We start from the raw sequence: 71,938 nt of genomic DNA on the forward strand, positions 1-71,938 counted from the left end.
TTGCCATGCCTATCTTATGATAAAGCTAACGGGATGTGCTCACTTCATGGATATCGAATACTGAATCCAGCTGCTTGGATGTAATGTTTTAGGGACATGAAGACCGATACACAATATACGTACATGCTTCAAGAGAAAAGACAGTTCATGCAAGTCCAATATTCGCTGGCAGGGATATTCGGAGTGAAAAGGTAAATTACTAGAATAGATTTAGAGATTGCCTCTTTTTACATTGTTTTTATTGATCTTGAGACCTTGTTTCATATTGTTTGAATTGATCTACACAGGAAAGGTTTTCTCAGATTATATATAATACACTCACCCCCACTCTACTTTCATGGAATGTTGTAGTTTGTAGTCAAGACTCAGAGTCTTTTAATGCTCTTGAACCAGTATGGTTTGTGAGTACTATCATACCTTGTAAAGTCGCCTGCTGCCTGATAAGCATAGTGGATCTAAGTCTGTTTCACAGTTCAACATTTTAGTTGTTTGAAAATGTAATAGTTCAATTTGCCTGTAGGTGGTCTGGGGTACAGTTACTATGATTGATGCAGAGAGGAGGCTCTTGGCAAATGCACTGCAAGATGCAGATAACCAGCATTTTGTCTTGCTCTCTGAGAGGTTAGTCATTTCCTTTGTTCTCATGTAATTTTAAATTGAATACCCTTATCCTAATGCTTTGTTTGTTATTGCAGTTGTGTACCACTGCATAACTTCGATTATGTATATAGTTATCTCATGGAAACAAACATCAGCTTTGTTGACTCGTAAGTGAGGGTTCTGAAGGTTACATTACAGATGATTCTCTATAGATGCAAGTTTTTTATATAATATTTTAAGCTGAACATATGCCTGATTGAGGACCTGCTGGTTCCCTCTTATTCATTATTGTTACACACATCATGGCCTCACCATTGACATGCCAATTATTGTTCAGTTTCGATGATCCTGGTCCACATGGAGCAGGTAGATACTCTGAGCATATGTTACCTGAAATCGTCAAGAGGGATTGGAGAAAGGGTGCACAGGTGATAATTTCTATGCTTGATTTCCCTGGAAAGTGGAATCCTTGTCTCCTTTACCAAATTCAAGTTATTCAATCGCATAAAATTGGATTATCAGAAACCTTGTAAAAATGACAAGAATAATTTAACATCCCTTCTTATTTATATCATATGGTTGCTAAAATGTTGCATCACATTTTTCTTCTCTTCACACTTTCAGAACATCAGTAGTCATCTGTCCTCTAATTTAAACAATTGCCATGTTTTCCTATAGCCTAACATCCCACGTTCTGGTGTGTTCTCCTCTTGCAGTGGTTCACGGTGAAACGGCAGCATGCAGTTCTTATACTTGTTGACACTCTTTACTATGGAAAGTTCAAACGTTACTGTAAGGTAAATATCAGCTAACTTCTAAGAAAATTAAGCAAAATATCATGCTGTCTTTTCCCTTGAGAATTATATTGCCATAATGCCCCCCTAGATGTTTGTATAAGACTAAGGTATTTGACCTTTGTATGGTATGCAACATTTTATACGTTGGTAAATATCCATGCTATTGGATAACAGTTGTTTGAGCTAGTCTTGTTCGGTGTTCGTGATTCAGCTATCACATAATAATACAAGGCCCACTTTGTTTTTTCATGGTCATTAGTTTCGAATGGTCTTTAGGTCACCAGGGAGCCAAGCCCCTGGCCCCTTGGCTCCATTAGCAAATGAAACCTGGGTACAGAGTTTTGTCCAAACTGGACTACTGTAGTTCCTTTGAAACACAAACAGACAGCTACGGAAACAATTGTGAAACTGGGGATTATGATTCATTGCCCATGATACCTATTACTGTTAACTCTTTAGCTATTTATATCTTGATTATCTGTGTATGTACAATATTCAGCATTGGGGTCTAGTACTCTAAAGTGGAAAACACAGAGGGGGCAAGTCAATACTATGTTGCTATATAACATTTTTAAGTTAGTACTATCTTCTAATCAATTGCCAGTTTGCCATGACCTACAAGGTTGTTTGATTTTTTTTTCTGCATGTGTAAATCAGATTGTTGTTCTTCCTGATTTGTATGTTGCCACTGATCTTGTGATCATTGCACTTTGTAGCCTGGAAATGAATATCATAACTGCTATTCTGATGAGCACTATCTGCCAACCTTATTTAATGTAAGCACTCAGAAGCTCCTAACCAGTTTTTCTTTTCCTTTTTGTACTTTAGCCACCAGTAATATCATACTGCTATTGTGCCTGCAGATGGTTGATCCAACTGGAATCGCGAATTGGTCAGTGACACGTGTTGATTGGTCTGAAGGAAAATGGCATCCTAAAGTTTATAGGGCTGTTGACACAAGCTTTGAACTGCTTAAAAGTATAGCGGTGAGTTATACTCGCACATCAAAAAAACGAAAACAGAAGGAGGGGAACGGCGGTGTTATTTTATTTAGTTAATTTGTGCAAAATGCATAGTTTTGGAATTTGTCTAACTAAACATGGAATCTTTGCAGTCTATCGACGAGAGCGTTCACGTGACGAGCAACGCGAAGGTATATAGTTATTTTGATTGTTTCCCCTAATGAACAATTCTACTGAAACCACGAAGTGCCAAGTCGCTACCTATACATTTTCTGCAACCACATGGCTGTGAATCATCATCGTCAACATCATACCCTTCTCTGTGGAGAATCTCACTATTCGTCATGTTCTTGCAGCACGAAATGCAGCGAAGACCGTGCATGTGGAACGGCATGAAGAGGCCTTGCTACCTATTCGCACGGAAATTTTATCCCGAGGCGCTCGACACTCTGATGAACATTTTCTCGAATTTCACCGTCATATGAGTATGGCGGATGCCTCAAGGATTCTTTTTTCATACCGATTGTTGCCCGCCGTGGCGCTGCAGTCCAGGCGCTGTTGTGTTGTAGCTGGTGTCAGAATACACTGCTTGTTCAGCAGAGGTTTGCACGTTTTCAGATGGCACCTGACCTGGCCTGCTGGTCTCTGAAGCAAAATCTCTCAATGGTTAGGCTATTTTAGTAGCAGCTCTTTTAATGGCGATTTTTGCTGGTGTAGAACAGTGGCAACTGCAAAACGAAATGAACCAGTTCGTCTGACCGAGAAGTGCTCTGTTCTTTTATGAAATTGATGCCTGATCCCTTATGTGCCTGAAATGAGCCAAAAAAAATTTGGGGCACCTGAAATGAGCCAATTCGTCTGACTGAGATGCTAAAGCAGACGGGCGTCTTTTATTTTGCACGTTTGCCATTGCGTAGTAGTCTGAATCTCTTTGCACTATATGAATGAGTTATAATAGAACGACTAATAGTTTGTAATATCTATATGAACATATTTGTAGAATGGAGAGGGAATCAATTAATTATTAGTTGAGTGAGACAATATTACAGTTATTTGTGCTAGATAAACATATTTTAATTACATGCTGGATGCTTTTTTTTAGATTTGTATGAGCAAACTTATAATATCGACTGAGAATTAGTTACTTTCTTAAATCTAGCTAATACAAAAATAGTATTAACTTACCAAATCAATAGATTTATCATGGAATATGTATTCATAGCATATTTATCTTGTAATAGCAAATGTTGATTCTTTTCTTTCTAAAAGCACAAATGGTTGATGGAACTTTGGGTGGTATAGCCCTCTAAGCATAGTTTAAAAAACTGAACCGGTGATTGAACCGATAAGACCTTCGGTTCAGGTTTATACTGGTCGGACCGCTGGTTCATCGGTTTGATTGCTGGTTTTTTTACAGTAAAAATATATATTCAGAGTAATAATATATGCTGATTTAGGTCAAATAGCAATGGTTTCTTCTATTAGACAACAAAGAAGTGTTGCTGAGGTGATTAGCATAGGCCAATGCCCATGACCTGCAATCAAATCCCACTAGGTTCGACCGCCCGGTTTATTAGTTGGTTTCTCAAAAAAATTGCCCAGTCTGACCGGTTCTCACCGGTCTAGTGTGCTTAAAAACTGCCGTGAAAAAACTACCAGTTTAGGGGTTCGCGTCCCACAGAACTACCACTTTTTTTAAAAGTGGCCGAAAACTACCAAAAATACGTAAAAACGTGACTAAAAACTACCAGGTTGACTGAATGGTTGTTTTGACAGTTTTAACAGCGATTCTGACGTGAGTGGCCCACTTGCCAGGCGGGCGGCCCGCCTAACGGCAAACGGCGCGCGCGCGGGGCCGTTAGAGCCGCTCGTCGGTCGCACCTGGTCGGGACCAGGTCATAACCTGGCCGACCGGGCCGCTCGTCCCCACCAGCTCTCTCACTCTCCCCCGAGCTCACTCCCTAGCCCTAGCCGTCGCCAGCCATGGCGGCTGTGGATGCAAACTCCGGTGGCGATTCAGGCATACCTCCGGGCGGCAGCGCGGCGTAGCAGCCTTCTCAGTCCGAGTCTAATCCTTCCGCTAGCGGCGCGCAGCAGAGGTTGGATTGGTCGGCGCCGGCGCGACCACCGTCGACGACAAGAAGCAGAGCTCAAGGTCGGCGGAAGCTTCCTCGTTCTGCGGGCGGCGGCAGGTACGACATAGTTTTTTGCATGGTTGTGAGATTCAGAGATTCAGAGAATCAGTAAATTAGGCTAGTTTTTTGCATGGTTAGATTCAGTTATGGTGACCTTGGAAATTGTTAGTATTGTGCATACTTTGTTGTGTAAGAAACTGAAAAAAGCAGTTTGACACAAACTCAATATTGTGCCTAGTTAGGTTCAGTTATCCTGTTTTCAGTTAATAAAGGTTTTTCATTTTATAATTTTCAGAATTGATGACCCAAAGTGGTCAATTTGGTTCCATTTCAATGTCAGAGAATCTGTGGTTCGAAACTTATACCAGTCAGACATATCATATTTGACAATGCTTTCTCTTATTGGGAGTGAGGGCTTTGTGGCTGATGATTATATGTACTATGTATTTGATGAGGAGAAAGGATTAGAAGGTTTAGATAAAATATGATGTGAAGATGATGTGCAGCAGATGTTGGCACACTCTCATAATGAAAAGCTTCTGAACATAAGAGTAGTGGGAGCTCTTGAGGAATGTAATGCAGATGAAAATCATGAAAACAGAGATAGTTATTTTGCTGAACATTGCATTAACACTCAACAAAGTTGCACTAAGGTGGTGGATATAAGCATGGACAGAAAGGAAGAGCTGAAGAAAAGCATGGTGCAGAGAGAGGCTGAACTTAACCATTTTGAAGGTGACACTGATGTGTCTGAATTTGTTTCTGATGATGAAGCTGCATATTCAGGTTCAGATGGGAACAATGTGGATTTTCAGTCAGAGTATTCCTCTGAAGATGAAGCTGCAAAACAAGATACAGCTGTGGTACAGAAACTGAAGGTAGTGAGAAAACCTGGTCCAACTAGTAGATCCCACCATGAGGTTGAGAAAATGGAGAAAGCAGATTGGTTCCCTGAAGCAGATGAAAAATGTTTCCCTGGTGATTATGGCATCAATGATGAAGAAGATGAGCCTGAAGGATCCTATAAACTACCAAGTGGTAGGAAGAGAAGGAATAAGAAGTTGAAAGACAGGATATGGTATGATCACAAACTTCAAGGACCAGTAGAACAGTTCTGTAAGGGCTTGTGCTTCACCACTGTGTATGAGTTCAGAGATGCACTTAGGGATTTTCACATTAGGACTTTGAGAAATTTTCAATACCACAGAAATGCCCCAGATAGGATTATTGTTTGGTGCTCAGAGAGAGCCGCCCAGGGATGTGATTTTTATATATGTGCCTCTAAGTTAGCTCATGAAAAACATTCTGCATCAAGAAGTGTGATATGTTGCACACTTGTGGAGCATGTGCAGAGTCCACAAAGGTTACTACTAAGTGGATGTCAAGGTCAGTAGAGGCAGCATTGAGAGAAGACATTAGATCTCCTGTGGATGCATTAATTAAGATGACCAAGACTAAGTTTGCAGTGGATGTATCAAGAAGTGTGGCATATAGGGCAAGGAGGAAGGCTGTTGATGTAGTTCAAGGTGACCACAAGCAGCAGTACTTGAGGCTCAGGGATTATCTTCAAGCAGTTCTTGACACAAACCCAGGTAGCAGGTGTATAGTAACAACATTTGAAGATCCAGAGAACCCAACACCTACTCCTAGATTCAAGTATATGTCCTATTGTTTAGCAGCTTCAAAGGAAGGTTTCCTTAATGGTTGCAGACCATTTATAGGTCTTGATGGATGCTTCATCAAGTTAACCACTGGACAACAAATTCTTGCAGCCACAGGAAGGGATGGAAACAACAATATTTATCCTATAGCTTTTGGTGTGGTTGACAAGGAAGATGGTGAAAGTTGGAATTGGTTTTTAACTCAATTGAGATGTTGCATTGGCAGTGGCAACAAATTTGGAACATACACTATCATGTCTGACAGGCAAAAGGTTGGGAAGAATTTCATTGAGCAATTTATGTTATTACTTTTTTTTAATTATTTCATTTTTTTCAATTGTATTAATAATTTGTGAATATGCAGGGCTTGCTTAAGGCAATAAATGAGGTATTCCCTGATTCACCTCAAAGGTATTGTCTTAGGCACATATATGCAAATTTTCAATCTGCTGGATTTAGAGGCCAGGAACTAAAGAAGTGTATTGACAAGGCTAGCTACTCCTACACTAAACATGGGCATGAACTAGGCATGGCAGAGCTGAAAGCATAGTCTGAGGATGCTTGGAAATGGCTCAAAAAAATTGAGGTCTCTACTTGGGCTAGGTTTGCTATGGATCATACTTGCAAAACAGATTTAGTTGTGAACAATCTAAGTGAAGTCTTCAACAAGATGATACTGGATGTTAGGGCCAAACCAATAAGGACAATGTTTGAAGGGATTAGGACCAAGCAAATGATCAAGAGGCAACAAACTAGGGAGAAGTTACAGATTAGCAGGTGGACAATCACACCAACCTACTCAGAGATTTTAGAAGAGAACAAGCAGTATGCCAAGTATTGTCAGGCTGACAGAGCTGGTCCAACAATTTGGCAAGTTACTAGCAAAGAAAAACAGTATTGTGTGGACATGGAAGGGTATACATGTGACTGCAAGAGATGGAACATGACTGGTGTACCTTGCAGTCATGGCATATCTGTACTGACAAAGCAAAAGCTGCATCCTGAGGACTATGTCAATGACTTTTTCAAGAAGCCACTTTATTTGGAGACATACAAAGAAATTATATACCCTGTTCCTGGTCCAGATTTCTGGCCTCACACAAACACTCCAGACATTGAACCTCCTGTGTTCAAAGAAAAGGCAGGCAGAAAACAAACAACAAGGAGGAAAGGAGAGTTTGAAGTTCCTGCCCCAAGAGACACCAGTAGGATGGGAACAATTACCTGTGGAAATTGTGGGTTGGAAGGACACAAGTATACAAGTTGCAATAAGACTCTTAGGCCTAAACTGCAAATGAGGAAAAACAAACACCAGGTAATTATCAAGCATCAGAGCAATGTTTCCTTTTACATAGTGTAATCTAAGTTAAGTTGGACCTTTAATGTAGGAAAACAGGGCAGTCTATGCACCTGCTCCATCTGCTCCAGTACAAACTCCAAGAACACCAGCCCCTAGTGCAAGAGCACCAGCTCCTGCTGCATCTGCACCAGCACCACATGCAAGAGCACCAGCTCCTGCTGCATCTGCACCAGCTCCTACTACAACAGCTAAAAGGGGTAGGCCTGCAGGTGGAGGGAGAGGCAAGGGATTCAGTGCACCAAGATTTGTTGCTGCAACTTCAGATGTTTTGGCTGGTAACAAAAGGAAGAGGTTTGCAAGCAGCAGATTGAGGGGTTATTTGTATGCCAGTGGTAACTGACACTATGAAAAGGTAGAACTTCTCTCTTTGAACCTGTTTGAATTAGTTTAGAACCTGTTTCACTTTGTTTTGAACATGTCTGTACTTTTCTGCATGAGTATGTCTGAATTTGTGTGAACCTAACCGAACCTGACTGTACTTCTATCAAATTTGTGGTGTAATGTGGGCCTGATGGTGGGCTTCCGTGTTGGACCTAACTAACCCACCAAGCCTGCCACACTGTCTACATAAGAGAGGCCACCAGAAACCACTGGATCCCTGCGCCTCATTCCCCTTGACCAAAACCTAGCCACCACTGATGGATACACAGTTAGGAGAGGTAGTTGATGAACAAGACGAGGTTGCTAGGGCTGAAAGGAGGGCCAACCGTCGAGCACAGGCACAGGAGCGACGCCAGAGGATTGCTGCCATGATTATGGCGGAACGCAACCAGAATGACGTGAAGCAGTTCAAGGAGGTGTTCCCAGAAGGAACCAACATCACAGATGAACTAATCATTTGGTGGGCCAGAGACAGGGCATCTTTCCATCGATTCCAAGCAACAAGGAAGAGATGGACTCAGATCCTGGCTGCAGCAGAAGGAAGACAAGATTGGGATTAGTTCAACGCGGTAGTTTCTGACTAAATTGTGATGTTTCTGAATCTGCTTGTCTTGTGCTCAATATTGCCCTGAATCTTGTTCTTAGTCTTGCTTTGAATCTTGTCTTGTTCTGAACTTTCTGAACTTTATGATTGCAGTGAAGGATGCAGTTCAGGAGATGCACCAACCGTGATGAAGACGATGCAATGTGGCTGCCTGAATCTATGTTAAAGACTATGCTTATTTTCTGAACTATCTATGTTTGGGTTGTTGGAAAATCTATGATAAAGACTATGCTTATTTTCTAAGAAATGTATCCATGGCACAATATTTTTAAGTCTGAACTTATGCCTGAATCCATCTATCTGCATTTATCTGAATGTTTCTATACTTGGGCTTTGCTGAAATGTGATTTTTTGGTCACTCTAATTTTTGAAATACTTTGCCATCAACTACTCCACTGTTTGAGCACACAAGTTCCAAGTTGCTGGGTTTCAACAAAGACTTTAATTGCAACACAACTACCACCATTTCTCATCACTCAATCTACCACTTCCCCACTGTCACACTCCACTGCACTTCCTCCACTCCAACATTTAAGTAGCCCAACAACTCACTCTATCTCTGCTCACTCTACCTCTCTCTCGAAAACCTCACTCCACCTACATCCATGGCTGGTTCTTCCTCTACGCCAGACCCATGGCTGAACCCCTTCCCCACCGGCAAGGGCTGGGTTGCCATGCTTTTTGGGTTGGCTCACGGTGACGAAGACCTCTTCCTGGACTACATGAAGATTGCCATGAGATACAGCAGTGCACAAGGGCTCGTGGATGCATCAGAAGAGGTGAGGAAGAAGGCGACGACTGAGGAGAAGCAGCGCATGGACCAGCGCTATGCAACCCCAGGTAAGGGTATCATGCCCATCGACATGTTGCTGTGGGCAATGAAGGAGGCGGACTCCGGCGATGCTGGGCAGAGGGAACGGTGGGCAGCCCACCGCTATATCCCTCCAGCACAAGCTACAACTCCAACTACTATGGGCAACGACGACGAGGACCTGCAGATCATCGCCCCACCAGCACTGCTGGCTCGCCGACGTCCTCCTCCCATCATCGTCATCGATGGAGACGAAGAGGAGGTGCCAGAGCTGCCACCTACCACTCAAGTCAAGCAAGAGGTGCGACGGTCAGGTCGCATAGCAGGGCAGGGGCCTAACAATCTGAAACTGTAAGTTTCAGATTCAGTTACAGCAGTTATCGCCAGATCTATGTGAGATTCAGTTCTGTCAGTTTAGTTCTATCAGTTTATTAGGGTGTTTGCAATCTCAGTGAGATTCAGTTATGTCAGTTTAAGTGTCTTTGAACAATTTCAGTGTCCATGTCCTATCTATGTAAGACTAAATGCTATCTATGGGAGACTAGATGTCTTCCAAACTTTTTTGAATTTGTCTGAACCTGTGATGAAGCAATTTATGAAGTAAACAGATCTCAGCAAGAACTTATGATACAAGACACACAAATAAACTACATCAGACTTAGATAATTTAGTTCTTAACTTAACTTAGCACCAGTTCTCAGCATCAGGATAATATTTGGGCAGTACAGATCAGGGCAAACACCACCCCCACACCAACCAAAATGATCTGAACCCATTACAGTTCTTAGGTAGTTCAAAGGTAGTTCATAGGTAGATGAGGGCATATTTGCATCAGACTGATCATTCCTAGGCCAATTATATATATAGGCCTCATATATACTTACCATCCAGAGCTGCCACTTCACTCCTCCATCACAACTTCCTTTATATTGTCCAGCTTTTCCTTGCATCCATGACCAACCTTAAGGAGCTCAGCAATGACATTCTCCAGCTTCTTCTTCTCTTCTTTAAGGAGATCTTTCTCCACCTCTAGCTCCTTCATGGCCTTCCTTGTGTTTTGGATTATATCAGCTTGACTCTGAAGGATGCACCTTTGTTCTTTCTTGAGCTTAAGCTTCTCCATTTGAAGCTCAATCTTTGCCTGCTCCTCAAGTTGCTTCTTCTTCTCCTTCAGTTCATTGATTGCCTGGCTTGTGCAATCCATGTCATGAGATTTGATTCCATCCTGAAAATCAAACAACTTGGACACATCATCCACCAGCTGGCTATACTGATTGGCCAGAGAATCAAGCTCCTTCTGCAGTTTTGCAACCTCTATCCCATGAGCCTCATTATCCTGGGCTCTACCAAGGTTCTGCTCATGATACATATCCCAGAGCTTGCTTAAGTACCTTTGCAGAATTACAGGCCAGGGGGCATCTACCCACTCCAGAACACCACAGTTCACACCATCCTGAAAATCAATTTAAATTTACAGTGAACAAGCAAATTCAGAATAACAAATCATAAACAATAATGATATAAGCTACACTAGCTAGTTAGTTCTATACTAAAAATACAATACATCAATATGTTTCATATGTTTCCAGTGCTCTTTACTACAAGTACAGTATTCAGACATACCAATGTTTTCAGACTTACGGAAAATTCAGAAAAACAGCAACTAAACAGTCTGTTTCCACTACATAGCAGAAATTCAAGCTAATCAAATCCACACCAACTTGGTCCATTACCTCAGTAGCACATCCTATGAATCTCCTGCCAGTGTCAGTGCCTTCAAATGCCACAAACTTGCCCGCCCTCTGCCTGTGCAGGATGCACCTTCTGTCAGATTCAGTCACAAGCCCACATAAACTAGGGTCTATCACAGTGTCAGGAGTTTGCTGCAAATGCAAAAGCATATCTATATCAAGAACAACTCACATATATCAACTTAAATAGAAAAATCTCAAATATCTTCAAACCCTAACCCTAACCCTAGAACAGAACAGACAGGAGAGGGAGAGGATAGACTGAGCTGACTTACAAAGTACTCCATCTGCATGCTGCTGAACTCGCTCATGTACTCGTCATCGTCGTCCAACGTCTCGTTGCTGTTCGGCCACGACGGCACGGTCGCGGCATCGCCGGAGCGCGAGAAGAAGAAACAGAAGCAGAGTAGAGCAGAGAGGAGTGGAGTGAGCTCGGGGAGAGTGAGAGAGCTGGTGGGGACGAGCGGCCCGGTCGGCCAGGTTATGACCTGGTCCCGACCAGGTGCGACCGACGAGCGGCTCTAACAGCCCCGCGCGCGCCATTAGCCGTTAGGCGGGCCGCTAGCCTGGCACGTGGGCCACTCAAGTCAGAATCGCGGTTAAAACGGTCAAAACAACGATTCAGTCAACCTGGTAGTTTTTAGTCACGTTTTTACGTATTTTTGGTAGTTTTCGACCACTTTTAAAAAAGTGGTAGTTCTGTGGGACGCGAACCCCTAAACTGGTAGTTTTTTTGTCAAACACTCGGTTTCTTCGGTTGGACCGGTGATTCGGTCCGGTTTATTAAACTATGCCTCTAAGGGTAGCAGGTAGCTACATACTCCCCTTCAAAATAACTACTCCCTCTGATCCATATTAATTGTCGCTACTAAACCAACGACAATTAATATTAAATCGGAGGGATAACATTTCAAAATAATTGCAGTCAAACAACACTGACTTCCATTGTCAGTGTGTAAATATATATTGAAAGACTCCACACCAGAATAACATCATTACACTAGTATATGATCCCCTCATTAGCGGTGTTCGAAGTTGGCTACTAGCAGCGTTCGAGCGGCGCGCTGCTAGTACGATGCTACTGGTAACATGTTACTTGCAGCGCTCAGGGAACACTGTTAGTATGACCCGGACCGGCAGTGTTCGACCACTCAATAATTGCGGGATGGTGGAGAAATGGAAGAGAAATCAAACGCTGCTCGATCCCAATCCAATGCTAGAAGATGCGTTCCGATCCGTTGCGAAATTTTGGTGGTTTTTTTTTGACGAGAACAACAGGAGCTCTGCTTTTGCATTATAGTGAGGGGGAAAAGGTACATAATACAAAAATAGATGGCAACAGATGCCCAGAAACTAACACACCAGCCCTTGAACAGGTGCCTACAGGTTAGAAAAAGACAGCCACCTAAACACATTTCTACCCAGCCCCCACAATGGTTGGGCAGAATGCCTCATTGAGCATTTTGAGATCCTCCTTAATAAGTGTGACCAGGGCTCTTGGTGTCAGCTCAACATTCTCGAAGACCCTTCTGTTTTGCTCCTTCCAAAGATGCCAATCAATGTATGCCGAAAGGGTCGTTTCCTCAGCAGCCTTGGCTGGCGCACTATGATGCAAAAATAGTCTCTTCCACCAATCTGACACTGAAGTTGCGGAGCACACCACGTTGCAAATCCTATCACTTGTACCCTGAAAGAGGTACCAGACCTCTCGTGCATAGCTGCATCGCAGCGTTAAATGTTCCGTAGATTCAGGTTCCTGGTCACATAGCCGGCAACAAGCATTATGGGGCCAACCACTGGCCTGCAGTCTGTCTGCGGTCCAATTTCTATTTTGCAGCAAGAGCCAAATGTAGAACCGAACCTTCCCCTCTAGCCTTGTCTTCCACACTTTGGCAATCTCGGGCTGCTCAATCCGTGCCGAGATTTGGATCTCATAAGCTGAGCAGGCCGAGTATCTTCCATTTGCAGTGATGTTCCATATTGCTTTGTCTTTAGATGTCGAAAGATACCATCCGCAACTTTTCCCACAGCTTGAAAAATTGGCAAAGTTGACCAGCATTGTTCATTCTTTGCAACCCCTGCATCCAGCGCCCATTGTACAACGCCTCTTTGACTGTCAGATTCTTGAATCTGGCAAGACTGTAAATATCCGGCGCCACCTGCTGCGGGGCCTCACCATTTAGCCAGCGATCCCGCCAAAACACCGCGACACTGCCGTCCCCCAAGAGCAGGGAAGTGCAGCTGGCCAAGAGTTGGCGATCGACGTCATCGCAGGGTGTCGGTGTTCCTTTCCAAGGCCTGTCCTCGTCGTTCCACTTGAACCATTCCCATCGCAAGCGTAGTGCCCTACTGAAGCAGCCAATATCCTTAACATCGAGGACACCATACCTCTTCGGGGAGCATACTTGTCTCCAATTAACCAAACTTTTCCCTCCCAGAGCATCATTGTGACGCCCCCGATTTGACCACTAATCATGCACGCAAATGTGTACGATCAAGATCAGGGACTCACGGGAAGATATCACAACACAACTCTAAAACATAAATAAGTCATACAAGCATCATAATACAAGCCAGGGGCCTCGAGGGCTCGAATACAAGTGCTCGATCATAGACGAGTCAGCGGAAGCAACAATATCTGGGTACAGACATAAGTTAAACAAGTTTGCCTTAAGAAGGCATGCACAAACTGGGATACAGATCGAAAAAGGCGCATGCCTCCTGCCTGGGATCCTCCTAACTACTCCTGGTCGTCGTCAGCGAGCTGCACGTAGTAGTAGGCACCTCTAGTGTCGTAGGAGTCGTCGTCGACGGTGGCGTCTGGCTCCTGGACTCCAACATCTGGTTGCGACAACCAGGTAGAAAGGAAAGGGGGAAAAGAGGGAGAGAAGCAACCGTGAGTACTCATCCAAAGTACTCGCAAGCAAGGAGCTACACTACATATGCATGGGTATATGTGTAAAGGGCCATATCAGTGGACTGAACTGCAGAATGCCAGAATAAGAGGGGGATAGCTAGTCCCGTCGAAGACTACGCTTCTGGCAGCCTCCATCTTGCAGCATGTAGAAGAGAGTAGATTGAAGTCCTTCAAGTAGCATCGCATAGCATAATCCTACCCGGCGATCCCCTCGTCGTCGCCCTGTTAGAGAGCGATCACCGGGTTGTATTTGGCACTTGGAAGGGTGTATTTTATTAAGTATCCGGTTCTAGTTGTCATAAGGTCAAGGTACAACTCCGGGTCGTCCTTTTACCGAGGGACACGGCTATTCGAATAGATAAACTTCCCTGCAGGGGTGCACCACATAACCCAACACACTCGATCCCATTTGGCCGGACACACTTTCCTGGGTCATGCCCGGCCGCGGAAGATCAACACGTCGCAACCCCACCTAGGCTCAACAGAGAAGTCAACACGCCGGTCTAAATCCTATGCGCGCAGGGGTCTGGGCCCATCGCCCATTGCACACCTGCACGTTGCGTACGCGGCCGGAAGCAGACCTAGCCTAGCAGGCGTTCCAGTCCAATCCGGTGCGCGCCGCTCCGTCGCTGACATCAAGAAGAGCTTCGGCTGATACCACGACGTCGAGTGCCCATAACTGTTCCCGCGTAGTTGGTTAGTGCGTATAGACCAAATGGCCAGACTCAGATCAAATACGAAGATCTCGTTAAGCGTGTTAAGTATCCGCGAACGCCGACCAGGGCCAGGCCCACCTCTCTCCTAGGTAGTCTCAACCTGCCCTGTCGCTCTGCCATAAAGTAACAGTCGGGGGCCGTCAGGAACCCAGGCCCACCTCTACCGGGATGGAGCCACCTGTCCTTTCAGCCCCCTCATCAGAATCACTTGCGGGTACTCAACGAGCCGACCCGACTTTAGTCACCACATGTTTCATGTATATAAAGTATATATATAGTATATACCCGTGATGACCTCCCGAAGTGATCACGGCCCAGTAGTATAGCATGGCAGACGGACAAGAGTGTAGGGCCACTGATGGAACACTAGCATCCTATACTAAGCAGTAGGATAGCAGGTAAGGGTAACAACTGTAGCAACAATGACAGGCTATGCATCAGGATAGGATTAACGGAAAGCAGTAACATGCTACACTACTCTAATGCAAGCAATATAGAGAAGAATAGGCGATATCTGGTGATCAAGGGGGGGGGGCTCGCCTGGTTTCTCAGACAAGAAGGAGGGGTCATCGGTGACGTAGTCGACCACAGGGGCATCAACATCGTCACGGGGTCTAACGAAGAGAAGAGGGGGGAGAAACAGTAAATACATAGCAAGCAAGTGCATAACAGGACAACAGGCAGAGCTAGACGTGTTCTAACACGGTATGAGGTGATACCGGTGAAGGGGGGAAACATCCGGGAAAATATCCCCGGTGTTTCGCGTTTTCGGACAGATGAATCGGAGGGGAAAAGTTGCGAGTTCGCTATGCTACGGATGTGTGGCGGACGAACGGGCTGCGTTTCCGGATTCGTCTCGTCGTTCTGAGCAACTTTCATGTAGAAAGTATTTTCATCCGAGATACGGATTATTTTATATGATTTTCTAAAGATTTAATCATTTTCTAGAATTTATTAAATTAATTTAAATCAACATTATCCAGAACAGTGTTTGCTGACGTCATCATGACGTCAGCAGTCAACAGAGGTGTTGACTGGTCAAACTGACGTGTGGGCCCAGTGGCACCCACCTGTCATACACTGTTAGGTTAATTAGGGTTTAGGTTAAACTAATTACTGTCTAATTAAACTAATAGGTTAATTAGATTAATTAAATAGGATTAATTGACTTAATTAATTTAGTTAGTTAATTAATTAATTAAATTTATTATTATTATTATTTTATTATTATTATTTTCTTTTAATTTAAATTAAAATTTTTTTAATCATTTTTTATTAAAACTTTCTCTGGGCGGGGCCCATGTGTCATAGGCCCCAGGGGCCTTAGTGGGTTCGGGCGCGGGGGCAGCCCGAGCGGGCGGAGTTCCAGGGGTGGCCGCACCCGGCAGCGCGTCGGAGCAGAGGAGGCCGCTGGCCATGGCGCAGCCCAGGCGGCCGGAGCGACGACGGGACGGCGATGGCGCGCGACCGCATGGCAGTAGCAGCTGCGGGGACTGGTGGAGCGGCGAGACGACGAGGTGGGGCGCAAGGCGGGGGGTCGCCGTGATTGGGTCGTCGGACGCGGGTGCGGTCAGGGCCGGACCGGGTGGCTGCGCGGTGGCGCGGGCAGTGCCGCGCCGGAGCAGCAACGAGCAGGGGGGAGAGGCGCACGAGGCACGCTGCAAGCGGGCGCAAGGTGCGGCGGCCGGAGCAGCGCAGTGCAGAGGGCGCGGCCCCGCGGCGGTGCGCCCGTGCAGCGCAGGGGTACGGCGAGCGGCGCGGTGAACGCGGGAAAAGAGGAGGGAAACGGGGGCCGCTCACAGCGTTGCCGAGAAGGGGGGGTCGACATGGCTTGTGGAGGAGGACGGGGACGCGAGATCCAGCGACGACGGAGGAGCTCCGGCGAATGGCGCTCGGCGACGGCGGTTCGGGGCGGCGTCGAGGTCGTGGCCCGAACCAGTTATGGATCGGGGAGGGGGTGAGGACGGGGCGACGACGATCCGGCGACAGGAAGGGCGGCGACAGTTGGTGTCGAAGGGGCTCGGGAACGCTCCCTCGATCCAGATCGGATCTAGAGGGGGGAGCGACGTGGGGAGGAAGGAGTGTGGGGTAGTGGGTGCGGGGGTTAGGGTTCGGTGGTGAGGGGGGGGGGGCAGCCTAAGGAGGCCAAGGGAGTGGGTGGACCGGCCTCTTAGCGGCCAGGTGTGGGCGGCTGGGCCGAGGCCCAGTTGGGCCAAGGGGGTTCTCTGCCCTGTGTGTGTGTTTTGTTTTATTTATTTTTCTTTTCTATTTTCTTTTAGTTTCCTTTTAATTTTTTTTAGCGAAATACCAAAATGGCACCTAATTTGATGTTACCAAATATGCCACAGCCACACTAACTTGCTACCCAAACTAAATTAGTTTTGTAATTTTTTTGAATTTAAAAGTATTTAGATAATAGTTTTCGCTACTGTTTTATTCATCTAATAGTATTTAAATATTTTATAAAGGTGTCATTTCTCCACCATAATTATCTACGCATTATTTGGCGCAACCCGAACATTTTAGTTTTAATGTTTGAAAACTTTTACCGTTTGATTTGATTTTGAATTTTGAATTATAATCGGTTTCGAACTAACACCAGATTAATAACAGTAATCATGGTGACGTGGCATCGTTAACAGAGGTTTACTGTAGCTTAATTATCCGGGCGTCACAATTCTCCTCCACTACAAGAAATCTCGTCCCGAGATTTAAGCGGTGGAGTAAGGGGGGGGATGTGTTGGTAGCGAAAACCTAACGAGTCTTCTCGGTCTTGACTGCCCTTTCGAAGAGGTTGATCCCTTTTGTTGATGTCTTCAATTCTCTGCTTCACGTCATCATGATGAAGTCGTGATCCTTTCTTCGGAGTTTTCATTGTACATATGACGGACAAGGGGTAACTGCAGAAAAACGGACCTCCGAAAGGTTAACTGTCTGGTTGATAACATCGGGGGAAGGTGGAACGTAACTCTCGAATTGAAACTTAAGAAAATATCAATAGTAAATAAAGGAGGTATCGTGGGAAGTTTCGAGCGGGCAGGCAATCGCCCGATGCCTGAAACAAAATGTGACAGGGGTTCAGAGCAAATGGGAAAGTATTGCGTCTGGTACCAGAATAGATCACTAGGCAGGTGGCCCGTGAATCACATACGAAGTCAAGCTTGAGGAATAACTTCGACAACAGGGTGTATAGGAGAGTCAGGTTTCGATCCTGTGGAACTGTGGGTTATGGGCCCACCATGTGGGTTAAAAGTAGGAAGGGCGGAGACGTCTTGCGTGATCACGTAAGCAAGGCATGTCAGAGGATAGCATGCCTTTTATGTCGGCAACAACATCGGTACCAAGGGTGAGGGACGAAGAGAACCATTTTCCTGCTCGTCGAAACGAGGCGGACCAATAGGCAAAGTTCTCGTCCATCGGTGGTTACCGGAATATCATCGACAATAGTAACAGGGTCTTACTGACAGAATTGTACACCGAGGTGTTTACATAAGCAGGAGAATACTACTGCTTAGATCATATAGATCACCAGAAAGGTTAAACCAAACAATGGAAAGGAAAATATGATTATCAGATTAAACAGAACAATGGAAAGGAAAATGTGTTTAAACACATATTTCAAGGGTATATCCTTCCCAAGGACAAGCAGGGCATGATATCCGTGACATGATATAATGTAGAAAACCATTTAGGTAAGGGGAGAGGAATTTCATGTCATTACCCAAACAACGGTGTTTGGATAATTGAGCAAGAAACATTTAGCATTGGGCTTCAAATGTTCTTATTGAAAATCGGAGTACCACAGACATGCTTCGAGATAGCATTGACATGGTCATTAGGTAAAGATCAGGCTATGGATACACAAAGGATCCATCAGGAACAACTTATGGAATAAGTCTTACAATTTCCTCATGGAAGAATGGCTAACCTTGGTAAAGAGGATACTATATCAATAGGTCATCCGGCCATGTGTGCTAGGCATGACATCATCTTACCGGGTTATATAAAGACCAATGTTATAACTCTTGGAATTACGTTCCAACCATCATTTCTGACCAAGATTTAGATCAGATTGGTGTCAGGATACCTCAGACTCAGGATGCCTGAGAAGAAAGGTGCAACACAAATTGTCGAGGTGACATTGTATGATTCTCGGGAATTAAACCATGGAAGCGAGTTCCGGAACAAGAGTTCATCATTAAATCAAGGAGAGGATGAGGGGGTGGCTCATGGACTCAGCGACAATTCCTCGAGATTTCCAAAAAGATGGATTTCCATAATCATGTGAACAAGGAGATAACATTTGTCAGATCAAATGGTATAATGATGTATGCTCGAGGAAAACATACACGATTAAACATTGGTTGAAAGGTGCACCCAAAATATGGGCTGGGTTGCACGACTAACGTCGGAATGGTGATTCAATAATCAATAGTCTAAGAATGAACGGCCGACCATTAACTTCAAAGCAATAGGGTTGCTAGAAGGGCAGGATCCAAACAGCACCGCTCACTTGTTGGTACCACGGTTGGAATCAACACGAGGACCCAAGAAGGAATGGTGATGGTGAGAAGTATCACCATACCAAGATTTCTTAAGAGGTGGTGAAATTCTCACAACATTGAGGACAAAAGAGATGTTAATGTTCCAAGGTAAAGAAGAATAATTCCTGGATAGCAAGGAACTTAAAGTTCATTCAAACAAGACCAAGTCTGTGTTTGAAAGGAAGGTATGGATGTGGTCGATGATAGCACAGATCATCGAGGGACAAGCATGGAATTTCTCATCATGAGTTCAATTGATATCTCGGAAGAAGTTAAAATGTTGACGATGATCACGACACACTTGTCGAGAGGTTTCTTGAAGACGTAATCGATCAGCGACGACATCAAGTCAAAGGAATGATGAAGCGGAAGGTTATTGGAACCATGGGTAGAACACAAACTTGAAATCAAGCTTGTTGTTCAAGGCGAACTGATATGACGAGGAAGATCGACGTAAGCTTAGCTCATCATCGAAAGTTGTGTTCCGGGAAGGACCAGGTAGCACAGTTAAAATTTAGCACGCTAATGATATAGCCGATCAGGCTAGGAATGACTTAAATGATTATTAAACTCGTAAGCAACGAAAATTACTTAGAGTTATTGAATCGGAGTGCGGACTCGATTCACTATTCGGTGTTCTCGGTTGACAAACAACCCAGAACCCATGAAGTGACAAAGACAAGGTAAGGTAGTACTTCATCAAAGTTTATAAGATGTAGTGCAATGGTAAGATATCCTCGAGATACCAGGGGTAATACTCAAAGGTAGATGATAATAGAGGTTGGGCAGGCGTATTGACCTGCAGAAGACAAGTGATTTAACTTGTCCAAGAAATGGTATTTAAAGGAGAACATGGTCGGAAACCACGATCATAAATGATCGAACCACGGATACAAGATGAACTTATAACAAGGAGGGTAATTATTTTTACGAGCAGCTTCCATGATAAGTTATACATCGTGTCCATGGGCATGAACGCAAGGTTCAAGGTCGACTCCCACTTCTTCAATGTATAACCTTCCATTCACTTCTCGCATTCGATGAAGTTGTATGGTAGAAAATTATCTGGTAAAATACCAGAAGAGTATGACCCGTGAAAACTTTCAAGTTCACACATATTAAGGAAGGCATAGGTTCAACCCATCAGGGCATCTTAGGAACATAAACCACAAACTTCGGAGTAAATAATACAAGTTCGAAAGTACAGCATGGTTCACAAAGCAGAGGATACAATTTACCAAAAGCATTATGTATCCGAGGAAAAGCTCACAAGCTTATTTAATATGAAGGACATTGTCGGATAACATCCGACAAAGGGTCTAATGTGAGTAACGGTACTCAACCATAAGAAGAAAGAATGCAAATGCATCGGTTTATAGAACATTTGAATACTTCAAAGTTCAAATGCAAAAGAATTATGATTTCCAAATCAGGGGATCAGAAGCAACGCTCTGATTAAGGATGGATACGTTGAGTAGGCTTAGGGGTACAATCGACGGCAATTGGATTGGTTGAGAACCAGCTCATGTTTAAAATGACGTCTGAGCCGGAAAGATAATTTAAAAGGATCAACTGATGATTGCGTGCATTTGCACTCATGTTGAATCAAAAGGATCAAAATGACAGTGCCTAAGGATACTAACGAATATTGCCAAACATATGGAAAGCATCCATCATGCAAGCAGACAAGTATTGCAGAGCAATAAGCTACTAAGGATTTTTGGAGGATCGAATAGTATTTCGAAGACCATTGTGAAACACATGAACAACTGGGGAATGAGCGGATACTCGATAAGTGCGAGAATTATCCGTAAGGGTATTCAGGTGACAAAGAACATCAAGGCAGTAAGCTCAAAGGATTATCGAAACAACGACGAGTATTTCAGGCTATCTTGTAATAACAAGACCAACTGGGGATGAATGTAAGAATAACAACTGCAAGTAGTTATCCATAAGGGTTGACGGTGGAAGGGGAATTGCAAACGCGATGAACACAAGTTCTTGGGTTAACAGCGGAAAGTATCTTCAGGGTCTTCACGTGCTGCAGATGATCATCAGTAAGGGGCTCTCCGGGTGAAAGTGATAACGAGATCCTAATGTTAGATTTAGCAAAATTTATTTAACCCGAATAGAAGAGAGATCAGAGTCCCAGAGTATAGACAAGGAGTAAAAGATCCTAGTACCACCCAATGGCGACGTGGGCCCATAAGACACACAGCCATGTTAGTAAAAACTTTTCCAATGACTAGACTCGACTTCGGCTAAGGAGTTGGAAAGGGGGATTCCTACAGGCAGTCGGCTCTGATACCAACTTGTGACGCCCCCGATTTGACCGTACACTAATCATGCACGCAAATGTGTACGATCAAGATCAGGGACTCACGGGAAGATATCACAACACAATCTAAAACATAAATAAGTCATACAAGCATCATAATACAAGCCAGGGGCCTCGAGGGCTCGAATACAAGTGCTCGATCATAGACGAGTCAGCGGAAGCAACAATATCTGGGTACAGACATAAGTTAAACAAGTTTGCCTTAAGAAGGCTAGCACAAACTGGGATACAGATCGAAAGAGGCGCAGGCCTCCTGCCTGGGATCCTCCTAACTACTCCTGGTCGTCGTCAGCGGGCTGCACGTAGTAGTAGGCACCTCCAGTGTCGTAGGAGTCGTCGTCGACGGTGGCGTCTGGCTCCTGGACTCCAACATCTGGTTGCGACAACCAGGTAGAAAGGAAAGGGGGAAAAGAGGGAGAGAAGCAACCGTGAGTACTCATCCAAAGTACTCGCAAGCAAGGAGCTACACTACATATGCATGGGTATATGTGTAAAGGGCCATATCAGTGGACTGAACTGCAGAATGCCAGAATAAGATGGGGATAGCTAGTCCTGTCGAAGACTACGCTTCTGGCAGCCTCCATCTTGCAGCATGTAGAAGAGAGTAGATTGAAGTCCTCCAAGTAGCATCGCATAGCATAATCCTACCCGGCCATCCCCTCGTCGTCGCCCTGTTAGAGAGCGATCACCGGGTTGTATCTGGCACTTGGAAGGGTGTATTTTATTAAGTATCCGGTTCTAGTTGTCATAAGGTCAAGGTACAACTCCGGGTCGTCCTTTTACCGAGGGACACGGCTATTCGAATAGATAAACTTCCCCGCAGGGGTGCATCACATAACCCAACACGCTCGATCCCATTTGGCCGGACACACTTTCCTGGGTCATGCCCGGCCGCGGAAGATCAACACGTCGCAGCCCCACCTAGGCTCAACAGAGAAGTCAACACGCCGGTCTAAATCCTATGCGCGCAGGGGTCTGGGCCCATCGCCCATTGCACACCTGCACGTTGCGTAAGCGGCCGGAAGCAGACCTAGCCTAGCAGGCGTTCCAGTCCAATCCGGCGCGCGCCTCTCCGTCGCTGACGTCAAGAAGAGTTTCGGCTGATACCACGACGTCGAGTGCCCATAACTGTTCCTGCGTAGTTGGTTAGTGCGTATAGACCAAATGGCCAGACTCAGATCAAATACGAAGATCTCGTTAAGCGTGTTAAGTATCCGCGAACGCCGACCAGGGCCAGGCCCACCTCTCTCCTAGGTAGTCTCAACCTGCCCTGTCGCTCTGCCATAAAGTAACAGTCGGGGGCCGTCAGGAACCCAGGCCCACCTCTACCGGGATGGAGCCACCCGTCCTTTCAGCCCCCTCATCAGAATCACTTGCGGGTACTCAACGAGCCGACCCGACTTTAGTCACCACATGTTTCATGTATATAAAGTATATATATAGTATATACCCGTGATGACCTCCCGAAGTGATCACGGCCCAGTAGTATAGCATGGCAGACGGACAAGAGTGTAGGGCCACTGATGGAACACTAGCATCCTATACTAAGCAGTAGGATAGCAGGTAAGGGTAACAACTGTAGCAACAATGACAGGCTATGCATCAGGATAGGATTAACGGAAAGCAGTAACATGCTACACTACTCTAATGCAAGCAATATAGAGAAGAATAGGCGATATCTGGTGATCAAGGGGGGGGGCTCGCCTGGTTGCTCAGACAAGGAGGGGTCATCGGTGACGTAGTCGACCACAGGGGCATCAGCATCGTCACGGGGTCTAACGAAGAGAAGAGGGGGGAGAAACAGTAAATACATAGCAAGCAAGTGCATAACAGGACAACAGGCAGAGCTAGACGTGTTCTAACACGGTATGAGGTGATACCGGTGAAGGGGGGAAACATCCGGGAAAATATCCCCGGTGTTTCGTGTTTTCGGACAGATGAATCGGAGGGGAAAAGTTGCGAGTTCGCTATGCTACGGATGTGTGGCGGACGAACGGGCTGCGTTTCCGGATTCGTCTCGTCGTTCTGAGCAACTTTCATGTAGAAAGTATTTTCATCCGAGATACGGATTATTTTATATGATTTTCTAAAGATTTAATCATTTTCTAGAATTTATTAAATTAATTTAAATCAACATTATCCAGAACAGTGTTTGCTGACGTCATCATGACGTTAGCATGACGTCAGCAGTCAACAGAGGTGTTGACTGGTCAAACTGACGTGTGGGCCCAGTGGGACCCACCTGTCATACACTATTAGGTTAATTAGGGTTTAGGTTAAACTAATTACTGTCTAATTAAACTAATAGGTTAATTAGATTAATTAAATAGGATTAATTGACTTAATTAATTTAGTTAATTGATTAATTAATTAAATTTATTATTATTATTATTTTATTATTATTTTCTTTTAATGTAAATTAAAAAAAATTTAATCATTTTTTTATTAAAACGTTCTCTGGGCGGGACCCATGTGTCATAGGCCCCAGGGGCCTTAGTGGGTTCGGGCGCGGGGGCAGCCCGAGCGGGTGCAGGTCCAGGGGTGGGCGCACCCGGCAGCGCGTCGGAGCAGAGGAGGCCGCTGGCCATGGCGCCACCCAGGCGGCCGGAGCGACGACGGGACGGCGATGGCGCGCGACGGCATGGCAGTAGCAGCTGCGGGGACTGGTGGAGCGGCGAGACGATGAGGTGGGGCGCAAGGCGGGGGGTCGCCGTGATTGGGTCGTCGGACGCGGGTGCGGTCAGGGCCGGACCGGGCGGCTGCGCGGTGGCGCGGGCAGAGCCGCACCGGAGCAGCAACGAGCAGGGGGGAGAGGCGCACGAGGCACGCTGCAAGTGGGCGCAAGGTGCGGCGGCCGGAGCAGCGCAGTGCAGAGGGCGCGGCCCCGCGGCGGTGCGCCCGTGCAGCGCAGGGGCATGGCGAGCGGCGCGGTGAACGCGGGAAAAGAGGAGGGAAACGGGGGCGGCTCACAGCGTTGCCAAGAAGGGGGGGGGTCGACGTGGCTTGTGGAGGAGGACGGGGACGCGAGATCCAGCGACGACGGAGGAGCTCCGGCGAATGGCGCTCGGCGACGGCGGTTCGGGGCGGCGTCGAGGTCGTGGCCCGAACCAGTTATGGATCGGGGAGGGGGTGAGGACGGGGCGACGACGATCCGGCGACAGGAAAGGCGGCGGCGGTTGGTGTCGAAGGGGCTCGGGAACGCTCCCTCGATCCAGATCGGATCGAGAGGGGGGAGCGACGTGGGGAGGAAGGAGTGTGGGGTAGTGGGTGCGGGGGTTAGGGTTCGGTGGTGAGGGGGGGGGAGCCTAAGGAGGCCAAGGGAGTGGGTGGGCCGGCCTGTTAGCGGCCAGGTGGGGGCGGCTGGGCCGAGGCCCAGTTGGGCCAAGGGGGTTCTCTGCCCTGTGTGTGTGTTTTTTTTCTATTTTCTTTTAGTTTCCTTTTATTTTTGTTTTAGCGAAATACCAAAATGGCACCTAATTTGATGTTACCAAATATGCCACGGCCACACTAACTTGCTACCCAAACTAAATTAGTTTTGTAATTTTTTTGATTTTAAAAGTATTTAGATAATAGTTTTCGCTACTGTTTTATTCATCTAATAGTATTTAAGTATTTTATAAAGGTGTCGTTTCTCCACCATAATTATCTACGCATTATTTGGCACAACCCGAACATTTTAGTTTTAATGTTTGAAAACTTTTACCGTTTAATTTGATTTTGAATTATAATCGGTTTCGAACTAACACCAGATTAATAACAGTAATCATGGTGACGTGGCACCGTTAACAGAGGTTTACTGTAGCTTAATTATCCGGGCGTCACAATCATGGTCTGTACCCAAAAGGAAATTCCTCCTCATCTTGTCCATCTTTTTGATGAACCACTTGTCAGGCTGAAAACTCGTTAGGAAGAAGGTGGCCGTGGCAGTAACCACCGAATTGCTATACACTAGCCGCCCCATCCTGTTCAGCAACCTCCCCTTTCTAGGAGCCAACTTGCCCGCGACTTTGTCAAGAACCGGCTGCACCTCTGCCCTTCGAGGCTTTCTCAGACCGAGAGGGAGGCCCAAATATTGGCATGGGAAACAACCTTGAACCCCTCCGAAAACAGCCAACAGACTTGCAATGTCATAACCAGTGCAAGATATAGGGTACGCCACGGTCTTCTCACTGCTTGCGCGGAGCCCAGACGCATCCCCAAAGGCCTGCAGAATGGCATGGACAACAGCAAAATCTTGGGGGACTGGGTTAATAAACAGAGCCGCGTCGTCGGCATAGAAGCTAGATCGCACAGTCTCGCCACCCTTAAGGTTAATGGCGTCAGAATTGCCCTCTCAGTGGCCATAGATAGCACCCGTTGCAAGGGCTCCATCACAATAATAAACATCAGTGGGGATATCGAATCGCCCTGTCGCAGACCCCGTCGATGAATAAAAGGGACTCCTGGAGACCCATTTAGCATAACCCGAGAGGAAGAGGAGGCAAGAATGGTTGAGATCATGTCCCGCCAACGCTGACCAAAGCCCATTGCCTCCAAAACCTCCAGCAAGTATTCCCAACAAACTGAATCGAAAGCTTTGGCCACATCAAGTTTCAAAAACACCAGAGGAGATTTCCTAGAGTGAGCAGCCTTGATCACATTCTTTACATATAGAAAATTATCTTGGATCAATCTCCCCCTGATGAAAGCACTCTGGTTGTTAGACACGAGCCTGTGTATCTCTGGGGCCAGCCGAGCAGCCAACATTTTACTCAGAATCTTGGGCACACTGTGCATCAAGCTTATAGGGCGGTAATCACTTGCATTCTGAGCCCCGTCTCGCTTTGGCAGAAGAACTATGTTGGCCGTATTTATAATATTCCAATTTGGGGCTCGAAGGGAGTGCACGCAATTCATGGCAGCAAGAAGATCCCCCTTGATAACCGGCCAACATCTTTTGTAAAAGGCGCCCGTGAAGCCATCCGGCCCCGGTGCCTTTTCTCCATGAATCTCAAACACCGCATCGCGCAACTCTTCCTCAGAAAACGGCCGCTCAAGGTGGGTCAGATTCAAGCGCGGTAAGCCCAGGACCTCCCAGTTAAGGGATAAGGAGCGCGTGAGAGGGCAGCCCATGATCCCTTTGAAGCGGTTGAGCAAAATCTGAGCTTTTCCGGCGTGATCAGAAACCGGCCCATTGTCTCCGTTGAGCACCGGGATATGGTGGTTTGGAATTTAGTAATTTTGATTATTTCGATCTTATGAACGCAATTATGTTTTCGTACATCTGTAGTCGAAGTTGAAGATTTACGGAACACATAGAGCATTGCTGTTTTATTCATCATTTTAAGACGCAAATCCATGTGACATTCATGGGGGACTCTTCATAACCTAGCCGATTTAGAGGTGTTTGATAAACAAAACTCCAAGTAAGGTACACCTTAGCCAACAGAAAAACAAACACGAACTTCCCTTAAAAGGAGCCCCATTAGGACGTAACGATCCCATTTCTACTGTTACTCGATGCCGGATCAATCAACTGGGAGAGGACACAAGAAAGCGGCATCCCATCGATCCCCACCGATTTTCGGCAGCAGCAAAGCCTTCTTGAGCTGCTGCTGCTGCCAGTAGTTTCATCCTACTCCACCACGATCTCAGGCAGCTTCAGCATGCTTGCGTGGCCGCCGCCGCCGCACCTGCTCGCCCTGGTGCTCCGGCAACATCGCCTGGTTTCTCCGGCAGCGCCACCAGCCCGCCGGCTCGAGCACACGCCCCCCGCTTTGGTTCCGCATCCCTCGTCGCGTACCGTGTCGCAGCAGTCGGCCGGAGCTGGGGCGCAGGCTTTCGCCTTGGCGTGATGCCCGCAGCTTTCCTCCTCGTGTTCTCCGCTCTGGTGATTGCACTGGATTTGTTGTTGGTCAGCAGCTGACGCGTCGATCAGTATGGAGTGCTCTTGGACTGCCTCGGCTGAGTTGGTGTGGTGCTCATCGTGCTTCTCTTTGCACTGGCCATGGCCATGGGAAATGTTCTTGCTTGTCACCAATTGGCTGCTCGCCTCTTTGCCGTGGTGGTGGCCCTGGCCATGATCTCGACAGTGATGGCTGTCCGTGGGGTGCAGCTTGCTCGGTTCTTTGCAGTGGCTGTGGCCATGGCCATGATGATCTTCACATCCATGCTTGTGTGGGAGATGCGGGATGCCCGGCTCTTTGCCGTCACCATGCCCGTGGTGATGATGATCATCGCCGCAAGCATGGCCACCAGCAGATGAATCCGCGCAGCCGCCAGTCAAATTGCACGGACCGTCCGAGCAATGGCCATGCTTCTTGGGGTGAGAGTGAGATCCATGGTGAGAAGAAGCGCAGCATTTCTTCCCCCTCCCGCCGTCTCCCCCCCTCAGCAACATCATGCTGTACATGATCACCAGCAAGCACGTGCCGACGTCCGCCAGCACGGCCGCCCAGACGAGCGGGTGCCCGGCGAGCGCGAGCCCGACGATGGCGAGCTTCGTGGCGACCGAGAAGACGATGTTGGTGACGATGGTCCGGCGCGTCCTCCTCGCCAGCCGGATGGCCTTGGGGATCCTGCGGACGTCGTTGGACATGAGCGTGACGTGGCTCGTCTCCATGGCGACGGCCGAGCCGGACACGCCCATGGAGACGCCGACGTCGGCCCTGGCCAGCGCCGGGGCGTCGTTCATGCCGTCGCCGATCATCAGCGTGGAGCCGTCCCTCGCCTTGAGCTCGTCGACGATCCGCACCTTGTCCTCCGGCAAAAGTTCAGAGTGAACCTCAGCTAGAACATTTCCCAGCTGGAAGAAACACACTAGTTAGTTAGAGGCTGTTTGGTCCTAGAAATGAAGAGAGTTTACGACTGCAAGAGATTTTATTTTTACCTGGTTCTGGGCATAGGTGGCAGCGGCAGCACTATCACCTGTGAGCATCACCGACTTGATGCCCATTGATCTCAGCTCCCTGATGGCTTCGGCCGATCCAGTTCGACAGACGTCCGAGAGACCGAATAGCCCGACCAACTCCTTGTTGCAGGCCACGTATCCAACGGTGACCCCTTTGATGTCATTTACTTCTGGAACTAGAACATGGAAAGATTCGAACAAGATTATTTAGGAGCTCATGAAATCGTCGTGTTTGAGACTTTGAGTGAAACAAACAAAGGAATTAAGCTGCTAAGCATCCTTCGAAAGTGACTTTTTTAGGGATCCTTTCAAAGTGAGTTCAGTGGTCACTAGCAGCAGAACTCCTGGATGGGAATGGATGCAGACTCTGTTTCTTATTTCACAGTAAGTTCAGTGGTAAACTAAACTAGCAACAGAACATGTACTGTCGTACTGACATACTCCTTTATAAAAGCATATGTACTTGACACAAGATCCACATTTCTTTACCAACCTGTTTCACATGAAGCCCTCGACAAGATTCTTCTGTTCCCAATGTACACGCCTTGTCCGTCGATTTCACCGTAAATCCCCTCACCAGGGTAAATCTGAAATTCCATGACATTCTCCGAGTTTGGTTCCACGGAGTTTGATCGAGCATAATCAACAAGGGCAGCTGCCATTGGGTGGCTCGACCTGCTCTCCACGCTCGACACCCTGCAGAATCCATGAAATTAAGTACATATACATAAATAGGCAACACCACACAAGAAACTTACTGAAAACAAAAGTGCCAGAAGAAGTTGATCCAGTTCAGAGTGTGACATGTACAGGGAAGTGACACTCACTCACCAGTTGAGAAGTTGGTGCCTCGGAACACGTTCTCCGATTGCCCGGAACTCCGCCACAGAGAACTCTCCGCTGCTAATCGTGCCAGTTTTGTCGAAAGCCGCGACTTTGATCCCGGCCAAGGACTCGAGCACATCCCCTCCCTTGATGAGCAGCCCGGTTCTCGCGGCCTTGAGCAGCGCGCAGAAGGTGGCGACCGGCGTGGAGAGAACCAGAGCGCACGGGCAGGCGCTCACCAGGAGGACCAGGGCCAGCTGAAACCAGTGCCTCAGGTTGTGTGCTCTCACGATCACGGGCGTCGCCGCCACCGCCGCTGCCATGACGATCACCGCTGCAGGTGCACTCATGGAAAACAGTGAGAAAAGAAAACCCAAATGATGAACTATTTTTGTACAAGTATCTAAATCTGTCTAGCAGCTTATATACCAGGAGTGTAATACTTAGCGCAGGTGTCGATGAGCCTCTGCGTCTCGGATCTGCTGTTCTGTGCTTCCTCAACCAGCCTCGCCATCTTGGCCACCGCCGAGTTGTCGGCCATGGCTGTTGTCCTCACCGAAATGTAGCCTGAAATCACCATTGCCAGGAATGTATACAGAGCACAGACAAAATCAACACAGATTATTTTCTTTTCTTTTTAACCGGACAAAACTGAGACAATGTCTGTCAGCACGTACCGTCTATGTTGAGGGTGCCGGCCCAGACCTCCGAGTCCGTCTGTTTGGCCACCGGGAAGGACTCTCCGGTGAGGGTCTGCTCGTCGACCTCGCTCCGCCCGTCGACGACGACGCCGTCTATCGGAACGACCTCCCCCGCCTTCACGGCTATCACCGTGTTGACCTTCACGTCCTGCGCCGCGACCACCTGCCCCGTCTCTGCCAGCACAGCGTTCTGTGGTGCCATGCTCATCAGCGACGACATCCCGGCAGTGGCCTGTACACGTCAACGGAGCATCTAATTATCTTCTTACATGGAAAAGGGTAGCACGCACCTAGCTAGTGCCTTTAAGAACATGTAGTACAAAGAGATGTATTGCTTTTAGCAGGGGACTAATGGGAAAGTTGCATTTTACCTGCCAACCTTCTTTCCAAGGAATAACTAGGTTACTTCCCTAAAAAAAAAAAGGAATACTAGGTTCCCTGATTATCTAACTCCACTAGGCATAAAGCACTTGTTGTCTCTTGGCTGACAATTTCTTTGTAAAGATGAGCAATGGCAGACCAAAAATCTCTTGGTAAAGATGTATGGGGGGCTGGCTAGCTAGTGCACGTCCAGATCCCACAAGCCTCTAACGTCGTAAAGGAATGGATGGACCCCTTCACTGCTAAGTGGGTTCTAACGAGAGGACCTCGGCAATCATGCAACTGTTTCTTCTTTTGAGCCTAAAGATCCTCCAACTATTCCTTTTTCTTTCTTCCCTTTTTAGTTTTAACGATGAAACTTGATTTTGTGTATGTGTGGTTGCATGAGAGCGAGAGGGAAAGGGAAGAGATTGTGAGACCTTGCAGCTCGCCCTTGTCTCGAGCCACTCCGCCGTGGTGAAGAGGAAGACGATGAAGCCGGCCTCGGAGTAGTCCTTGAGTGCAACTGCCCCACCAACTGCAAGCAAAGTAAAACATGTAAGAAAGCCAGCTCTTTGCATTCATTGGCCGCCTGCCAAAATTGTGGGTGAAGCATCTTAACGGAAACGGTTGAGGATAGTACGATCGATGGGTATGTGATGAAATGACAACATCATGTGTCATCCTAGATGCATGCATGAGAAGATGTGCGATCGATCGATGTAAGTAGTAAGTAAACGAAGTGATGGCAAGAAATTCTAGTTACAACTCTCGCTTCAATTTGTACACTATATATAGCTACAAATAGATGCCTTGAGCTACCTCTTGTAAGATGTCATGACACAATCAACTCCCGAATTTGTTTCGCAAAAATAAAAACCAACTCCCGAATTTTACATATTTTTCTACCATATTTTAGATATTTTCTACTGACAGATAAGGAGAGATCCTCCCTTCGAGAGGAATGTACTGGATGCAAAGTCCTTTTTTTTTCCAAGGAAAGAGGAGAATGTTCTCGGCCTCTACCTCGAGTGATGCACACAACTTTTCAGTATGAAAAAACAAAGCAAAACATGTTATCCAGTTGCATGTATCGTTTCAATCATGCATATCTAAAAAGTATCCCTTGTCTAACTAATAAAAAGCCCCGTTTTCTCAGAATTGTTTCTTTAGGGATCTCGGAATTGATTCTACTCCCTCCATTCGTAAATGTAAGTCTTTTTAGATATTTCAATATGGACTACATACGGAGCAATATGAGTGAATCTACACTCTAAACTACATCTATATACATCAGTATGTAGTCCATAGTGAAATCTATAGAAAGACTTGTATTTAAGAACGAAGCGAGTAGCGAGTGGTATGCAAACAAAATATCTAAAAATAATGACCGAAATGAAATGTTACTTTCGTGCTAAAGGAATCTGATACCCTATCTGGGTGACATGACACGACCACACCCGCATCCACACTTACCTGCGATGAGCATGAGAATATTGACGTCGAGGGTGAGCCTCCGCGCGGCGGCGACGCTTCTGAGGACGATGGGCGGCAGGCCGGCGGCCGTGGCGACGAGCGCGAGCCACCTCAGCGGGTGCCAGAAGTGCTGGAAGAGCGAGGCGACCAGAAGGACCCCGCAGAGGAGCACGTAGGGGCTCGGCCATTTGTTGATCTTGTTCTGGCCTGCGCCGCCGTATGCCCGCACCGACGCCTCTAGCCTTGCCTGGTTCAGCGCCTTGACTGAAACGACAGAAAGGAAGGAGCGGCCGGAAAAAAGCTTCAGTTTCTGTATGTGTGCATTGTTGCGTTGCGGATACGTAGTACAAAGTTATGGCTAAGTAACAATTAATATGGATAGGATCCAAGGATCCATAATATATAAGCATTTTTTGACACTAGCGTAGTATAAAAGACGCTCTTATGTTATGGGACGGTCACATCATATAAAAGCATTTTTGACACTAGCGTAGTATAAAAAGCGCTCTTATATTATAAGACAGAGGGAGTAAAACTTTCAGTACACCCCTACGTTGACTTATCTGACACAACTCGACCAGTAGTGGTTCACGACTGTGGACTCGTGGTTGGTTGTTCAATTGTGTGTACTTTTATCGACGGGTAGTATGTGCAATGAATAAATATTTTTTTGGGTCGAGAAGGAGAATAGTAAAAGAGCAGGAACACATATTTTTTTTGGTGTGGATAGGTTTCAGTCGACTGAGACTTGACCAAGTCTAGGTCAAGTGACATATATAACACGTAAGAAAGATTTTTTTTTTAAAATTACACGGATCTACATGTAAGATCGTGCGGATATAGCATCAACTGAAACTTGGTTAAGGACTGAGGTTTAGCGATCCCTTTCTTTTTTCGAGAATCAGCTGAGACACATTTGCATCCGGTTCAAGAAGAAGCGCACGAAAAGCCAAAGTGAGGTGAACCAGGAGGAAAGCGATGCGTTGATCCCCTTACCTATCTGGGACTGGGAGATGGTGGCGGCGTCGTGCACGACGATCACCGTCCGGGACGGCACGACGACGGTGACCTTGTGCACGCCGGCGAGCGGCTCGAGCAGCTTCTCCACCAGCGGCACCTCGGACGGGCAGCAGATGCCCAGCACGTCGAAGTAGCTCTTCTCCTGCTTGCCCGCCGCCATGATCCCCCTCACACTCTTGGTGTGCTTTTGGTCCTCTAGAAAAAAGAACCTGCACCTGCACGCACGTGATACGCGCCGGCAGCAAGTGAGTGGACAAGGAGGGGGCGGCGGCGGCGGCGGCAACAAGCAATCTTGGCGTGCTTCTCGCGCTAGTGTGGCGTGGGTGGTTCACGGATTAACGAATGGGATGGAACCTTAGCCGGCTCTCGCCATGAACTTACACCAGACCCGCCGACCCGCTTCGCGCCCTCGTAGCCGTATGCGACCTGCCGGCTGGCGTCGCAGTTGGAGGCGGAAGCAGGGAGGCAGGATGTGTGGTGCTGGGGCGCTAGCTTGGCTGCGGGACTTCTTGGGAGGGGGCCGAGAGTATTTATGGAGGATCCTGTGCAGTGCAGTGGACACAGGGGTCTTGGGGAGAGAGAGAGATAGAGGGAGGGATAGGTGGATGCTGACGAAGGGAGCACTGAGGCGGCGGACTGGAGAGCTCGGCAACGCCAACCCTGCCTTTTTCATCGCCAAGGGCTTGTCCTTGATTAATCTGACACAGAAGTTCACTCTGAGATGGCTCCAACAGCTCTGAGGCGTGCTGGCGACGCAGGCGGCGCGGAGGCTGGCGGGCCGGCTGGGGCCGCGGGTCGCGGCGAGGCGGAGGTTTGGACGGAGGTGCGGGCGTCGGGGCGTCTGGCGCCCTCCTCCCCCCTCCCCCCCGGTCGCCGGCTTCAGGTGCGGCGGCGACGTCGGTGCTGGGATGGGGCGGGAGCCGCTTCTGGGCGCTTTCGGAGGTAAGCGACAGTGAGATTTCGGAGGCGGAGGACGGCGAGTGTGGTGACAGGCGAGGTGGCGGGGCGCTGCCATCGTTTGGTGACTTTGTGGCCCGTGCAGAGGAGCTAGGGGGCTCGCTCAGGGCGGGGCGGCGCCGGGCGTTCGCGCCTGGTGGCCGCGGTGCTCGTCGGCCAGGGAGGCCGGGGAGGGCACCGATGCGGTCCGTGGCGGAGCAGCCGCGGCCGTTGGCAGGCCGGGCGGTCCGGCGTGCTGAGATGGAGGTGGCGGCGGCGGCCCCCTTCCGGAAGGCCCCGGGGCCCGCGCCGGAGCCGGGCGCGGGGGCGGCGGCGCCGGCAGAGGTGCAGGAGGTGGCGGCAGTGTCGCCCGATCCCTGGCCTAGGGTTGGCGCAGACGGCCAGGTTGGGCTGATGGGCCTGGTTGCAGTCGTGGGCCACTCGGGCCTCGCGGCCCAGTTGCCGCCCATTGCGGGGGGAGGGGTGCCCGTGACAGGGGCTGTTTCGGTGCAGCCCAGGCCAGTTTCCCCGGCCCGGAGCCCAGGCCTGCGAGGAGAGCGCCCATCTCATAAGTGGATGTGGATCCGCCGAGGCGCCCTAGACTGCTCACTAGGGTTTCCTGCCACTGCTGCGGAGGTGCGGCGCTTCGGCCGTGCCGCCCGTTCGTTCTCCCACCCCACCCACCCACCTCCCCTGGATCGATCCTTCGCAGAGGTCGTAGCCATGGGCTCGAAGGGGGAGCGACGTGCTGACAAGAGGGCGGCGCTGGATCCGGAGGCGGAGCGGCGGAGTGAGCGCGAGCTGCGGGCTCAGGCGCAGATCCGGGCGGAGGAGCGGGCCGGCGCCGGAGGCGACGGCGGCTGGGGGCCGCCTCCTCCATGGTGGCTCAAGGAGCAGGAGCGGAAAAAGAAGAAGAAGGAGGAGCACAAGAGAAAGGGGCTGGAGCTCAAGCGCAAGGAGTCGCTCCTGCCGCCTGGAGGCGACCGCGTCGGAGACCCCTACGCCAAACAGAAGCTGAAGAAGCACAAGCCCGCGATGAGGCAGCAGTCGAAGTCGTCTTCTTCCAAGGGCACGGCGGCGGAACCGATTCCGGTCGAAGTGGAGGAGGGGCCGGAGTGCTTCCGCTGTGGGCGCACGGGGCACTTCCAAAACGAGTGTGCTTTCAAGCAACTCTGCGTCATCTGCAGTCAAGAGGGACATGCCTCGGCCTACTGCCCCTCGCGCGGCAAGCCTTTGTTGCTCCAATCCATGGGGCACGCGTTCGCGGGAGGGGGTTTCTTCTGCCTTCAATACCCCGAGGAGACGGACGCGGCGTCGGAGGGCTCGCTGGGGGCCAACGCGGCGCTGGTCTCGGCAGAGCCGGGGATTCTGTCCAAGGAGATTCTGGAGAAGGAGCTCACGCATCTTTTCGAGGGCGAGTGGGATTGGATGGTCACCCCTTTTGACGCGGACTCCTTCTCGGTGGCTTTTCCCGATCCGGCCATGCTGAGGATGGCGACGCGCAGTGGAAAGCTCTACCTATCCATCCACAACATCACGGCGGATATCCGGGACGCTGCTCTCGCGGAGCCCAAGGCGCTGTCGATGCCGGAGGTGTGGGTGAAGCTCTGGGGTATTCCGCCGAAGCATCGTCGGGTGGAGAGACTGATGGCGGCGACGACGATGATCGGGCGCCCGCTGGTGGTGGACGAGCTGTCCCTGGTCCGTGTGGGTCCGGTGCGCATGCTCTTCGCCTGTCGGGTGCCGGCCAAGCTGCGGGGGTCCGTGCAGATCTGGTTCAACGGGGCAGGGTACAATGTTAAGCTCGAGCCGGAGCTGGCTCCCCTGCGCCCAGAGGCCCCTGCTCTACCCCCGCCCCACCCACCCAGAGGAGGGGACCCGGGTGACGAAGACAGAGACAGGACCAAGGACAAGGACAAGGATGCGGAGCAAGAGGCGAGTATGGAGGAGGACGATTCCATTGATACGGCTGCTTGGAACAAACTGGGGATCTCTACGGCGGGCGCGGCGGCGCCTGCGGAGGGGGTGGAGGTGCCTCGCGCTGGTGCTGAGATGGGCACGGCTGAGATGGTGCTCTCGGTGCCCAATCAATACGGGTCCAACCTGGGGTCGGTGTCCTCTCCACCCAGGGTTGCGGCCCCGTTGGGACCTGCTGGAGTGGGCGGTGTGCGCTCGCCGATCGCCCTCTCTCCCAGCCCTTCGCGCGTGATCCCAGGCGGGTCGCCGGCTTCGGGCGGACGCGGCAACTCCCTAAGTGGCTCAGTGAAGATGATGAAGAAGACGGCTGTGCGCAAGGTCAGTGCGGAGGCGATACGCGCGATGGATCCCCTTGGTGCCCCTCCCACCCCAAGGCAGTCGGTCATGGCGTTGGCGGCCCCGACGGCCCCTCCGGCCGTGGATCCGCTGCTGCAGGAGGCCTCCTTGATGGCGCGGAGCTCCAAGGCCAAGCGTACCAAGACGGTGGCGGCGGTGCCGGTGCGCACGAGCTCGCGCTCCAAGGGCGCCAAGGGCAACATGCCTTCCTTGCAGCGGGCGCAACTCCTCCGGGCCCAGAAGAATATGGAGATTTCAGGTAATCCACCCCCCGTTTTACGGTGCTAGATTCTTTTTCGGATGAGCATTTGATGGAGGTGTTAGATGCTAGTGGTGTTGATCCCGCGTGTGTGGGTGGTCATCGAGAGCTGATTTCTCTGGTGCGCGCTAAGGAGTTGGCGCAGGCCGCGCTCGCGGCTGCTGCTGCAGCACGTGCCGAACAGAGGTCGGACGGCCCCGAGGGAGGGGTCGGCGCGGTTCTTTCTGTGCCCGAGGAGGAGGGACAGGCAACAGGGGTTGCCCCTTCTCCCTCGCCTGGCAGGGGCAAGGTGAGGCGCGTGGCGAAAGCGGTCACCTCACGGGGTGTACGGCTCCGCAACCGTGTCATTTAGATGCGAGCGTTGTTTTGGAATATCCGTGGCTTTGGCCACTTGGGTCGGCGCACCCTCCTCAAAGAGTACATGCGCAAAGAGGACGTGGACATCGTAGGTTTACAAGAAACGATAAAGATGGATTTCCACTTCCATGAGCTGCTTTCGCTAGACCCATTAGAACGCTTTGAGTGGCACTTTACTCCCGCGGTAGGTCGCTCGGGGGGCATGTTGATGGGTCTAAGCCGCGATGTGTATGACATTATCAACTGGGATAGGGGCTCTTTTTTCTTAGCTGCTCATTTCCGCATTCGTGCTACGCTTCGCGAGTTAGTAGTTATTCAGGTCTACAGACCAGCTGATCATTCCAGATCGGCGGAGTTCTTGGGAGAACTACAACAAAAAGTCACTTCGGTGACGGCCGCGGCACTCCCGGTCCTCGTGGGAGGGGATTTCAACCTAATTAGGTCCGGAGCGGACAAGAATAATGGCATCATTAACTGGCCGAGGGTGGCCATGTTCAACGCGGCAATTGCTGCCATGGCACTTAGGGAAGTGGCCAGAACGGGAGCACGCTTTACTTGGACTAATAAGCAGCTTGCCCCGGTTCGTTCGGTGCTCGACAGGGTCTTCATGTCGCCGGAGTGGGAAATGGGCTACCCTTTGTGTACGTTGGTCGCGGAGTCACGGATTGGATCAGACCACGTGCCGCTTGTCTACTCCTCGGGGGAGGATAGAATGCGTCGCAGCCCGCGGTTTTTCTTTGAGACGGCCTGGTTTGAAGTACCAGGTTTCGAGTCGCTCTTCAAGGAGAAATGGCTCGCGTGCATGCAGCAGGTCGGACCCCAGCGTGGCCCGATGGAATTTTGGAATGCCGTCGGGGGGTGACTGAGAGCGAGCCTCAAGGGGTGGGGCGCCAACCTAGGGAGGATGGACAAGGAGCACAGAACGCTGATCACGGCAGAGATTGCCAGGATCGATGCGCAAGCTGATGCTCGTGTCTTCTCGGAGCAGGAGTGGGCTCATCGATACGCTCTTGAGGGGCAGGTCGAGGCCATACTTCGCGCCGAGGAGGAATACTGGCGGCGGCGTAGTGGGCTCAAATGGACACTTAAGGGTGACGCCAACACCAAGTATTTCCAAGCATACGCCAACGGTCGGCACCGTAAATGCGCTATACTTAGGCTACAATCGGAGCAGGGGCTCCTGCTGCGCCAAGAAGACATTTCGCGACACATTTACGAGTTCTACATCAACCTGATGGGAACTAGTGAGGCCCAGGGAGCGGGCCTCCGTGAGGACGTGTGGGAGGGACCCCAACGAGTGCTAGAAACGGAGAACGACGAGTTGGGGCTCGCGTTTACCCCCGAAGAAATCGACGCCGCTCTCATGGGGATGAAAGCGGACACAGCACCGGGGCCGGACGGATGGCCGGTTGTTATGTTTAAGCGATTTTGGCCCACCCTTAGAGCGCCGATCTTCGCGATATGTAACGGTTTCATGCGGGGCCAGGTAGATATTTCCCGCCTTAACTTTGGAGTGCTCTCGCTTATTCCGAAGGTTCAGGGGGCTGACAACATCAGACAGTATTGCCCGATTGCGCTGATTAATGTGCCTTTTAAGATCTGCGCGAAAGCGTGCGCAACGCGATTAGGTCCGATTGCCCTCCGCTCGATCCAGCGTAACCAATCTGCGTTTATCTGTGGGCGCAATATCCTGGAGGGTCCGCTCGCTCTCCAGGAAATCGTCCACGAGCTTAAACGCACAAAGGAACCAGCCGTTCTGTTGAAGCTGGATTTCGAGAAGGCGTATGACCGGGTTAATTGGGATTTCCTGCGTCAAGTGCTCCTGGGTCGTGGCTTCTCCGCGGTGTGGGTTCATCGCGTCTTGCAATTGGTCTCGGGTGGCCAAACTGCAGTGTCGGTGAACGGAGAAATAGGGCATTTCTTCAGGAACAAACGCGGCCTTAGGCAGGGTGACCCGATGTCGCCGCTTCTGTTCAATTTTGTTGTTGATGCGTTGTCCGCTATGCTATCCAAAGCAGCGGCGGCTGGCCATATCCAAGGGCTGGTAGGCCATCTCATTCCAGGGGGAGTGACCCATCTGCAATACGCAGATGATACACTTTTGATGTTTCGCCCGGACCTCCAGAGTATAGCCTCGGTCAAGGCGATCCTCATTAGCTTCGAGCTCATGTCCGGTCTCAAAATCAACTTCCACAAGTGTGAGTTGATGACGATGGGGGTGGAGCCGGACGAGGGTAGACATATAGCGGATTGGTTTAATTGCAAAGTTGGCAAATTTCCCTTTACGTACCTCGGGCTCCCGATTGATACCAAACGACCCACGATAGAGGATTGGGATCCGCTATGCGGCAAGGTGCGCGGGAGGGTGTGCCCCTGGCGAGGGAAATTCCTCTCCAAGGCGGCTAGACTCATTCTTACGAATTCAAGTCTGTCTTCCTTGCCAATGTTCGCCATGGGTTTGTTTCTTCTCGCAGAAGGGGTGCATGCGAAGTTCGACACGCCCCGCGCCAAGTTCTTTTGGGAAGGAACCGGCCCAAACCGTAAATATCATATGGTTAAATGGGCCTCGGTGTGTCGTCCCAAGGCCTTGGGGGGCCTCGGGATCACCAATTCCAGACTCTTAAACATCGCCTTGATGTGTAAGTGGATTTGGAAAATCACTCAAGGTGCTTCAGGCCTCTGGGTTGATCTCCTCAAGGCCAAATACTTCCCAGGCGGGAATTTCTTCGAGGGGCGGGCACGGGGCTCCCCCTTCTGGAACGATTTGCAGTCGGTTAAACCGGCGTTCGCCATGGGGGCGAATTTTTCGATTGGAAACGGACGCTCGACCCGTTTCTGGACGGATAGGTGGCTGGGAGCCCAACCTTTATGGATGGAATTCCGGGATTTGTACGAGCTGGCCGTAGATCCAACCATCACGGTGGCGGCTGCGCTCGTGGCTACTCCTCCCGTGATCTATTTCAAACGAGAACTAAACGGGTTGGAGCAGTCCAGCCTCTTGGCCCTGACGCACCGTATTAACCCGATCACCCTTCAGGACGAACCAGATACGGTCAGCTGGGCGCTTACCAGTTCGGGCAAGTTCTCGGTTAACTCTCTGTACCGTAGGCTGTGTCAAGGGACGGCACAGCAGGCGCTCGCGGGGTTATGGAAAGCGCAGTTGCCCTTGAAGATCAAACTCTTCATGTGGCAATTGTTTCGCGATAAGTTGCCGACTTCCTTAAATGTGGCCAAACGCAACGGGCCGGCCACTGGCCCCTGCGCGTTGTGTGGGGAGCCTGAGGACGCCAGCCATGCGTTCTTCAGATGTTCCCTTGCTAGATTTGCTTGGAGCGCGGTCCGGGCGGCGGCTGGTGTTCAGTGGGATCCCAGATCGGCCGTAGAGCTTACTCACCTTTTAGATACGATACACGGAAGTGCTAAACGGGTGATGTGGAGATGTGTCGGGGCACTTCTCTGGTCTATATGGCTTACTAGAAACAAATTTACTATTGAGGGTTGCTTCCCTTCGCATCCGGCTAACATCCTCTTCAAATGTAACCTTCTATTGCAGCAGTGGAGTCCGTTGGGGAGGCGCAGGGATACTGAGCTGACCAACAACGTTTGCTGCAAGTCTATGTGATGGCTAGGGAGCCTTGACTATGGTGCTGTCCATGGTCCCTTTTGTTGCTTGACGAGCCTGCGTGCTCTGTACGGGCTATGCCTGTAATGCCTTTCTTTGGTTTGGTTAAGCTGCGCATAGAACTTTCGATGATCCTTTCGCGTTGGCCGGATAGGCCTGTGGGGTTGTGTTATGACTTGTTTCACGCTGCCGTTGTGGCTTTATTAATTTAAAGCCGGACGCGTCCGTGCGTCTTCGTTCTAAAAAAAAAGTTCACTCTGAGAGATAAACAGGTGTCGCACACAGAATGCAGGGGGAGAGAGAGAGATGCGTGCACTCACCAATGGAGGAAAGGGAAGCGTGGCCGACTCGCTGAAAGTACTAGAAAGCAGAGAGAGAGAGAGAGAGAGAGAGAGAGAGAGAGGAGAGTGGAGGAAGAAGGAAAGGGAAAGAGATTGGGGGAAGACGAGGATAGTAATGGAGGGCGATTTGCCGGATTGATCGTGGGATTGGGTGGATTAACACCGCAACCGGTGCATTATTAGCGGCACTTCGACAATCAACCTCATTCTTCCTCGTCTGAAACGCAACTCCATCCTCCTTTTCGTTTTCAACCGCGCGCCCCGTTTCGTCTGTGGCACGCACGCTCCTTAATCCGCACTTAAGAAAAAGTTTTTTTTGCCTTTCCATTACGCATCGTGTCTTGCTAACCCATTTTCTTCTCTTATTATACAGTTTTGCCTGTGGCACACTCCATAATACGTACAATCTTTGTCACAGCATATCCTAACACAATTACCAACGGCGATACTTATAACACATCTAGATGTATTGTAGCAGAACTGTAAATAAAAGGTGTCATAAGTAATAGCTAGCACTTCTATTTCTTTTCTTTTTCCACGAAAAATAGTACTTCTTTCTCAAAGGAAAGAAAAATAGCACTTCTATTTCAATAGTGGAACTCAGCGTACATCCTCTGTTCCCTTCTCAACTGCCTGCTTCCGTTTCTATACTTGTTTTCCGAGCAATGAAACCAAAAGTTATTCTGATCATTATCAACAAAGGAAAAACAATAGCCAGTTTAATGGAAAGACAAAAATAGACAAAAATGAGTAGCCAAAACATTATAACAAAAAACTATAATGCCGTCTTCTTCCTTTGATTGTACATACCGTGCACACGTTTGGATACCACTCTTCGTTTCTTTTACTGACAAAAAGGAAAACTAATTGTTTTCCTCCTCCCAAAACAGTTACCAATGATTTACTGACCAAGGAGTTCATTCGACCATGGATGGATCTACCAATATTACTGATTTTGTCTCAACTCATATTAATTTCCTTGTCATTAGTGGAGAGCCACTTTCTAGTTTGGTCTCACTTTTCGCTTCTATTTCAGTAAGATCTTTTTTTCTTGCGGTCAAAAGGTCGTTTCCTTTGGAATGCATAGCTTTTGCGTTAACCAATGTGCAGATCGACATCGCTAGCAATCGAAAATGATACATGAGACCTCCTCAACCGGACAACATCCCGCCGGTATTACACTATTATGGTAGAAAAGATCACACAAAAAAGACTTATTTTACATAGACTGATGCTATACTTTTTAATAAAACGAGTAATTTGAAGGGAAACTTATGACCGGTTCTAAAAAAGTTGGAGTTTTGATGGAGTATCTTTTGAAATAAAACCTATGATAATCTAGTGTGGCCCATGAATTCTACATATTTACTGCACCCGCGTCTAGTGGCAGAGTTAGTTGATGGCAGGGTGGCCCAACAACTGTTAGATTTTCCCATTGCCTATATATTATAGCAATGCTAAAAAAATTTATTATAGCAAAATGAGAAAATAAATAAATTTATATAAACAATTTCACAGTTGTACCATCCAGACCACGGGCTAGATCAACGCCCCCCTAGCCTACATATGTATATATGCTGAATAAAGACAAAATAAATAAATCATACGAACAATTACCACCCGCGTCTATTAGGCTAGATAACAATTACGTTGAAAACTGAGCGTAATCAAAATAGAGTTGCTTATAGTCCAGTTAATATTGGTCATTCTAGCGGTAGCACTGCTTGTTGGTTGCGCCAGGTTCTATACAGTGTATCTAAGTTTGTATTAATAGACTATAATACTATTATTGAGGATTTATCCCGCAAAAAGAACCATCTTTTTTTTTCGATAAAGGGCAAAAAGAACCATCTGGCCACACCTCATGCCCCAGGTTAATCCTCTCTCTCTTTCTCTATCTTGTAAAGTGGGTTGGGAATCGTTGCACGCTACCACGTACTTTGCCATCTATAAGCCAAGTTAGAGTCGGTGCGAATATATGGATTGATTTCGGAATATTGTTCCTGCATGGCCGCTACTAACACCTGACCGCGTGTAGATCGATGAGTAACGTCCTGTCGATCGGATGCTTGGTGACTAGAAGAGGGAACGTGAGTGCAGCAACGGGATCGATGCCGAAACTATTCGATCTTCTTCTTTGGAGAAGGATTGTACCATATACTCGATCAACTAACCGTTGCCGGTGTCGATGGGCGATAGTGCTGCCAGACTCACGTAAATCGATCTCAGCCTGATCTGCTTTTACACTGACTCGAGTGAGCTTGCAGTGAGATGCGTGTGTCCAAAATTACTTGGCTTAAATTTGTCTAGATACATGAGAAATCTCGCGTCTTCAATCAGGTTCCACGTACGACCAGCTGGTTTGCTTCCTTGCTCATGCCGTGTAGATGCCTTGGTGCTCGCCTTCGATTTGGGTGACAGTCCGTGCCGCCATGCTGGGTGTAACATTTGGTCTTTGATTTGTTTTTTTTCTCACAGGTCAAAATGGTTAATCATTCCACATAAAAATTTGCAGATAGCATTTGGATGTGACCAGGAACACATCTATATATTTTCAGATTTTTTGAACAGTTTAAACGGGTATTTTTGAAGCGCGGGAGCATGTGCTCCTGGGAGATGAATTGGATTTGTGAAACTCCTGAAGCAAGCATAGTAAGGTATGTACAATCACTGATATGCCGGTATAGTAAGTCTGACATGCATGTATTTAGGGAAGATAAGAAAGACCATCACACTACTGGAATCTGAAACTTTGCTCAGTGCCAGGATGTTTGCCTGGTGCATTTCGTTAAATACTAGGAAAACATGACCTTTGCCGAGTTCCACGATGAATATACTAGACAAAAATGATGACATCGAGAAATTGAATGCTTGTCGAGTTTGTGCCACATGGCACTCGACACATGCTTTGTCGAGTTTCTGCCACGTGGAACTAGGCAAACACATATTTGAACTACAAGCGCATATAATAGAATTTTGAACTACAAGCGCATGAAGAAGATTGATAAAAAATGGAGTAAAAAATAATTCCTATTTGTGTTCTTTAATCTATATTTAGGCCTTATCCGATAAAAGGAAAGAAATAAAACAACAAGGTGCCATGACTTAACCCTGAACATGGAGCTTATTGGTTTTTAATACCAGATATTCAAGCAAAATCTGAAAAAAATAAATAGAAACCTGGCATGATGCCCTCATATGGCATCCACATGTTGTGATAAAAATTTGAGAAGATTTTCAAAAGTTATGACATCCACTACTTAGAGATCGGGCCATTTTCAAGGAAGAATCGTAGTTTCAAAAGGGATCATGTAATGTTTGAATTCCGAGTGATAATTGCTTCATAGGTTCACCTTGAACTTTTTAGTACAACCAAGATAAATCGGTACATGCTCCATGTAAAATTCGACACTTTTTGAGGTTTGTTCTAGTTTAAGTTATTTAGTGCATTTCTAGTCATTTAATTTGAATTGTAAATGAATGAAAATTTTACCAAAATTGGAGGCCATTTTCATTTCATTCTTTTGCAGGGAAGGGCTTGTTTTATTTAATATACTACCTTGATCCTTTTCGAAAAATGAAAAAAAAGCTTTAGCATGGTTTAACTAATTTTTTTATTTACATAATTTTCTAGATGCATGTTGGGACCACAACATAGCTAGCAGCAAGCTAAAGGGTTGTCCAGTTGGGCCACGTAATATTCTCTTCTAGCAGGACAACCTGCTGAAACCTAGTCCTTTATGTGTGCTTTTGACGGTTTGCTTTATTTATAAAGCGAGGTGAAAGCCTTTTTCGATAAACGGGGTCCATGCAACTGCCAAGTTTCACATAATGGCGACATCTTGCATCACCGATTGCATGGGTGAATCTATGGAATAACACCCGTCTCACGAGACACAAAGTTCACATACTCTTTCACGGTTTCCGTACTTGGCGCAAGTACATAACTTTTAATGTTAAGTTGTTAATCATTATTTTACAGTGCCGAATTTAGCCATAGTCATTAAACAATACGGGTGTGCATAAGGGCATCTGCAACGTGAACTCTCAAACTGTCCGCAACCGTCCGGACCAAGCCGTCCGGATGCTGCAAGCCATCTTATGTTGTCCCACATTTGTTCATCGACCAGCCGGGTGTCCGTTCCAGGGGGACTTTGCGGGAATTCGGACACATGCCATGTACTCTAACACCCCCGGTCCACCCAAAACCGAGTCAGAGTCAACACATTTGGAGCGGTCCGCTCTGTTTTCATGCCAACCCCCTTTCTTCACCCTCATCACTACCATTCCGCCGCTCCACACCCCAATTCATACGCTTTTCGCCATCGTTGCCGCATGGACCCGTAGGAAAAGCTGTTAGAGATGGCAGAGGTGGAGGACCCGAAGAAGGCGGTGAGTCGAAAGATCAACTCAACGACACAACAAGCCCGCCGCCTCAAAAAGAAGGCACAAGATGACTCGGCGGGCAAAAAGAAGGGAGGAGAGGGCAGTAGGAGAGGTCACAGAAGGGGTGCAGGGGCTTGATGGGGCCTAGGACATGGGCCCCCACCACCGTCGCTGTCCATGCACATGCCGCCCAAGTCGGAACAATACCAGCCTCCCCACTTCTACGCCTCCAAGCAGCTCGACCGACAATCCCCGACATCTGCCGCTGAGCACGTGCCAATTGTGTCAATGTCAACGCGGAGCCGCTCAATTTCACCGAGTACGCATCATCGTAGCTTGTCCGATCATGAATGGCAAACATGGAGCAGCTCGGTGCCCGTTCTCTGTTTGTCGGTATTTCTCAACCGAGCGAGCCAGTGTACAATGCTGACAAGGAGATGATGGACATTGGACATGATCCACAATAGAGGCTGCTTCAAGGTCGGACAGGTGGATGACTCGCAGCCAGGCACATACACTAGTCTGGCACGTACACATAGCCAGGCACACAGTCGGGCTCATACACCCAGTCGGGCATGCACACCCAGCATCCAGGCAAGTACACCCAGCAGCCAGACACGTACACCCAGTAGCCAGATTCGTACACCGGCCAACCGAAGCAGGACAACAATGACGACCTTGATCCAGAGGAATTTGCGGCAGATCCGAAGAAGAGAGGTAGAGGAGAAAGGCTCATCGCGTGGGAGAGCGAATTGTTGTGCGATGCATGATTGACCACTAGCATCCAATCCACGACACTGAGAAAAGGGCGCAACATTTTGGGCCAACATTCATACTTGGTTCATGAGCGCAAGAATTTGGAGCCCTGCCGCAATGAGCTCATCGGCAATCGTGGGATCAAGTCGCTGAACCATCAATGTTACATCATCTAAGAGGTTGTGAGCAAGTATTGCGGTCATTTGAAACAACTAATCGGTCGGTGGTCAAGTGGTGCGCTAATCACTGAGCAAGTGAGTTGTTATATGTGTTGGTCATTTGACCGGATATGCAACTTGTTGGCCGCATATGCTCTATGTATTGGTCATTTAGCCAGATATTCAACTTATTTCTTTGTAGCCCTTCCATGCATGCAACTTGTTCTTGAAGGTGGAGAAGAGGAGCTTCGTCCTCATGCATTGCTTGTTGAAGTTTGAATGGGGCATCCAAATTAATGGTAACTATCCATTGCTAACTCCATCAAGACCATCGACATCGGCACCGAGGAAGAAGCGAGTAATCCAACCGACTGAACAAAAGAGCTACCAAAGAAGGTTAGAAGAAGGTTTCGAGAAAAGAAGTAGGAGGAGGAGAAGGACAAGCGAGAAGGGGTGACGGACAAAGATGACAGAGAGAATCGAGCACATCTTGGTGAAGAAGGAGGATGCATGTGTCAAACGCTCTGACTGAAGGGAGAAAAGAAGGTCGAGATGTTTACCACCTTGATGGAAGCGATTGAGAACAAGTTCAATCTCAAAGAGAGGAGGGCTGAGCTCGCGGCCTCTATGAAGAATACGAAGATGTTGACCATGAAGATGGATGAGTTGGATGAGGATGGGCCGTCCGTGTCAAGATGTTGAAGCGCTTGTTGGCCGAGCTGGGGGTGGCTGAGAAGGAGCCGGATGGTGAGGGGGAGGCGTCGACACAGTAAGCGCGAAGACTCGGATAGCCGGTCCGGCAGGGCAAAAAGTATATTTTTTTCACGGACTTCCGGCTGATGCTTTTATGATCAGGCACATGTAAAAACTATAAACATATGTTTCGAGTTGTGATCAGAGCTATGAAAGCCGTACTTTAACTTGCTCTCATATTACTATACATTTGAAATAAAAATGTCCGGATCTGAGTGGAGGTTTTGGGAATGCGGTTAGATGACCGGTTTCCGCATCCATGTTCGTGGACTGATTCAGACCGATTCGCAAACTGATACAACATCCATTTTAGAGCGCAACGTCGAAGAGGTCCTAATACAATTTTCTTGCGCGCTCACACAAGAGAGAGATATGACAACACTGTGTGCACCAGCTAGACGATCGATCTGCCTATCGATCTTGTGTAGCACACAGCTTTAGCTTTTGGCACATCTAGCTATATTGTCCGCTATCTGCACGGAGAACTAATTCCTAGCGACAGCTAGCTAGTGCGTGTTTACTCAGCACCTAGTTTGTCCTGTCGCAACCTTTTTGTTAACTAAAATCAGCCGGTGTGCTGTTAATGCACTGATCTGATCAGCCTAAAAAGAGAGATCTAAGATAACCTGTAAATAATCTAGTGTGTGACCTTGATTCCCTCCCTTGTTTTGTTTGGGACAGATTCTAGATGCACGCAACCTCTTTGTGCCAGTGGCAGTAATCAACAACCGCCACTTCGAAGCCTAACTAATTTGTCTACGAGCGTGTGGCCAACTCGCGCGCGTAAGATACAGGTATGTAGGGTTAGGTGTCGCCAGATCGTTGGCAAGTTTTGCACAGGCCCAGTCACAGGTCGATGCGTGTTTAACCGGAGTCACAAGGGACAAGTCGGATACGGAAGCTAGTCATCCAAAGCTATCTGTAAACATTTAAAATATGGTTTAAACAAAGCCGAAACTTTAAGCAAACTCGCCAATTTCATGAATGTTCAAATATAATTTACATAAAAATAGATATTTCGACCGTTTAATTAAAAACTTAAATAAAATCCTAAACACTATACCGAAAAACCACCTTGTAGGCATGGCCGCCCTGCACTGCGGCACCACTGTCACCATCACTCCCATCACCTCTACCGTCGTCGTCGCCCCTCCAGGGGCGGAAGGCGCCGAAGGGCCGCGACAACCTTGTCCGGCGGCTGCCAGCCGCTCGCGGAGGACCGCTCCACCTCCTGCTGCGCGGTGCAGAGGGCCGCCGCGGCCAAGAACTGCCACCGCCACATCCTTCGCCTGTCGCTGCGGAGAACCACGACTTCGACATCGGCGATGGGGGCTATAGAGGAGGAGTGGCTCAGAGAGGAGGAGGTGTATGGATGTGCATCGCACGCGTGCGACTTAAATAGCCGTCGTCACGACCAGGCGAACAGGCAGTCAGCCCGCTTCAACACGGCGCAGCAGCAGCCAGAGTTGGTTTCTCGGGACACAACGTCACATTGAAGCGGCAACGCCCGAGAGGTCGCGTCAGTCAACGCCACCCTCACGCCCGTCGCGCGGCATCAATGCAGGCCGTTGCATGCTCTGGGTCGACATGAATGCAGTGCGGCAAGCGGCGTGGGCGTTCGATGGAAAGCGCGGGAGAGGCAGGTGGGCGTTTTGGTGGGCTAGGATAGTAAGGATGGGCGTGACATCGATCCAGGCATCCACAAAGCCCCAAATTTGTCTTAAGTTTGCGTGAAAAACCACGTCTGGATCGCCCTACGGACTGACATAAGTCCGTGTTGGATGGAAAAACACATCCAAACCACGCGGTCCAGACGGTTACAGGCGATTTAAGAGTCTGCGTTTGGGCCCTAAGTTACGCACTATACATATATTTTGTCTTTCAAAACAAATAGTTCTGTTTTGGGTTGTATAAAATATGCAATGCTAACATATGTAGACTGCCCATAATGGGAGTAACTTTGGCAGTACGTAACATAGGGTCCGACTCAACAAATTTTCTTACGTGACAATGATTTAGTGAAGAGAGATATGATTTGAGTAACATAGCTGGTTACTTATATACTATGAGTAACATCACACACAGCAAGACAAGATAAATCTACAATCTAATAATAAAGTGTTGCATGACAACACATATGTTACTCCCCACTATAGATGTAGTAACATGGACTAGTAACATATGCATGTTACTAATCTAAGTTACTACTATGGGTAGTCTTATAGACTATGTTTAACCAAATGATGATAGCCATTAAGTTCATTAACCGGAGTAATGGGATAATTATACAGAGAAGAGAATAACTGATTAATTTATTGACCACCACATCTAAAGTAATAACCGGAAGATCAAAAGTTTGATAGTGACCCACTCACAACTACTTTTAATTAATATATGTTAAGTTGTTGATTAAATCTTTGCTATACATCTGCTCTAAAACGCCCTGCCAACCGCCACAAACTAATCATGGGGCCGTCTCCCCCCTTCATTTCCCTCTTTAGAAGGGACGCAAGGTATTGGTCGAAGTTGCTTTCATATGCTCAATTTGCATTGCTTTACGAGAACAAGGAAATTAAAACTCTAGTATTAAACTTCGGAGCCAGGAAAGGGCCGGTACGGTGGCCATATATCTTGTTACTTTGTAAAGGATCTAACAGAGATCAGGGATAACAAGAAAAGGACAGGGGTAGGACGATTCATGCTTGCATACAGGAAACAGCACTAGCACATTTCACTTTAAAATATGCTCGGAGTCGATACTGGCCACGAGAACACAAGTAATCTGATTAAATTAATGCTGCAAGGTGCGAATAATTGTGCTCAAGTTCTACCAGATCCTGTAAATTGATGTATAGGCGCATAGTATTTTTCGAGCCTAACTGGCTAGGCTTATGTTTTTTGAGAAATTGGCTAGAAGAATATGCGGAGAATAAATTATACAGGTTATATCGAGCAAAGGCCTCTATTTCGACGGAATAGAGTTCCTCTTGTGTCTCCTCGGTGAAGCCCATGTAAGAAGATCTCATCAACACACTCCTCCGTAGACAACGCATCCGAAAGACAAGAGTTAATACCACAATTGGTACATAAACTTGTAGTGGTGGGAACAGATTCATACAAAAACTAAAAAACCCCATAAAACTGGTCCTCCAACTTGACTGCTGTAACATAATCATACAAAACAGCTGTGAAGGCGACATTTGGCATGCCACGTTGGCTCTGGTAATTTTGCAGAAAGGCCCTCCCGTTTTATTTTTTACACCGCGCTCCTGCAACCCCTCCTGCCCGTTCCCCATTTACAAATCCCTAGCCCCAAGCTCCTCTCTGCCCACTCCGCCGCTGCCCTCTCTGTCCACTCCGCCACCGCCGTCCTCTCGCTTCCACCGCCGGCTCATGCGACATGAAGGGGTCGACATCTTCAGGATGGAGGGAGCAGGTAAGACGCCCTGGGGCAGGGGCAACGCCGTCGTCTGGCCAGCGTCGCCCGCTCCATGGATGTGACCACGCGGGCGCCGACAAGACGAAGGGCGGCGAGCCCTGGGCGAAGATCACCGGCGAGGTGCGCTACATGGATGTTGATTCTTGCAAGGTGTGTATCCTCTCCTCAATTTGAAGATGGAGAGTGAAAATTTGTAGTGAATGGATATGATTGCAGATGTTGATTCTTGCAGACTTGCAAGATGTAGTGAAATTCTTTCAATTTTGTACTCAATGTGGTAACTTTCTGAAGATGTTTTGGTTGGATATGATTGTAGGGGACTGCAATACTTCCTGACTTTGATTGGAGTATACCTCCATCCTCCCCTGATGCTGTTTTCAATGGCATTGACACTAGTGACCAATGTTGTCACTTTCTGAACCCAACAAGAAGAGTTTGCTGTGAGGGCTATGACTATGGTCGTGGATTTCTTGTCTGTCCTGTTGAGGTTAGAATTCACCAAACATATCTGAAGTGTGTTCCAAAATGCTTAGTTTAGAATGGATGCTAATTTACTAAATGTGTGTTCCAAAATTCTTGTTTTATGTTTTCAGGGTTATGGTACACGTGCTTATCTGAAGTGGGTGGACAAAGAATGGCAGGGGAGGCCTAGGCAGGTGATTGGCAAACTTCCTAAAGAGAATGTGGCTCTTCAAAAATTTGTCTTTGACAAGGATGCTGAAATTATGAGGCTGAAGGAAGAGAGGAAGGCCATGATCATGAAGCACAAGAAGGAGATCAGAACTAGGGGTAGGAGGGAAATTTTGTTAGCCTGTTTGGTCTGCTGCTCTGCACTGTTGTGTGGTGTTGTAGCTCTAGTGATAAGAGGTTTTGTGTAAGTTAGGTAATTTAGTATGTGGCATGATGTGAGAGGTGAAACATTTTGTTATCAGTTGCTACTTGTACTGATTATATGAAATAAGTGGCTACCTATTATCTATGTTCAGTGTTGTAAACATTCCAAACTGTTTGATGGTACTGAAATCATTTGCTACATATTGTTATTCAAAAAGTTTGGCTTGTTCTTGTAATGATTCTCTTATTTGACATGAAAATACACTCATTTTGACATGAATGACTGACATGAAGTAGACTGAATTTGACAGACTTATTTTTTAAAAACTGAATTAGCACAAGCACACAAGCTTTGCCACAAGCACAACTAACAGAAGCCAGCACAAGCTTTAGTACAAGCACACAAGCTTGACATTACAATAGCACAAAAGCGTAAGCAGAAGCACAACTAACAGAAGCGAACACAAGCACAATAACATTCAGGCTAATACAGCGGCAACATTCGGAGGCAACATTCAGAGGCAACACAAGCACAGTTCAGGCTAATTCAGAGCTCCTCCATTGTCAGGCCTGGCCGTGGAGACAGGAACGACAGAGGGTCCACCTGTTCAGGCTGCGGCGGCGCCGTGGTCGGCATCTGACCACATAGGCACACCCACCTCACCCTTCCCCCTGGAGTTCTCACCTCCTCCCTTGCCCAGCGGACGATGTCCAACGCCGGCCCACTCGGGGGCGGCATCCTGGCTCGCTCCTCCGCTGTGCTCTCGAAGTATACCCTTCGAGAAAAATTGCGGAGCGTCCAGTCGGCGTAGTCCTTGGCAACTTGAATGCATGCTTGCCGCCTGACAGTGCAGATACTGGGATCTGCATCCATCTCCGCCTTAACTCTGTACCACTCCTTGAAGGCATCTGTCCAAGCCTTGGCGTCGTCGTAGAGCCGCTCTGCCCTCTCCTTCCACTGTGTTGTCCTCGTCGCCTCTAGGACCTCCGGTGAGACCGATCCCACCGGCCGCAGGAGCTCGGGGAAGTTCTCGTAGATGTAGGGAAGTGGCATGGGGTTCAGGATGTGGTGGAGGGGAGCGGGCGAGGCATTCAGGATGTGCTGCTCCGGCGAGCCATTGGGCGGTGGCAGTGGCAGTGAGTGGCAGGTGGGAGAAGAAGGAGTGAGTGACTTTTATTGTTGCACGCAGGAACGAAAGCGCGGGAGTGGAGCGCGCGGGATGAAAAGCGCGGGAAGAAAAGGGCGGGAGTGGAGCGCGTGGGAGTGGCCATTAGTTGTGCGGCGGTAGGTGGGAGAAGGAGAGGGGCATACAGAAGAAAAGACATGTTATTGAGTTTATGTTCGAACTCCTCTGAATAGCCTACTGGTCGTCCCACAACTGTGCAGCGGCAGGTGGGAGAAGGAGAGGGGATTACTTCTCCTCAGTTCTTGTCCATAGTCCCACAACTGGCTGTACTGTGCTTTCTCATCACCATGTATGATCTTAAGTGCTGCACTCCTGGCCCCGCCAAGCTTCATTCTCACTTGATTAAGCTCGAACTTCTGCTGAACTTTTCTTCCAAATGTACCCAAGTCCATGCTCTTGTTGTCTCTGAACTCATCAATAAACATCTCAGTCAGGTACTTTACTATCAAGCACTTGGAATCCCATGTTTTGGAACATGTGTGCTCCCCATTGTACTCTCTAATGACAATGCTTCCTGTTCTGTTGTCTCTAGATGCTTTCAACCTCCAAGGGCAATCTGGTTGGCACACACCAATGAATCTCTCTACCTCATTTCTAGGTTTGAAGATTTTCACTCTGTTTTTGACTGTATATGCAGTGACTGCTTCCCTTAGCTCTTTCATTTCTCCAAATACTTGCCCAACCCTGAAGATTGGGTTGCTCATGTCAATTTCTGCATTGAATGTACTGAATGTATATTTCAACTTCTCCAACTCATCTTTTGACAGGTTGAGCTCATCATCATCCAGTGGATCTTCCTCCTCAAATATCTCTTCCTCTTCTTCATTGTTGTCATTCAATGATTTGTCCACATTCTGAGCAAACAAATCATCATCTCCATCTTCACAATCATAGTCACGCTCATAAAAGTCTGAGTCAGTTTCATTCAACTCTTCTTCTCCATCATTGTTTTCAACTGCATTATCTGCATTCTCTGCATCATGATCTGCCTCTGCATCCTCTCCTTCCTCTGCATTCTCTGCATCATGATCTGCCTCTGCATCCTCTCCTTCCTCTGCATCCTCATTTCCATCTGCATTTGGGCATCCTTTTAGTATGATATCAAGATATAATGTCTGAATCTTGTTCTCCTCATCAACTAACAATCCAATGTCTTGGCTTCTCTGCTGGACCTCACCATAGCAGCTATAACATCTGGATTGTCCACACATAGCAGGCTATCACCATAGTCTTTCCCTGGCAGAATCCAGTACACCTTGATTTGAGGGTCTGTAGGGTCATAGTCCATCCTTGCCAAGCAATACTTGATCATCCCCAGTGACCATGTGTCTGAATGACAGTAGTCAAAAGCTTCATGACTGCACCCAATGTAAGAGAACTTCAATTCTCCACCTATGCATTCCCCTAAGAAAATTCCATTGTGCTCAAACTCCACTGAGAAAAACTAGCAAGCTTCTCCATTTGTCACTACAATAATTGACACATGAAATTTTCAATGCACAACACATTCAACTCTAACTGAATCATAGTTTCAACTGACAGAGTACAGTGCTCAAACTCTAACTGAATCTGTACTCTAATTTCCAAACACAAGTATGTACTAAATATCAACTAAAAGACCACCCTTTCATCACAAAACAATAGTAAAAATGCCGACTTTCAGCATTTTACAGTGCAAAACATAACAGTACTGCATCTACAGTACAGTGCAACAATAGCATATAATCTCTGAATATGTGAACAACAAAATCACATCAACACATGACCTCTTCCCTCTCTGACCTAAAGGACCCCCCTTTCCCTGTATGCTACCCAAAACCCTAGGTCAAATGCCCTCACATTGCCCTTGATTGACCCCCCAATTCCCCAAATCAGCATCAAGATACCCTAGATAAGCTCATGGAAACTACTTCCCCTTCGAACCCTGGGGACGCACACAACCAACCCTAGTGAGAAGGTTGACCCAAATTTCACAATAAATCGGCATGATCGGTCTCAAAAACCCGCCCGGTGCAGGAACAAGGGAAGTAGAGGAGGAGGCAGACGAGCGCGAATCGCCAGGTGCTTACCGTACTCAGGAGGGAACTCGCCGCGGCTCCATGGCGCCCTGTGTCGCCGCCGATGAGGCCGACGGTGGCGTCGCCTCGCAGGAGCAGAGATGAGGAGGACAGAACGGGCGAAAGAAAGGAAAGGTTTTGGAAGGGGTTTGCATCGGGGCCGACGACCAGGGGGTTTTCTGTCGGGGTTATGGACTGGTCTGCGAAATTGCTAAAGCACGAGGGTTTCTTTGTAAAAACATGCTTCGGGCCCGACAGAGCCTACCTGGCGCGCCACATGTGCAGTTCGGGGTGGTTTTGTTAGAATAGTCAAGTTGGAGGACCAGTTTTGTGGGGTTTTTTAGTTTCTGTATGAATCTGTTCCCACCCCTACAAGTTTATGTACCAATTGTGGTATTAACTCAGGACGATTCATGCTTGCATACAGGAAACAACACTAGCACATTTCACTTTAAAATATGCTCGGAGTCGATATTGGCCACGAGAACACAAGTAATCTGATTAAATTAATGCTGCAAGGTGCGAATAATTGTGCTCAAGTTCTGTCAGATCCTGTAAAGTGATGTATAGGCGCATAGTATTTTTCGAGCCTAACTGTCTAGGCTTATGTTTTTTGAGAAATTGGCTAGAAGAATATGCGGAGAATAAATTACACAGGTTATATCGAGCAAAGGTCTCTATTTCGACGGAATAGAGTTCCTCTTGTGTCTCCTCGGTGAAGCCCATGTATGAAGATCTCATCAACACACTCCTCCGTAGACAACGCATCCGAAAGACAAGAGTTCCACTGAACATTAAGGTTTTTTATGTGGCTCCTTAATTATGAGGTAATTCTTGCCAAGGATAATATGGCAAAATGCAGCTGACATGGATGCAAGAAATATTGTTATGGCGACTAAGGGAATCTACAGCGGCAACCCACAAAAATCTTCCCGCATCCGTCCGCGGATAGGGGGACCAGTCCGAGGACGCCATCCAACGCTACCCGCATACATTTTCACAACAACTCAAACCTATGGGATGAAATTCGTGCAAACACGGCCGGATTTCATATAAACATGACGGATTTCATGTAAAAAAGTCAGATTTTCATATAAACATGACATATTTCATAACATTTACATCAACGGTGCTAGTGCGGCTCTGGAGGTATAATAATAATCTAAATGGCCGCCCGCAGATCCCTTTGTCTTCCTCATGTCCGGCAGCCCGATCACCGGACTGCCGGGAGCCCCGAAGGTATATGCTTCAGCGCAAAGGACGGCTCGCTTCCCCACCACTCATCGGAGTGGAACCCCCGGTCGATGCTTCAGCGAGAGAGGAAGGCGGCGCCTTCTCTTCCGTGGAGCCATGTGGGGTCGACCGAGGTCCTCGAAAGAGAAGAACCAGGCAAGACACCGGCTGTGTATGCCAGCGTCGCCTAGGCGGTGGTCTTCTTGGGACCCAAGCGGCAGCGGACTGCCGTGTTCTACTTCTCCTCGATGATAGCGGCGGACGCGGATGCGCTGGCCACCGACTCGTTGCTCTCCGCGCACCCGACTTTTGTCTCTGCCTGCATGGCGCGGTCGCATGCACGGGAGGCGCGGTCACACGCATGGGAGGCGCGACAGCATACACGGGAGACGCAGACGTCGACGGCAGCAATGACGCCCGTGCCACCGTGCTGTCCGTCGTGCCGGCATGGAGCAATTCGCCACTCCTCATCGAGTGGGCCTGGAGCGGCGAGTTGGTGGACCACACGACGGCTTGGGGCGGCAACTTGCTCCGGCGGGTCAAGCGCGGGAGGTGGAGCTGTGAGCTCCCTTGCCCGTATCGGGCGGGCTCGGCGGGCCACCGCGCCGGCATGTATGCCGGAGAACTGCTGTGGGGAGTGGCGGAGGGGTGTGAGTCTTTCCCGGCGTCTGACCTCATTTAAATAGAGGACGGATGTGAGGAGCTCGGTCGGCGTTGCGTTTAATGCCGGCCCGCTCATGAACAGATGTGTGATCGGAGTAGGTTTCTCGGCTTCCACGCGGGTTTAATGGAGGCATATGAATGCGGCGAGGAGACATGTTTAGCCGGCGTTTAGTGGGCAGCTCCCTAGACTAGCGCCCGCTTCAGTGGCGGGGGCAGTGAGAGGTCGCGTCTGCCCTGAACCCCATTCAATGCGGAGCAGCGCGCTCTGCAGCAGCATGAATGTGGATAGCTGGCGCCAGGCGGGATGCACGAGCAAGAGGGGGGAGGTGGTTTTGGTGGGCCAGGGTGGACAGAAGCGGGCTTGGGAGCGGTTCGGACTTCCGCAAACCTCCCCCACGGTTGTCTCCGATTTTTGCGAGAAATGGCGCTGCGGACCGATACAGGCCCGCATTGGATGGGTAGGCAGACCCGTAAACCTCCCGCAACCGTCTGGACCGCGCTGTCCGGACCGTGGGAGCCATCCAATGCGGGCATGTATCAGTCCGTGGCGCGGTCCGGACGCGATTGTTTCCGCTAACCGAAGACAAACGTAGGGGAGGTTTGCGGGAGTATGAACCGCTCCCAAGCCCGCTTCTGACCGCTCTGGCCCACCAAAACCCCCACATCCATCCCTCCCACGCTTTCCTTCTGATGCACGTGCCGCTTACCACGCTGCATTCATGCCGACCCAGAGCACACGGAGGCCGGCATTGATGCTGCGATGTAATCGGAGGGAGGGCGGCGCTGACCGACGCGACCTCTTGGCAGACGCCGCTTCAATGCAAACGCAGGTTCCCAAGGAGCCCCGACACGGACGTTGCGCCGCATTGAAGCTGCCGACGCGCTTTTCGCCTGGTCCTCACCGGGGATATTTAAGCCGTGCGCCAGAGTTGCACAAAGATGTACCACCTCCTTCCCTAGCACCGTCCCCCTTTCCTCCATCTTCGTGCCCAAGCCCTCCCCCTCTTCGACCCAAGTTGTGGCAATGCCGAAGTCATGGTGCTTCGCGTCAGCAGACGGAGTAGGCGGAAGCTCCTCCTCTGGCGGTTCTCGTCGCCGCCACCGACGCTCTCCGGGCCCGGTAGCATCCACGGCAACCGGCTTCTCTGCCAAGGAGGAGATCGTCATCTCCTCCAATGACGAGGAGGAGCAGGCGCTGCCATAGTAGCCGCAAGAGCCACCATCACAGCCGCCCGACTCCTCAAGGAGGCCGCTATGACGACGAAGATTTCGTCCGTCAAATCGAGTTAATGACGGAGTGGTCGCTCCGTGACATGGGGCCATCGCCGCCATCGCCTGTGCGCGTGAAGGAGGAGCCGACCTCACCATCGCACCACCACATCAAGACCGAGCAGCCATCCACACTCCTGCCGGTGAAGGAGGAGCCGGCCTCGTCCTGGCACAACCGCGGCGTCTAGATCGGACGCCGCGTCAAGGAGGAGCCGGCCTCGCTCCCGCACCACCGCGGCGTCTAGATCGGTCGCCGCGTCAAGGAGGAGCTTGGGTCCCCGCCACGCAGCCGCTACACCCGCATCGACGCTGATGTCGCTTGAAGCTACGTCGGTATTCCCCAAAGAGGAAGGGATGATGCAACACATCGACGGTAGGTATTCCCCTCAGATATGAAACCAAGGTTATCGAACCAGTAGGAGAACCAAGCAACACAATGTAAACAACACCTGCACACAAATAACAACTTCTCGCAACTCGGCGTGTTAAAGGGGTTGTCAATCCCTTCCGGGGTACGGCGCCTCAAGATAGGCAAATGGAGGTGAGGTAAATTTGTAGTAGATTGATAGATTGAACGCTAAACAAAATAAATAAAAATAAATTGCAGGAAGATATTTTTGTATTTATGGTTTAATAGATCTGAAAATAAATGCAAAGGAAAAGTAGATCGCAAAGGCAAATAATATGAGAAAGAAGACTCGGGGGCCGTAGGTTTCACTAGTGGCTTCTCTCGAGAAAAATAGCAAACGGTGGGTAAACAAATTACTGTTGGGCAATTGATAGAACTTCAAATAATCATGATGATATCCAGGCAATGATCATTATATAGGCATCATGTCCAAGATTAGTAGACCGACTCCTGCCTGCATCTACTACGATTACTCCACAGATCGACCGCTATCCAACATGCACCTAGTGTATTAAGTTAATGGAAAAATGGAGTAATGCAATAAGAATGATGACATGATGTAGACAAGATCTATCTATGTAGAGATAGACCCCATTGTTTTATCCTTTGTAGCAACGATACATACGTGTCCGTTCCCTTTCTGTCACTCGGATCAAGCACCGTAAGATTGAACCCACTACAAAGCACCTCTTCCCATTGCAAGATAAATAGATCAAGTTGGCCAACCAAAACCCAAATATCAGAGAAGAAATACGAGGCTATAAGCAATCATGCATATAAGAGATCAAAGAAACTCAAATAACTTTCATGGATATAAAAAGATATAACTGATCATACACTCGAAGTTCATCAGATCCCAACAAACACACCGCGAAAGAGTTACATGGATCTCCAAGAGACCATTGTATTGAGAATTCAGCGAGAGAGAGGAAGCCATCTAGCTACTAACTACGGACCCGAAGGTCTACAAAGAACTACTCACGCATGATCGGAGAGGCACCAATGGAGGTGGTGAACTCCATCTGAGATGGTGTCAAGATTGGATCTGGTGGTTGACTCTGCGGTGGCTGGATGAATATTTCGTTGACTCCCCTAGGGTTTCTGGAATATCAGGGTATTTATAGAGCAAAGAGGCGGTCCGGGGGGCACCGGAGGTGGGCACAACCCACCAGGGCGCGCTTGGGCCTCCTGGTGCGCCCTGGTGGGTGGTGCTCTCCTCGGAGCACCCCCAGGAGCAGCCAGGGCCCAATATGTTCCTTCTGGTCCAAAAAAATCTCCGTAAAGTTTCATGGCATTTGGACTCCGTCTGATATAGATTTCCTGCGGTGTAAAAAACATGCAGAAAATAGCAAATGGCACTTGGCACTATGTCAATAGTTTAGTACCAAAAAATGATGTAAAATGACTATAAAATGATTATAAAACATCCAAGATTGATAATATAACAACATGGAACAATAAAAAATTACAGATACGTTGGAGACGTATCATACATTCACGTTGATGGAGATTTCAACCCACGAAGGGTAACGGTTGCGCGAGTCCACGGAGGGCTCCACCCACGAAGGGTCCACGAAGAAGTAACCTTGTCTATCCCACCATGGCCATTGCCCACGAAGGACTTGCCTCACTCGGGTAGATCTTCACTAAGTAGGCGATCTCCTTGCCCTTACAAAGTTCTTGGTTTAACTCCACAACTTGTCGAAGGCTCCCAAGCGACACCTAACCAATCTAGGAGACACCACTCTCCAAAAGGTAATAATAGGTGTGTTGATGATGAACTCCTTACTCTTGTGCTTCAAATGATAGTCTCCCTAACACTCAACTCTCTCTCACAGATTTGGATATGGTGGAAAGATGATTTGAGTGGAAAGCAACTTGGGGAAGGCAAGAAATCAAGATTCTTGTGGTAGGATTGGTATATTTTGATCTCAACACATGACTAGATGGTTCTCTCTCAGAAAATGTATGCTGGAAGTGTAAGCACATTCTGATGGCTCTCTCACAAATGGAGAAGGGGGTGGAGGGGTATATATAGCCTCCACACAAAATCCAACAGTTACACACAGTTGACCCAAATCGGTCAGACCGAATAGATGAACTCGGTGAGATCGATTTTGTTCAAAATGTGAATGATAGGAATCTCGGTGGGACTGGCTGGAACAAATCGGTGGGACCGATGTGCGAGGGCTTAGGGCAAACTTTATCTTGGTGACGCCGATTGCATAAACTCGGTGAGACCGAATTTAGCAAAGAGCAAACAAAGAGTTAGTCAAGCAAACTCGGTGAGACCGATTGCTCATTTCGGTGAGACCGAAATGTTACAAAGGGAAATAGAGAGATTGCAGGGCCATCTCGGTGAGACTGAGATCTGTATCGGTGAAACCGAATTGCTAGGGTTTCAGGCAGTGGCTATGTCATATGAACTCGGTGGCTCCGGGTAGGATAAATCGGTGGGGCCGAGTTGGTGTTAGGGTTTTGACATATATGGATGGAGAAAGTGGTTGCGTGTATTCGAAGCAATATCACTAAGCATTTGAGCAAGCAATCTATTAAGCAACACCTCATCCCCTTTTAATAGTATTGGCTTTCCTATGGACTCAATGTGATCTTTGATCACTAAAAATAAAATGAAGAGTCTTGAGCTTTGGCCAATATGTGTCCTTAGCATTTTGAGGGGTCGACATACCTAGTCCATGCCATGCCATTCATTGAACTTCCTGAAATATCAATCTTGAATGGATATGAGTTCAATGAGGTATATGTTGTTATGAATTACCAAAACCACCCGGGGATTAGTTGCACTTTCAATTTCCCCCTTTTTGGTAATTGATGACAACATATAGATCAAAGCTTCGGCAAATGATAATATGAATGAAATACATCGTGGCTTTGAGAAGTATGTGATAAGCAAGAGCTCCCCCTAAATTTGTGCATTATTTAAAATTTGCGTTTGAATGCAAATGCACAATCGATTAGGATCATGGGTCACTCTTCCATGTCACATACATCTTGGTGGAGCACACAAAATGATAAGAGTTAAATAACATGTACTCATCACCAAACATACAAGTGATTTATCATACACAAACATTCATAGAGATAGTCATGCAAGCACAAATTAAGCATAGTATGATCAAACACACACTACTAGAAAAACGGCTATAGCTAATATGGACATTAATGGCGCACCATGTATGTGGTGCACCTATACAAAACATGTATATAGGTACGCCATTATTGGCCACATTAGTAATGGTGCACCTGGTGTGTGGTGCGCCATTACTAGTTTTGAAAAATAAATAAATAAAATTTTGTTAGCAGTGGCGCACCAGGGGATAGTGCGCCATTACTAAGTTGACATAGTAATGGCGCACCTTCACAAAGTGCGCCATTACTATGTGTATGACTGGGTCAAACCTTGGTCAAACTTAGTAATGGCGCACTTTGCATAGGTGCGCCAAACTTAGTAATGGCGCACCTATACAAAGCTTTGTATAGGTGCGCCATTACTAACTAAATGCACCCCTTCCACCGCCTTTTCAGTTTTAGAAAAATAAAAGAAAATGATGAAAATGTCAAAAAAATAAAAGAAAATAAGTTTCCCATGTGATATGTGGTCTAGTTGTTGGGAAAAATTTACAGATATGAATTTCGACTTTATTTGCAAAATCTCTCTGGAATTTAGTAAAATGGGCATAACTTTTGCATACGAACTCGGATTAAAAAGTTTTTTATATGAAAAATCATCTACTCGAAAAGTTACATCTGAATTCAACGGGGAAACCCCTTGAAGATTTTTAGAATCCCAAAAAACCTAACAGAATAAAAGATACGGGGCTTTTAAGATCTAGAGGGGGGAAAATGGAAAAAAATTTCAAACTTAGTAATGGCGCACCATTTGCTAGGTGCGCCACTAGTAACAGAAAAAATGGTTTCGATTTTTTTTTGGAAAAAATGTTCAAAATATGATACGTAATATGACCTGGAAGTTTGAAATATTTTTTCAAAATTTCATCACACTCATGAACATGAACAAAGTCCTAGACATCAACAAGGTTTAATAGGATTGATATGATAGATATATCAACAAGTGCCTGTTAAGTGAGCTGGTACTGGGGTTGGATAGAACTGCGAAGTTAAGCGTGCTCGGGCTGGAGTAGTGTGAGGATGGGTGACCTGTTGGACATAGTAATGGCGCACTACTAGGTGCGCCACTATTATCTGGTATACTAATGGCGCACCAGAGGTGCGCAATTAGTATTTGTTACTAGTGGCGTGGTAATAGTGGCGCACCTATAGTGCGCCATTAATGGCAAAAATAGGTGCGCCACTAACATGCCTTTTTCTAGTAGTGACATGATCACACAATGTATCTCACAAGCATAACACAAATGTAGCATCAAGTAGCAACCAACCAAATAAGCAAGTAGCAAGTAGCAAGGCAAATAAAGAACCAACAAAAGAAGCAAAACTCTCTCTCTCTCTCTCTCTCAAGCCTATGATCTAAACACTTTCTCCCCCTTTGGCAACAAGTTACCAAAAAGTTTGAAAACATATAGTGGTATACGACACTCTAGGCACGATCTCCGGGAGCTTCTGAAGGGGTCTTCTGGCTTGTAGCTCCGGTGTGCGTAGACGGCGTTGAGAGGAGTCCATATACAAATGCTTCAACTGATGTCTGTGGAGCTGGTGGAGTAGATACTGGAGGAGCAACTGTGGTTGTGGTGGCAGGAGCAGAATGAGCAGGCCTCAAGTCGGCAACTGGCTCAGTAGCCGACCTCTGTGCCCTTGGCACTGTCTGGAATCTATCTGTAGTAGTTCTGGCAACATTGTCCTCAGCATCATCTCTCAGCTTCTCAACAATAGTTTGAATCTCCGTGACCTTCACATCAAGGTTATACATTTTATCCTCAACAATCCTCTCTAAGCTCTCCTGATTCTGAGTCAGGGTGGCCAAACTCTTCTCAATCCTCAGAGTAGCTTCTAGCATATATGTGAGCTGATCTTGCTTAGTCTTGAGATTCACAATAGATGTATCTAGAGCACTTGCTGCCTTTGCTGCTTTTGCAGCCTTTGCCTTCTCAGCTTTCTCCCGAGCCTCAACATAAGTAGGATGTGTAGCATCCATGACAACTTCATTGTCCTGAAAATCTGGCCTAAGAGGTAAATGCTCTTTTTCAAGTAGATATGTTCCAGTTCAACCTTGGAATTGATGAACATCTGAATATGCGGAGGATATCCACATGACCTCTTTTGGTAGGGCAGCTGTCCTCTTGACTGTCTCAACTATCAAACTCATGACCTTGAACTTTTGGGGAACATCAAACAGGTGGAGCAAGTTGATGGAGTGACCACGTATCATCCTATGATCTCCAGACTTAGGCAAGAGGGTATGCCTTAGTATGGTGTTTATGGTGGTCATTCCAGCTAGCAGATAGTATATGGAGCCAAACTTGTGAGTGTCCAATGCAACCTCAGGAATATGCTTGTACATGTGAGCCATAGAATCGTGATCCTTCCTGGGTTTGCCATATACATCAAGATCATCATCTTCTTCCTCTGGAGCATTGATGAGCTCAGCCCACTCAGAGATTGATGATTGGTACCCGGTGCCCTCAGTCATCCAAACTATCTTCCCATCTGGATAGAAGTGTGCAGTGGAGTGAAACTGCATTATCATGTCATCATTCCACTTGGTGAGCTCTTGACCAACAAAACCATCAACTCCATTCAGCTTGAAGCTCTCATGAACGTGGGGGAAGTAATCCTCATTGGCATCAATATACTTCCATTCAACCCACTTCATGTCACACACAATGGGTTTCTTGTCAAGCAAAATAGTCTGATAGAAGTGTCCTGATGTTCTCTGGTGTGGAAACGGTAATCAACAACAGTCCTCCTTCTTGTGGCATATGGATCTGCCTTTCTCCATAATCGCAGACCTGCATCTTTCCTCAGTTTTATGTCTCAGCAACTGGATGGTCATCATTGTGGTCTGGAATCTTGGGGTTCAATTTCGTGAGCACTAGTGGCTCATCATCTTGAACTTCTAGCACTGGGGCCTTGTTCTTTTCTGCAGCAGGAATGTTCCTGGTAGATCTCTTGGGAGCTGAAGTTTTAGGAGCAGATACCTTTGAAACTTTCTTGGGCTTGGAGGGACCAGCACCAGTCTTAATGGCATCTGCCATGAATTTCTGAGACTTGGCAGGTGGTGCTTCAGCTTGCTCTTCCTCCTCCTCTTCTTCCTCAGATGCGTTCCTTTCTAATTCAGCCATTGGATCACCTAGCTTGCACCATCTACCTCTTTTCCTTTCCTTCTTCTTCTCACCAGCACCACTTGGTGCATCAGCAGTTGCTTGCTCTTGAGCAACTCTGGACTACCTGACTTTGGAAATTGGAGCTCTCTTAGCAGGAGCTTTCTTCTGAAGATCTGGTTTTGTGGTGGCAGCTGCAGCATATTCCTTCCTAAGGACATTCTTCTTTGAAGTTACCTCTTCCTCAACAACAAAATCCTCATCTTCACTGTCATAATTCCTCTTCTTCCTTTGTCTGGTAGCAGCTTTAGGCAAGTTGCACTAGTAGAAAATATGCCTTTAGTCCCGGTTCGCAAAGGCCATTAATCCCGGCTGTGCAACCGGGACTAAATATGCGCGACTAAAGGCTCCCCCCTTTAGTCGCGCCTCTTACGAACCGCGACTAAAGGCCCGTCCACGTGGGCGCCAGGAGTCCGTCGGGGCGGAGGACCTTTAGTCCCGGTTCTCGTGGCTAACCGGGACTAAAGGCCTCCTCCACAGGTTTAGGGTTTTAGCCCCCCTAAACCTGGTTTCTTTTTAATTTGTAGTGTTTTATTTCTTTTATATTTTATTTTGTGTTTTATTTTAATTTTGATGAAGTTTTAGTACACATATTCTACGCTACTATATATATGCATATGAAATTTCAAACAAGAAGAATCCAAGAGGAATATATAATATATATTCAATCTCGGGTGACCATATACAACTTCGAACAAGTTTCCATACACAATTAGGATGGATGACCATATACAACTTCGAACAAGTTTCAATCTCGGGTATGCATATAAATTTCTTCGTCCTCGGTATAGTGTTCTCCTTTAGGATTGATGACTTCCCTCATGAAAAATCCTGCTAATTCATCTTGAATTGGTCGGAAGCGAGCTTCTGGACTAAGCCTCCTCCGCAAGTTATCCGTCGCCTTCCGCACGCTATCCGATGCCTTCCGCTCAGAGGTGTGTCTCCGGATGTTCTCACAAACATAGTATCCACATAGATTGGTCCCCGGTGGCTTCTTATCCACATTAACTAACCTTCTAAAATCTAGCTCATGTTTGAATTCACCGACAATTTCTTCTGAGAACCGTCTCCAAACCCTACAGGGCAAAGAAAATTAAATGAACAAGGGAGTTATTAGTTACTTGATATTAGGAAATGAACGAAAGAGACCGATCGATATAGAGCTCAAATGATTGAAAATAATTACTTTTGCAGCATTTTTCTCATGTCGGCCCAACGCTTTGGAGCCGAATCCATAGAGTCCATGATTAGAACTCTGGAGGTGTGAAGTTCAATATTTAGCAGAATCCAGTGGAACCTGCGGACACGTTACATGCACAGTCATGCATAACTCATCGATTAGACATACCATGCATGGAGTAAACAAAAGAGAATGGGCACAAGAGAGAAACACTCACCCAAAATGGTAAGGAAATAGAATATGACTTTTGAGTTGATGCTTTCTAAGAAACTTGTACAAGTCTTTCTCCATGTCTTCGAGGTGATTTTGTAACACATGTCCATTAACGATATGTGGGTCAATGAACCCAACATCATGGATGTTTCTTATTTTGCATTCCCAAATCTTCAATCTGCATAATAGCGTACGCAACAATATAGTTAGGACAATATATATATATATATATATATATATATATATATATATATATATATATATATATATATATATAGTGCAGGCAATGAAGAACGAGATGAGGTAGAAATAAATCACTTACAGAACGTAGCAACTCAGGATAGATTTGTCGAGCTCGCGCAGATTGAACAGCTGGAACAATTCACTCATATGAACTTGTACAGTGTACCGTTTGGTGTGATGCTCCTCTGTAACATCCGCATAAACATATTCTTTGTCGGCCCATGTTATGAATTGCTTGTACCAACGTAGCAGATTTCGCATTTGTGGTGGTAGACTCTTTTCCCACGCAGGCTCGACGAGAGGCCCATTCCGCACATATTGTAATGCTATCTCACATACTGGAGCATCCTCAAGGCCTAAGAAGGCACGAAGAGTCAAACCCATCTCGGACGCTTGTTTCATGGCACTCGCTACAGTCAATCCAAGTGCTACCGCAGCTGCTATGATCTCGGGGTCCTCTTCCGGACCGGCTTTCACTATGAGCGGGGGGATCGATTGTTTATTCTGCATCCCGAGCTGGTCAACTTGTTTCCCGCTTTTTTTACTTTCTTCTTTCTCCTCCTTCAATATTTTTGCTTGCCTACGAAGTTCATGTCCATAGTCGTCAGGCATATTCAGCTCGGCTTGGGACGGTGTCGTCAAAAAATCCTTAGCCCACTTCTTTTGCTTCTCAGTGAATACTTGCTTGGGCTCAGGCTCTTTTATCGCCTTCGTATCCGCCTTCCATTTCTCATAATGAGCAGACGCGGCCAATTTGGTTTCAGCTTCACTAAGTTCCCAAGGCCTTGGGAGGAGAGGCTTCAGTGATGGCTCCGGTACCCTTGTGGTCTTAGGTACATAAGGGTCCGGGTTAATAGTCCAGGAGCGGGTTTCCTTGCTGTCCGCCTGCTTCTGCTTCTTCGCCGGAGGTGGATTGGGGGGCGTCGTACCCGCCGGAGGAGGATTGGGGGGCGTCGTACCCGCTGGAGGAGGATTGGGGGCGGCGGCTGCTTACCCGCCGGAGGTTGTGGATCGGGGGACGGCGTCGAATGGCGTGAAGGAGGTGTAGGTGAACCACCACGACCACCACCACCGCCACCACCACCACCACCACCATCGGAGGGGGGTGGACTTGTTAGCCTTGGCGCCTCGCCTGGAAACACTATGTACTTCTTTTTCCATAGAATGATCTGGCGCTTGACATCTCCAAGTCTTCTCTCCCCTTCGGGTGTAGCTTTGTCAATCTCCAGGTCCTTAAACTCTTGGACTATGTCTTCCACCGTGACACGAGCATAGCCATATGCAATGGGGTTGTTGTGGTGGAGTGCTCCAGGTGTACAGGGTAAAGCACTGCCGGTAGCTACCTTCATGGAAACGTTCCCCACGGGATAATGCAGATCACATTCTTTCATCTCCTTTACATCATCCACGGGGTAGTGAGGCTCCGGTGCACGAATCTCGATCATCGGTGCATTAGCACCAGGCGGGGCATCCGTGGAAGCCACGCTGCTTCTCCGCTGCTGGCTTCCGCGATCCGCTTCATGATCTTCATGCGGCCCTGCAGCCGATTTTTCTTTTACTAGTTCATGCACGGTCTGCTTCCACTCATGGAGTTCCGATGCAAACTTCGCCAAAAGATCTGCATCCCGATCCGTCTTTCTCTTACGGCTTCTGTAACAGTACAGGTCATTGTCCTGGGAAAGCCCTACTTTCCACGGAATTCTGCCTTTGCCTCGTACACGTCCTCCGTGTTCATGATTCCCGAGGGCTGTTGTCAGTGCGTCTTTCTCTCTGTTGAACTTGATCAAGCCCTCTTGAGCTTGGGTCATTGCGTCAATAAGGGCTTGGGTGGGAGCAAACTTTTTCTTTCGGTGAACACACACCCCTGTCTCCGGGTCTAGCGATCCCCCATGCCCGTACCACCAGCTTTTGGCCCTTGGGTCCCATCCCTCTGTACCTAGAGGGATTCCTCGCACCCTCAGGTCCTCCTCCATCTTCTGCCACTTAGGCTCTGAAAGGCGGTATCCTCCTGGCCCCATAATATGATGGGACTTTTTCTTACTCGCATTATCCTTATTTTTTTCGATATTTCCTTGAAATTCTCCGATTTCTTTTGCCTCACAAATTCTGGCCAATCATCTTTCAGTTTCTCATGTTGTCCATTGAAATCCGGAGTCTTGCCCTTGTTGACATAGTCACGGGTTAAATTTTTCTTGAAGTTCCGGAATGCTTCGGCCATCTTCTGAAGAGCGAACTCTTTAACTAGCCTCCTCCTCTCACGTCCACCCGAAACCTCGTTACCGAATTCATCGACTTTGTTGTATTCCGGAGGTAGAATGAAATGTTCCATAAGCTTTCTCCAGCAATCCTTTTTCGTTCTCTTGTCGACAAAACCGAAACCAAGACGTGCCTTCTTTGGCTCCTTCCATTCCTGGACGGTGATCGGGACGTTGTCTCTAACAACGACTCCGCATTGGTTGATAAACTTTGAGGTGTGCTGTAGGGGCTTGCCGGTTTCACTGACAAAATCAATGGCATATGTTCCTCCTGTTTTCATCGCCTTGGATTTGCCATGCTTTGTCGTACTCGATCCGGCCGAGGGCTAAAAAAAGAAAGAGAGTCGCGCGCGTTAATACATATGTATTCACATTTCAGTAAGTTTGTATCACGAGAGGCTCAATGTATATATATACCTCGCCGGAGGTGGTTGCTACTTGCAATTCGAGATCGTCGTTTGTTGACGGTTGACCTCCTTCGACAATGTCCGTTCCTTCACCTTCTTGATCATCGACAATGTCTGTTCCACCGTCAAGGTTCAGAAAAGAAGAGACTACATCCTCTTCTTGCTCATATTCTGAGCCCGGCACATAAGGAATCTCGTTGTTTATGATGCCCATTAAATAACGTTCAGCCTCCGGATCCCTAAGCGGCTCGGCTCTATCGTCCGCCATATGTCACTCCTGCATGTAGTAAAATTAATTAAGTATAAAGGAATTAAAAAATAAGATTAAGGGGACATAGAGGAGGAGCAGCGACGGTTTTTGCTTTCATCGTCCGCCATTTTTGCTTTCATTTCAGCCATTTTTGGAAAACAACAAAAACAGAAATACTTTAGATGTCAAACTGCATGTATAAGGTTGAAAACATGTGCCAAATGTTTCACTGAACATTTTGAGGTATTAAACATAATTTTTGGATAATTATTTAATTAGTTATGCCATTTTCTTTTAACTTTTCTTTTATGACCCGAACAGAAAATTGATGTTTTTCCTTTTCTTTTAATTAGTTATGCCATTTTCTTTTTCCTTTTCTTTTAATTAGGGGCGGTGGCGGCGGCAACTCGCGGGGCAGTTGCGGCGGCGGTGGCAGCGCAGGGAAGGGGCGGCAGCACACGGCGACGCGGGGGGAAGGGGAGCGGAGCTCACTGGGGGGCGGCGGCGGCAGCGCGCAGGGGCAGGGGCAGCAGTGGCGGCGGCGCGCAGGGCAGGGCAGGGTCGGCGGCGGCAGTGCAGGGCAAGGGCGGCGGTGGCAGCGCAGGGAAGGGGCGGCAGCACGCGGCGGCGGAGGGGGAAGGGGAGCGGAGCTCACTGGGGGGCGGCGGCGGCAGTGCAGGGCAAGGGCGGCGGCGTAGGGCAGGGGAAGTGGGGGCAGAGCTCACTGGGGGCGGCGGAGCTCACTGGGGGAGCGTGCAGGCTCGGGGAAGGGCGGCGCAGCGGTAGCCTGGCGGCGTCGGCGTCGATCGGCGTCGGGGCAGGGCGTCGGCGTCGAGAGGAGAATGGGAGGTGGGGGAAAATGTACTAAGTGCTGTATATATAGACAGAGCATTGGTCCCGGTTCGTGGCACCAACCGGGACCAATGCCCCCCTTTAGTCCCGGTTGGGGACACCAACCGCGACTAAAGGTACCCTTTAGTCGCGGTTGGTGTCCCCAACCGGGACTAAAGGTTCTTTCGCGCCGCTTTCGTTCCCGCGCGGAAAGAGCCTTTAGTCGCGGTTCGTGTCACGAACCGCGACTAAAGGTCCTTTTTCATATACTTTTCATTTTAAAATCTTAAAAATACAAATAATATATCAAAAAATTCAGAAAAATAAAACTAATTCATTTTAAAATCTTAAAAATACAAATAATATATCAAAAAATTCAGAAAAATAAAACTAATTCATTTTAAAATCTTAAAAATACAAATAATATATCAAAAAATTCAGAAAAATAAAACTAATTCATTTTAAAATCTTAAAAATACAAATAATATATCAAATACAAATCATCCGGATTCGCCATCGTACGTTTTAATTCACATGATCCATTCAACAAAGTTTGATACAATAAATTATTACACATCAATTATTCCCTTGTGTCCCTGCTTGCTTACGATTGTGCCGTATCCATGGAGCATCCTCATCATTTAACTTAATGCTTGGGTCAGTGTTCACTTTGAAGGGCGGAATTTCACCAAACATATTATAATCTTCTGACATGTATGTCTTGTCCTCCACTCCCACGATGTTTCTTTTCCCTGAAAGAACAATGTGGCGCTTTGGATCATCGCATGATGTACTGATCGTTTTCTTATCTTTCCGTTTCCTCGGTTTGCTACTCATGTCCTTCAAATAAAAAACCTGAGCGACATCTTTGGCAAGGACGAATGGTTCGTCAAGGTAACCAAGATTGTTGAAATCCACCATTGTCATTCCGTATTGCTCGTCCACCTTTACCCCACCTCCTGTTAGCTTGAACCATTTGCACCGGAACAAAGGGACCTTAAAGGAGGGTCCATAGTCAAGTTCCCATATCTCCTCTATGTAACCATAATATGTGACCTTTTGCCCATTCTCGGTTGCTGCATCAAAGCGGACACCACTATTTTGGTTGGTGCTCTTTTTATCTTGGGCGATGGTGTAAAATGTATTCCCATTTATCTCGTACCCTTGGAAAGTCGTTATAGTCGAAGATGGTGTCTTGGCCAACATGTACAGCTGATCTCCAACATCATTGTCATTCATTAAATGTTTTCGCAACCAACTGCCAAAAGTCTCCATGTGGGCCTTTCTAATCCAGGATTCAGGCTTCCCCGGGTTGTCCGAGCGTAAAATATTCTTGTGTTGCTCGAAGTACGGAGCCACCAAGCTGGAATTTTGCAGAACTGTGTGGTGTGCTTCAGTCATAGAATGACCGTCCATACATATCATTGATTTCCTTTCGATCGTGCCTTTTCCACTTAGTCTCCCCTCATGCCGCGATTGAGGAATACCAATCGGCTTAAGGTCAGGAACATAGTCAATACAGAACTGAATTACCTCCTCATTTCCATAGCCCTTGACGATGCTTCCTTCTGGCCTAGCACGGTTACGAACATATTTCTTTAATACTCCCATGAACCTCTCAAAGGGGAACATATTGTGTAGAAATACAGGACCGAGAATGGAAATCTCTTCCACTAGGTGGAGCAGGAGGTGCGTCATAATATCGAAGAAGGATGGTGGGAACACCAACTCGAAACTGACAAGGCATTGGACCACATCGTTCTGTAACCGTGGTAGATCTTCTAGATTGATTACCTTCTGAGAGATTGTATTGAGGAATGCACATAGCTTCACAATGGCTACTCGAACATTTTCCGGTAGGAGCCCCCTCAAAGCAATCGGAAGCAATTGCGTCATAATCACGTGGCAGTCGTGAGACTTCAGGTTTAGGAACTTTTTGTCCGCCATGTTTATTATTCCCTTTATATTCGACGAGAAGCCAGACGGGACCTTCATACTGCTCAGGCATTCAAAAAAAAATGACCTTCTCTTCTTTGGTAAGAGCGTAGCTGGCACGACCTTGAAACCATTCCGGATGCCGGTCATCTGGGTCTTTCAAAAGTTGCTGGTCCTGCCGTGCTTCCTTTGTATCATTTGTCTTCCCATACACGCCCAAGAAGCTTAGCAGGTTCATGCAAATATTCTTCGTAACATGCATCACGTCGATTGCAGAGCGGACATCTAGGACTTTCCAATATTCTAGCTCCCAAAATATAGATTCTTCTTCCACATGGGTGCGTGCCCGTCAACTCCCCGCGGAACTGATTGTCCGCCAGGACCCTTTCCAAAGATGACTTTCAAATCCTTGACCATATCAAATATCTCAGCACCAGTACGTTCCGCAGGCTTCGGCCGGTGATCTGCCTTGCCGTTGAAATGCTTG

At 47.9% G+C, this 71,938-nt stretch overlaps 2 protein-coding genes across 3 annotated transcripts in view; one reads left to right on the forward strand and one right to left on the reverse strand.

The window, feature by feature from the left end:
* Nucleotides 1–3,163, forward strand: part of LOC109756024 (glycosyltransferase BC10) — a 4,956-nt gene extending 1,793 nt beyond the window's left edge. Inside the window, exons 3-11 of the mRNA XM_020314895.4 lie at nucleotides 93–191; nucleotides 521–621; nucleotides 696–767; nucleotides 938–1,028; nucleotides 1,317–1,397; nucleotides 2,114–2,173; nucleotides 2,261–2,383; nucleotides 2,512–2,550; nucleotides 2,716–3,163. Coding sequence (XP_020170484.1) covers nucleotides 93–191; nucleotides 521–621; nucleotides 696–767; nucleotides 938–1,028; nucleotides 1,317–1,397; nucleotides 2,114–2,173; nucleotides 2,261–2,383; nucleotides 2,512–2,550; nucleotides 2,716–2,844 — 795 coding nt within the window. The 3' untranslated portion in view covers nucleotides 2,845–3,163. The remainder of the gene's footprint in view (nucleotides 1–92; nucleotides 192–520; nucleotides 622–695; nucleotides 768–937; nucleotides 1,029–1,316; nucleotides 1,398–2,113; nucleotides 2,174–2,260; nucleotides 2,384–2,511; nucleotides 2,551–2,715) is intronic.
* A 23,696-nt stretch (nucleotides 3,164–26,859) lies between these two features.
* On the reverse strand, nucleotides 26,860–33,408 carry LOC109756025 (cadmium/zinc-transporting ATPase HMA2). 2 transcript variants are annotated; one of them, XM_020314896.4, is made up of 10 exons: nucleotides 33,230–33,408; nucleotides 32,825–33,063; nucleotides 31,829–32,092; nucleotides 30,793–30,890; nucleotides 29,969–30,224; nucleotides 29,721–29,858; nucleotides 29,298–29,625; nucleotides 28,960–29,162; nucleotides 28,446–28,642; nucleotides 26,860–28,361 (listed from the first exon to the last, which is right to left on the reverse strand). In XM_020314896.4, the coding sequence occupies exons 2-10, from the start codon at nucleotides 33,006–33,008 to the stop codon at nucleotides 27,192–27,194; spliced, it is 2,838 nt and encodes a 945-aa protein (XP_020170485.1). In that variant the 5' UTR covers nucleotides 33,009–33,063; nucleotides 33,230–33,408; the 3' UTR covers nucleotides 26,860–27,191. The 2 variants fall into 2 exon arrangements, with proteins under 2 accessions (XP_020170485.1, XP_045086833.1); XM_045230898.2 differs by having other exon boundaries at nucleotides 32,825–33,297.
* Nucleotides 33,409–71,938: the final 38,530 nt, after the last annotated feature.

The sequence above is a fragment of the Aegilops tauschii genome, chromosome 7, assembly GCF_002575655.3.
Source record: "Aegilops tauschii subsp. strangulata cultivar AL8/78 chromosome 7, Aet v6.0, whole genome shotgun sequence".
Classification (NCBI taxonomy): domain Eukaryota; kingdom Viridiplantae; phylum Streptophyta; class Magnoliopsida; order Poales; family Poaceae; genus Aegilops; species Aegilops tauschii.

Excerpts from the sequence above, each read along its gene's own strand:
- LOC109756025 (XM_020314896.4), bottom strand. The coding sequence starts at position 33,008 with ATGGCGGCGGGCAAGCAGGAGAAGAGCTACTTCGACGTGCTGGGCATC. Across the intron at positions 29,163-29,297 it reads AGGCACCAACTTCTCAACTG|GGTGTCGAGCGTGGAGAGCA; the intron begins GTGAGTGAGTGT and ends TGGATTCTGCAG. Across the intron at positions 28,643-28,959 it reads GAGGGCTTCATGTGAAACAG|TTCCAGAAGTAAATGACATC; the intron begins GTTGGTAAAGAA and ends TCCATGTTCTAG.